Source organism: Amyelois transitella, chromosome 2, assembly GCF_032362555.1.
Source record: "Amyelois transitella isolate CPQ chromosome 2, ilAmyTran1.1, whole genome shotgun sequence".
NCBI classification, from domain to species: domain Eukaryota; kingdom Metazoa; phylum Arthropoda; class Insecta; order Lepidoptera; family Pyralidae; genus Amyelois; species Amyelois transitella.
Genome location: NC_083505.1, coordinates 12,388,337 through 12,456,730, shown reverse-complemented (window position 1 = coordinate 12,456,730; position 68,394 = coordinate 12,388,337). Strand labels below are relative to the sequence as shown.

The window sequence follows — 68,394 nt, the reverse complement described above, 5'->3', positions numbered from 1 at the left end:
ATTCCGCACAAACATATTGTGAAATCAATAAAACAGCCAATGCGACTTACAAAAGATCAAACAGAAATCTAACAAGAAGCGGTACTTTAGTTACAAATAAAATAACAGCAGACGACAATGTGCGGATTACAGAAACGTCGGATACAGCTTAGGATGTGGACAAACGTGAATGAATTTTTCTGAATGAACATAGAAATACGACGTTCTTTTAGTAAGAAACAGTAGCTAAATCCGATGTTCTGTGAATGAAACTGTAGTTTTTAGAAAAGAAAACTTATTTGTTGTTCACCATAAGAGTATTAACATTGAATGGGACATCCTGATGCTGGTAAAACAGATTGTTATCTAAATTTCTAGGATTGTAAATAAAATATTTGTGAATACAAATAAAGTTTCAAATGTTAAAATGTTTCACTGTTATGTTTTAGATTGTTTTATAGACGTTTTTAAATTGAACAGCTCCGTTTATCATCAGGCATTTCAAAGTCAAAGAGACTGATTAAATTAGGCTTGTGGTTATTTTGTTGTAATGGACGGGATATACAGAGCTTATATTTACAAGACATTTAGCTTTATAGCCTAATGATAGAATTGGGATAACGTCAGGATGCTATCCCAATGCCTAATAGAAGATTTCCTAATTTTTAAGCAGTTTCTGTGATCGATTTTTACAATCTGCATACGAAGAGAAGAAAATTATAAAATATATATATCTATCAAATCAACACTGTCAAATATTCTATCCAGATTTATAAACCTTAACATATACACACATACATATGATCACGTTTATATCCCTAGCGGGGTAGACAGAGCCAACAGTCTTGAAAAGACTGATAGGCCACGCTCAGCTATTTGGCTTAGTGATAGAATTGAGATTCAACTAGTGACAGGTTGCTGGCCCATCGCCTAAAAAAGAATCCCAAGTTTGTAAGCCTATCCCTGTATGTATGTATGCAATGTAAAACAAAGCTTTTCTTATATCAGTGCAAAGAATCGAAGTGTTGAGTGTTCGCGTATAACAATAGTTTATTTCTCACACCTACGTGATCGGTAGACTGACCTGAAGAATTATTATAAAAAACCACATTGTACGGATCATTTATGATTGATGTTGGCAAGGCAAACAATCCATCGTGAGAAGTTTCTATCAGCGATGTTTTTATAACAGTATCTCTGCATTGTCCAGATATTTTCATAAGAAACAATATGTTAGGGCAATCTATCGTATTTATCAATGTCTACTACCCCCTTTTAGCTAGGCGTCGGACCATGACGAATCCTAAGCAAACGGCTCGCGGCGAAGATTAAGAAACAAGTCCAGGAATCTTCTGTCTTTCACTAATTCCTGACGTTAGATAGAGAGCGAATACGCCAGGGTAGGAACAAGTTCTAAATTTCAATGTTACTGGTTCGACAGGTTATAATAAGGACGTGGGTGCCGCGGTACCCATTGTGTTTTTAGTGTCCACTGTTATTTATTGTTGTACTGACCAAGGCACTGGGGACGAACCTGTTCGTGGTAAGATTGTTTCCAAGTTGTTTTTACTGTGTGGTAAAAAAAAAGTTAGGTATGTTGTAGTTAAAAATGCTATGAATATTGCGGAACCAAAGTTCCATTATAACTTTTTTAATTATTATTTTTTTAATTTTGCATACATACATACATATGTACGTCTATATCCCTTGCGGGGTAGACAGAGCCAACAGTCTTGAAAAGACTGAATGGCCACGTTCAGCTATTTGACTTAATGATAGAATTGAGATTCAAATAGCGATAGGTTGCTAGCCCATCGCCTAAAAAAAGAATCCCAAGTTTATATATCTATCCTTGAGTCGCCTTTTACGACATCCACGGAAATGAGATTGAGTGGACCTATTCTTTTTTGTATCGATGCCGGGAACCACACGGCTTTTGTTATATATTATTACAAACTAATTTCAATTCCGTTTTTATTATCATGATAATAGATACGATAAAATCATGCCTCTTTCCCAGAGAATACTTCCTCTAGACACGATCCCTGCTTCATTCTTTCGCTTCATTCACATTCGTAGCTTTTTCATAATACATTAGTCTAAATACTTACTTACTTACTGATTTCATTTCAATCATCTTGAAAATGATTTCCTTCGGCCTCTGATCTGGACACGGGGCACAACACAGAATGATTTGGAGTGCCCTTGACAGTGCCCAAAGGGAGTTTGTTCCAAATTCCGTTTTTCCATACATCAAAAGAGCTTTGTATGAGGCACTTGGCTCGCCACTCGTGGTATTTAGCTTTGATTTCCATTCCAAAGAAAGCCCATTCAGATTGTGAATTAAAACGTGTTTTTCAATGCTTAGTGGCTATGAAAAATTTGATACGAGAGGCTTTTAATAGGTAACTGAATGAGAATTTCATCATTGATGTGAATTTTTAAATTAGGTAAGAATCAATTTAAAAAAAAGCGTTGCGATAATTTGATGAAATTTTGTTTGCAAAATAGTTAATTAAAGGTGGTCAAACTAGTTGAATTTTTTGGTAATCGTACGGAAGCGAAGTCTCGGGAGAAAGTTAGTGAAATAATAGGTATTTTACCTAAAAAAAAAGAACATTGCAACATGCTCATTAATCGCATTATCTTGTGGGCATAATCACTACATAGTATAAAACAAAGTCGCTATTTTAGTCTGTTTGTCTGTATGCTTAAATCTTTAAAATTATACAACGGATTTTGATGCAGTTTTTTGTAACAGGTAGAGTGATTCAAGAGGAAGGTTTTTATGTATAATTTTTTCAGAATTTTGCACCCGTGCGCAGCCAGGGCGGTCGCTAGTCAAATAATAAAGGTGCCGTGTGGTTCCCGGCACGGCATGGATGTCGTATAAGGCGAGTAAGGGCTTATAAACTTGGGATTTTTCTTTTAGCCGATGAGCTAGCAACCTGTCACTATTTGAATCCCAATTCAATCATTTAGCCAAACAGTTGAACGTTGCTTACCAGTATTTTCAAGACTGTTGGCTCTGTCTACGCCGCAAGGGATATAGATGTGATTATATGTATGTATGCATAATCAAATAAAACAAATTATTTATCAATCAAATTTGAATAAATGATTTTAATAATTTAACTTTTAATATTTCAAAAGTTGGACATATGGTTAAAAACGATGAAGGTCAAAATAAATTAAAAAGGTCATCAAATGTTCCCGTCCACAATTCGATTAGTGGGTCTAATTTAAACATTTGTCACACAGAACCATCTGTTTCATGTCATTGGGTCAACTGCGCCCTCTTTGTTGACCGACACCGTAAAAACTGCTACAATGTTCACTGCTGATATAGAGTCCAGCATATATGTATGTAAGTACTTGAGGCCACCCGCGACTTCGTCCGCGTGGAATCATTCCCGCGGGGACTTCGGGATAAAAAGCTAGTTTTCAGCAACCTACATACCAAATTTCATCGTAATCGGTTCAGTAGTTTTTGCGTGAAAGAGTAACAAACATCCATACTGACGTCCTGACATACTCACAAACTTTCGCATTTATAATATTAGTAGGATTAAATTGCACAATGGTAATTTTAGAAAAGTGAAAGAAAACCTTAAATTTTAAAGAACTAATGAAGATGTACCCGTAAGTGATAATGTGATGTAATGAAATTTCCATAAAGAATTCCTGTTTTAATAAATTTTATTTAAACCTATGTAAAATTTAAGTTTACTGACAAGCTAGCATGAAAAGATTGATGAATATGGATGATACAAATAAGTACGCTCGTGCCAATTAAAGAGATGAAATCTCTGCTTATCCCAATGTTATAGATAGGTAACTATGTAAAATGTTCGCCTTATTCAATTTCTGAATCTTCGTTCAAATCCAAACCTAAACTCTGACTATTATCGCTTCAGATTTTAAAAGCGTTCACTCTATATTCCTTTCGAGCGCTTCCTCGCTCATTATTTAAATCCATTTCGATACAATCGAGTAGTAAACTATTCAAAGAATCTAATACCATAGATACAAATCAACCAAAACCAAAATATCCGACGCATGGTGCCTTTATGTCTGGCATAGCAGACACGGCGGCACCTACCTGCCGTCTGTCTCGCTCACACCCACACTAAAACCTCTAGATCGAAAGGGATCAAAGTATTTTTGAATGAAACAAAAAAAAAAGATGGCGTGCGTACATTTCTGTTTGTTCTAGCCGCCCGCACTGACCCGTTCCATCGTTATGAAGTGTTATCTCCGATGAGGGTTATATTTTTAATGTTTTTTTTAACCCCAAGTGTGAGGAATGATATTTCTTTAATATTAGTATTAAACTGGTGTAGTATACGTTGGGATGTCAGATGTAACATTCTGAAATTTTATACATTCTTATTTTGATCACGTTTTATACGCTTTATTTAGAATATTATATATAATCCATACTACTTGTGTATTTTATCTGGTTTACTTAAACCCATCAGTTTTCTGATAAGATGATGATTCTGTCATTCAAAAACTTTTGGTTCAAATAAGAAATTGCAGTACGTTAAGATCGATGTAAGTAACTTTATGAATAAAGAAAGCAGATAATTGGTTTGATGGATTGATTATGGTTACCATATGGAAATAGAGACGTTAAAGTAATTACCAACATTAGCGACCGCTTAATTACTACTTATCTTTATCTCAGGATGTTCTAACTTTATCATTACAATAATATTTAGTAATAAATCTATTATAAAAAAAAAGCTTCTGATTTTTTCTCACATACTACTGGACGAGCAGCGCCCGCGCATCGCAAACTGATCAGGGTCCTTTTTATTAAGGTTTTATTAATGCCGAAGCACAAGTTTTATTTTTCTCCGCTCCCGAGTCTTGACGGTGGGAACGGCGGACGGTGACTTTTCAATTTTTGTATTGTGCCTGCCCAAAAACATATGGCCGCATTTTGTTTATTTTCGAATTTGGGATTCAGACACTTTTGAACCTGGTCCTGGTGAAGTGAAATACACCGTTGGGATGTTAATTTGGGAACTTTTTGAAGTTTGATTAACTTTATCATTGTAGCGAAATTTGTAGCTATCTGTAGACATGGAGTTTTATCTATTTATTTGGCAGACCATTTCAAGTTTCAAAAATAGAATAGAAAATATTTGCAAAATGGGATACAAGGTATCACTTATTGATTAAAGCGCATGTTAAGAAGAAGCGGCGGAACAAACTACACTGCAGCATTTTCACCGGACGTCAATTTAAATTCACAATGTATGATACATGATACATTGTGAATTTAAATAGACGTCCTTGTTCCACCGCTTCTTCTTAACATGCGCTTTAATCAATAAGGTGTACTTTCACAAACATTAAACTTCATCAGTCAGTTATTTCAAAGTTTTAAAAATAACACAACACAACATATACCTATAGCAAATAAAAAGAATAATTGTCACAACACAACGACAACACATTGTAGTTACACCTAATCCAATAACTAAGGGGCGACAACTATGACCTAGCAAAATGGACACCCTAATAACTCACAAGAACCGGATAGAACCAGATTGCGCCGGACATAACTAACTCGCCGTTAAGCTGGCCGACCGCATTTCCCATAAAATAAGATTTAAAACACGGCCCATAAATATATATCTATGGTTCACATTGTCACATTGTCCTCAACAATTTAATTAGACATGGTTTCTTTTCCCGCCCTTTTGAGTATTGTCCGCTTTGAATCCGTAATTTTGGGGTACGTAGTAATTTACGGTCGAGATGGACTGTTGTATTATATGACTTTACGGTCATAAAATTTGTTGAAGTGAAGTTATAATTACATAAACAGATATGAAATATTCATTAGAAATTAAGCAGTATTTTGATATCCTGCGTCTACGATAAGACGGCCTCTGGGGCGCAGCGGTAGTGCTCTTGTCCGTGACACCAGAAGTCCCGGGTTCGAATCCCGGCGAGGGCATGATGAGAAACGAACTTTTTCTGATTGGCCTGGGTCTTGGATGTTTATCTATATTATGTTTATTTATCATAAAATTTATCATCGTTGAGTTAGTATCTCGTAACACAAGTCTCGAACTTACTTCGGGACTAACTCAATCTGTGTAATTTGTCCCGTATATATTTATTTATTATTTATTATTGTTGCCAATCTTTAGTACATATTTATCATGTATTTATCCCATATTTTTAAGATGTCCAAACTTTTCATGTTCATCACTGTATACTCTGCCACTCCATACATTTTGGTTTTTAATGATATCCAGAATGTGTATTTATAGGTGTGGTGTCTTTATAGGTGTGTGTCCGTGTGGTTCTAGGCATCAATATAAAAAAGAATAGGACCAATCCATCTCATTTCCCATGGATGTCGTAAGAGGCTACTTAGGGATAGGCTTACAAACTTGGGATTCTCTTTTAGGCGATGGGATAGCCTGTCACTATTTGAATCTCAATTCTATCATAAAGCCTAACAGCTGAAAGTGGCCCATCAGTCTCTTCAAGACTGTTGGCTCTGTCTACCCCGCAAGGGACATAGACGTGACTATATGAATTAATGAAAGTTTATTCATCTAGGTGGCTAGGTGATTACTTATAAGAATCACAATTTCTAACAAGACCAAACATAACAGTAGGTATTCCAATTGGTGTTGACTGTACTCAGACGTTACTAATATGTTTCCATGCTGATCTTTCTCTTACCGCTAATCGTAAAAGTCTATCAAGGGAAAGTTTACTTGAGATTCTTCTTTTGGGCGATGAACATCACTAACCACTTTAACGTGACCTACGGCTATTGTACCTTTGACTCTGTTCATTACGGAACTGAAACAGGATATGTGTTTAATCACTTCGGGATTGATGTCGTGTGGTTCCCGGCAATAGAAAAGAGAATAGGATCACTCCATCTCTTTCCCATGGAAGTCGTAAAAGGCGACTTAGAGATAGGCTTATATACTTGCGATTTCTGTATTTCGATGTTTTCCTCAATGTATGACATACATACATATGATCATGCCTATATCCCTTGCGGGGTAGATAGAGCCAACAGTTTTCAAAAGACTGATAGGCCACGTTCAGCTGCTTGGCTTGATGATAGAATTGTAGAGTAGTGACAGGTTGCTAAACCATCACCCAAAAGAAGAATCCAAGTTGGAAAGCCTATCCCTTCAATGTACGAGCTATCTTTTATTCTATAAATACAAATCTGTGCCTCCATAAAATTCGCACGATTACACTAAATAGTACTGATGGCATTGTAATAGCTCAGTTTATTTATTGATTCAGATCTCAATAACCATTTGTTCCGAGTAATTTGTTAAATTTGACGTAAGTTACGCCCACTTTCCCCTAATGTTAGGCGAAATGTGTGTCTAACCCTTCATAATCTATATGCCTCTCTTTCATGTCAGTTGTATTAGAAAGGGAGGTATGATAACACTGAAAATAAAGATGTCAACCGAATACATCATTGACTTTTATTTGAAAATTATGCAATTTGTTCTTTGCGCGATGTGATTATACGAATTTGTAAAATAAAATGTAATTGAACCGTTTTAAATACATTTTAAGGCAAAGGGCAGTAAAATAATACCAAATAAGCATGTAAATTGTAGCTAAAAATGCCTTTATAGCCAATAGCTAATAAAACAATTGGGGAGCACTATGATAAATAAAAAAAGAATGCATTATAAATTATAAAATTCATAAATAAAACATAAAAATCGTACCAATGCAATTTCAACCGCCATTACTACATACTTATTGTTAAGATTTCAAGAAATAATTTTTTTAACTTTATTTCCGAATAAGACTCATCTTTTATATCATTGACAAAATCTAAAGAAGAAGACAATCCTACAAACGAGTTTCGACGTTTCCACAAAAGGGGTGATTCCTTCGCCAAAAAAAAAAAATTCCAAAAAAAGTAAACGCAAAAATTAAGAACAGATCGCATTGTCAACCGAAGATTCTATTCTTAAAACATAATCGATTAAAAAAATCGATGCAGAAAATCGTTCGATCGTTCCAAATTTGCGTCTCTTGTCTTATTTCAACAAAGGTATCTTCACGATCTATGGTATATTAAATTCAAACCCTTTATAAGTACAATCGAATGATATTTATTGCGAGTTTTTGCTTGCCGTGTGTTACTTCAGACAAGCTTACAATGGTTGGATTGGGGTAAAAAAATTGGTGATTTCTTTGGGGTGATGGGTAACTTGAGGTCATAGTCACACCCCTGTACTTCCTGTTCGGGATTACAGGGTTGTCGATTTATGCGTTAGCGATGTTTGTCGATGATTATTTGATGATATTTTTGTAGTAGTATTTGCTTACTCGATATGATTCGACTACTTGAGAGTCTTAAATTTGAGCTTTTGTTATGTCTGTGTTTGAATTTGGCTTTGTTTTGGGAAATTATGCAGATGTACACGGATTTCAAATTAAAGTTTCTTTTGAATTTGTTGGATACAAATCGGTATGATAAAACTTAGAAAGTTGAAATAATTATTAAATCTAGTATCTAATTTTAAACTCGTTAACATTTTAAATAGTAGGTATGTGATAAATAAAGCGATAATTGATAGAATCTCAGGTATTTTATAAAGACGTCAATGTGATAGTGACAGATGACTGCTATTTTTATATATATATATTTTTTTCATTAACTTATTTTGTATCTAATAACATCAGCAATATTTAGCAATTTTGCTAAAAATATAACTATCAACGCATTTCTTTCAAGTGTCAACCCTAATACGATAGTGCAATACTTCTACAATCGTCATGACAGGTCCCGTGGGGCACAAAGTTTCGTGGGAATCGAACCCACTGCCCAGCAGCTGAGGCGATGACAACATCCACGTATAACTAATAATAGTCATCTATTGATCATATTGAGTTGTGAGAAAATAGATCATTGTACGTATTTAAGTCATTATGAACGTTACAATCAAGTAAGACCGAATTTTGATTGGTGGATAATCTTTCTAACTTTAACACTTATAATTATGTCTTCACCCTAACGGGGTAGACAGAGCCAACAGTCTCGCAAAGTCTGGAAGCCGCTTCATACCTGAAGCTTAACCAGAGGCCGCCCGCTACTTCGTACGCGTGAAAACAATCCTGCGAGAACTCCGGGATAAAAGCAGCCTATATTATTCTGGGTCTTCAGCTACCTACATACCAAATTTCATCGTAATTGGTTCAGTAGTTTTTGCGTGAAAGAGTAACAAACATCCATACTGACATACTCACAAACTTTTGCATTTATAATATTAGTAAGATTATGGTAGTTATTGATATAGCGACAGGTTGCTAGCCCATCGCCTAAAATTAGAACGCCAAGTTGTCATGCATGTATTTTTATAATATCGTTAAATTTTATTTCGCGTTATTTTTAAGAACACCATCTTAGTACCCCTCTAGACTTCCTAAAAAACCTAACTACATGACATATTTCACCTTACACATTATTCCTAAGTATTCTGCGACCAAATTTTTCGTGGCCATTCAGTTTTTTGACTAATGTTGGCTCTGTCTACCCTGCAAGGGATATAGACGTGATTATATAATGAGGATGATATTAGTACTTAACAATATTAACATGTATGTTGATTTTAACATACAAAAAAAACTCGAAAACTCGAAAAGGCGTTGGTCACACGACCGGACTTAACGGTATTGTGTGAAATCCACTCGAATATTTTTTTTTTTCAAAATCAACCGATTTCCGGCTACACTTATTATGCTAAATGGTGCACAATATCTTGTTAAGCCTAGCCGAAAAGCCTTTCGAACAAATAGTTTGTTAGTGAACAGGGAATAAATTTGCTGAAGAAAATTTTACTTTATTAATATAAAACTAAGGATATTCTTAGATTGGCACTGTTAGGTGGTAAATCGTAAATGATCTTACACTCAAGTTAAGTACATATATTTAAAGCATGTTTTAGTTTTTTTCTGGACAATTGCCACAAAATAATAAAAAGATTTAAGTTAAGAACACAGGCACCAATAGAAAAAAGAATAGGACCACTCTATCTCTTTCCTATGGATGTCGTAAAAGGCAACTTATAGTCCCAAGTTTATAAGCCTAGTCGCCTTTTACGACATCCATGGAAAAGAGATTGAGTGGTCCTATTCTTTACTGGGAAAATTTATTAAATTTTTAACAAGTCGTGCAAACTATGATAAATCAAATTAAGATACCTGTAACCTAATTTGTAAATAATTTGTAAGATAACTAACTTTCTTTGCCACTATCTTTACCTAAGACATACATCTTTTATTTGACATTTCAAATGGCATTTTGAATTTATAAATACAATATTCATCATTAATATGTTAATCCTTACAACACCATGTATAACAAGCAACACGGCCAATGCAAACAAAACCTGGGAATTATCATGAGAATTGGACATCACTAATCCTACAAAATCGACGAATAAATAATTGACAATATTGAACTTTATGGTAATGTAATAAGGGTCAACAAATTGCACGCGTAACTTTGTCGAACAGCACGCGAAAATAAATTGTCAATAGAATTTTTAACTCTATGTTCTTAGTGTTAAGAAACAAAATTAAAAATGTCTTTTGGAACAATTAATACAGTAGCGTTTGCACGAAGAATGCTTAACATCCTGAATTAGATCTTTATCTTGTAATGCGGCCTTAATGTGGTCACTCTTTGAATATCCGGTTTTAACCGGTTATTAAGTCTTTGACCGCAAATTTGATCTTAAGTATTACGGTATACGGTTTATTTTCAAAATTGAAAGATACAATGTTTATTGTAGAGTCAAAAGCACTTTAACGGAAGAAAGGTTGATCCGAATTGTCGATAACTTAATTTTTTTTAATGAAGTGGTTACCCATTTATGTTTCATTCTCGACCTTATTATTATGTCATCAGAGTTCCGTGAAGATACTCAATTTAATCCTCCTTTAGTTCGACACGTGTACTTTAAATCATTATGATGATTTAAATAGTTCGACAGATGTATTTGCTATTGATGTCCTGAGAAATGTTAACGGCGAAAGTCAATGAAAAGTTTCTTTGCATTTTAATACTGCGAATGATCTTTTCAGTGAATGGAGAACGCATTTTCAGCTGTTGATAACAAAGTCTTATAATATCAAACATTCACAGGAAATAATATACCTATATACCTATGTACTTGACCTAAAGGGCCAAAAGACTGATAAGTCTTTCCAAGACTGTTGGCCCTAGCTACCCCGCAAGGGATATAGACGCGGATGTATATGGATGTCGTAAAAGGCGACTAAGGGATAGGGTTAGGTAGAAACTTGGGATTCTATTTTAGGCGATGGTTTAGCAACCTGTCACTATTTGAATCTCAATTCTATCATTAAGCTAAATAGCTGAACGTGGCCATTCAGTCTTTTTAAGACTGTTGGCTCTGTCTACATATATAGACGTTACCATATACGTATGTATGTAAACTTTTCCAAGATTTTTATTATTCCAATTTACAGTTGGTTTACCTAGACATTTTGTTACTAGACAACCGCAATTTAAAAGAGTAATTCAAAACCGAAATCTGATTGAATTAATATGCTATAAAATGCTTGAGGGATTACGAGCACAATTAACTATGCAATTCTACAGGTTTCGCTCGCATTCGGTGGATTTAACCCGCAAAATGGCGGGTCGGGTATTATCGAGATGCTATCATTGCACCTAAACAAATAGGATTATGACTACGTAAGCCATCGTATTTTATTGCAATTGCAACCTTGGGACTTGATGCGTAAAGTTGGAAGTTCAAATTGAATGTATAATGCTAGCTTTAGTACTTTTTTTCAAGGCAGATTTTAGGCTGTGGTACAAAAATAAAAATATTTAATGATAATCGCTCGCTCATCATCGCTTATGTTTCAGATGTCAGAGTCAAATTGGGATTCTTTAAAACGTATGTAAATATTTATATTATTATAATTAGGTATATTATTCGATCTTCAGGGAGCAAGTCCATACATAATCTTCTTTTTGACCAGTAGATTTTTTTTAACTATACACAATCATCCAACTTATGTAATATAGGTATGTACCTACGTTTATTTTATTTTTTTGTTTGTAATATCTTTATTGCATAGAAATTTACATAGTAACAAGAAATTAGTAGGTACATAGTTATAAAATAAACAAATCACTTGCAATGGAGTATACCTATATATATCTATAGTCATACTTATGTATGTGAACTATTATATGTAAGTATTATCTAACCTAGTATTCATATTTATATTATTTTTTTCATCTTCAGTTATCGCATCACCCGTACATCCATCTCAGTTTAGTCCAAAGGTTCGACTGGCAGAGAATGCCTTGTGGCATTAAGTCTACCTGTTGTAACTACATTTTCGTGCATAAAGTTTAATGTATATATAAATAAATATAAATATATACGGGACAAATTATACAGATCGAGTTAGCCTCGAAGTAAGTTCGAGACTTGTGTGACGAGATACTAACTCAACGATACTATACTTTATAAAAAATACTTATATATATAAAAAAGACTCAGGCCAATCAGAAAAAGTTATTTTCTCTGCCCGGGATTCGAACCCAAGACCTCCGGTGTCACAGACAAACGTACTACCGCTGCGCCACAGAGGCCGTCAAATAAATAAATCATCCGTAACTTGGACCATACCAACTGCATTTTTGCTACACGGGGATTCAAATGATCAACCGAGCTTAAGGCCTCTCGCGCGATCGGAAATCAAAGGCCTTTTAATTTATGGGGACACTATATCACATGAATTTCAAGTGTACAAAGTACTACTGGTTGCGTAATTTAATTATCGATGTTTGTAATATAAAGTGATGGGAAATGTCGATGTTTATTTTTTTAACGTATTTTTGTGCGGGTGACTGTTTGATAGAATAATACAAACGTTGATAGCGTTACATGTGACTAAGGGATTTCTTCATGTATACCAGTAATAATAGTTGGCTGTTCTAGTCTGTAAGTCAGCGCAAAATGCAGAGGCTGATTTAAGTTCATTCATTCATACATTTAATCACGTCTATATCCCTTAAGGGGTAAACAAACCCCGCAGTCTTGAAAGACTGGCAGGCCATGTTCAGCTGTTAGGCTTAATGATAGAATTGAGATTCAAATAGTGATAGGTTGCTAGCCCGTCGCCTAAAGAATCCCAAGTTTACAAGCCTATCCCTTATTCGCCTTACGACATCCATGGGAACAAGACAGAGTGGCCCTATTCTTCTTACTATTGGTACCTTGTACCTTTTAAATTTAGAATGTGACTACAAGATCGCTCGCTCTATTATAACGAAGACATACTTTTTAAATTTATAAAGGTCTAGTCACACAAGTAACAATTTAAAAATCTCTCCTCTATAATATGATGGTCTGTATTTGCTCAAACTAGTATAATATAGTAGTGATATTTGTCTATTATAATGGCACTGATGCCACCCTCACATTCGTGGCTTTGTCATCGAGTGGATTGATCTGATTTGTGAGTGACGCACTCGATAAGCGAGTACCTACGAGTATTGTTGAGATATTATTGAAAATCCTTAACAGACACATGGGAAATGATCAGTGGTATTTGTGATCGTTAAATAAGATTATTGTGGACGTTTACTTATTATGTAACAAAAAAAAAAATTAAGTGTAATTAAAAAAAAATGATTTTTTTTTGTTACAAAAATCTTGCATAGTCGTGTATTTGTATGTCAAACATTTATTCATTCATATATCATTTATATGTTTTGCGGGGTAGACAAAGCCAGCAGTCTTGAAAGACTGATAGGCCACGTTCAGCTATTAGGCTTTAATGATCGAACTGACATGCAAATAAATAGTGACAGGTCGCTAGCCCATCGCCTAAAAGAAGAATCCCAAGTTTATGAGCCTATCCCTTAGTCGTTAACATACAATACTTGATTAAAATGTATGGCATTACTAGTGCTTTTATTGTGGGTCATATAGGAGTTGCTTCATGTTAAAACCTTGCAGAAGAACCGACACCATATGGCATCATAGTCAAAAGGTCTCGATTTGTCTATTAAGTACAATTAAATTTAAATATTGTCTGCATTAACTTCACTTTATGGTTTTATCGACAAATTATAAACAGGCCAAGCCCAACCCTAGCCTGTGAGAAAGGTAAATAGCCAAGTGACATATTTGCGTCATTCAGCGTGTAATCTTTTGGTCATTGTCAATTATATCACGGGTCTGCGCTAAGTGGCCAAAAAAGAAACATCTTACTTCACCGCAATTTACTTTAAGAACATCACTATGGTAACTATAGAATTGAGGAAGTTTATTTTCAGTACTTAAGATGGATTAAAGTAAAATAGCTTTTATTCTATTGAAATTATTGTCAATGTTGCTTATTTCTGGTTTCGCGATGACCCTTTGATGTTATCCGATTACTTGCCTCAATATTACTTATTGTGAGATATTTTGAAGAATAATTTTCCCATCCTTTATTTATTTTTGAATATAAAAACATTAAAGTTAAAGCTATAAGCGATGTCCTAAAGACATGCATACATAATAGACTTTTATGTATCGATAGAACCGTTACAAATTAAAGCAAAAATAACTTTTGATTGTGATTTTGTGTAAAATATTGAATCAATTGTATTCTCAAAAGACGTTAACCGTATCATATACGTAGTTATTTAAATATCAATAAATCAGCGGCAATTGATACTGGCTGCAACGTTTTTCGGAGTGACTAAATCCATTTTGCATAAAAAATATCTACAATAGCTACGTAATACGAAAAAAGAAACGATAGATTCCTCACGCCCATTCGTGGAATAAAAGAACTATCGATTTTGAATTTAAAAATAGAATTTGCATGAAAATGTTCGGTAACGGATTTGCACGCATTACAGAACGAGGAATAGTGCGGTGCAAATTTATGAATGACGTTTGTTCCTCAATCGATATAACCATTTGGAAAAGGGTGGGCTACTGTTAAGTTAGTAGGTATGTAAATCTTTTTCCTTGTCGTTCTTAAATATTGTCACTCAATGTAGTTGCAAATTATGTTATTGTTGCCACAATTTTATTGCAACCGTCTTTTGTTGAAATCTCACGCTTTTAAACAAGAATTTAATGTTTTAACGTACTGAATGGTCAATCTCATCCTCTCGATAAATTCAGGTTCCCCTAATACTTTAGATTTGATTAGATTAAAATACCATGTGTTAATTGGTAGTCAGCAGATTAAAAGAAATCAAAATAACTGCTTCTTTATACCTAAAGTTCAGTATCGACAACGCACGACCTATATAATTATAAAATTGTCAACAAACAAACAGTCTTAAAATATAATTTATCTCAGAAATTAGGTACCTACTTAGTGTCAATCCTCTTGATTCTTTGCTAATAAAATTTGTGAAATACCTACATACACAAAATCACGCCTCTTTTCGGAAATAAGTAAGTAAATATTTTATTTTACAGTGTATAAGACTTCCACAATTATCGCACTGCGTCCTTAAATCAATCATCAATTTTCCCATTTCGTAAGAATTCTTTTAATATGAAAGGATTAGAGTGATCTCCATATGATTTTTATTATTTTCCTTAATAAGTACGTTGTTGTATAAATAAATAAATACTCAGGTATACGGCACATACTTATTACACAGACTGAGTTAGCCTCGAAGTAAGTTCAAGACTAGCGTTATGAGATACTTACCCAACGATACTAAATTGTATAATAAATACTTAACATCCAAAACTCATGCCAATCAACGAAAGATCGTTTCTCATCATGCCCTGGCCGGGACTCATCCCGGTGCCTCCGGTGTCACAGACAAGCGCACTACCGCTACACCACAGACGTCGTTTGATAAACCTAGAAATAAACATTTAAATTTATGTAATTCGTACAAAAATCATACAAAATACCTTTTATTATGTATCATAATCCTACAACAAGGCAAACATCAGTATTTATTGGGTTCTATTAAAGTAAATAGACCATTTGGTGCGAATAATCAGTGGATATTTATAACACTTTATCAATGACTCAATTTGTAACGGTCTGTTAAATCTACTTGTATATGTAACAAATCCAATTTAAATGACAGTAGCGTAGCAATAAAATTACAAAAGTACCTGTACAATACTGCTTTTACACATGTTACGAAATCTGCATGAGCATACCCTGTCATATGCAAAAATCATTTATCGAAATTTAAAAATTCTTTACACCGGCACATGTATAAAGCGTATCGGATCAATGAATAGTCTTTTTTTATTGACGATAAAAATTCAATGCATACGCAGTTAATTTGCGTACGCTGAATTGCGGTCCGCGTATCGACGTAAGTCACAACCCTAGGGCGCGACCCAGTGCCCTCATGTTGCCATTTACGTTACAATTCAATTATCGAACGCCTCCATTGTGATATATTCATAAACATATTTTTAAATGGCCTTCCATTTTTCGGTGGCCAGATCGATTTTTTTTACAAGCCAATTTGAATTTGAACCCAACCAGTGACAGTTTGATTTTTTGAAAATCGAACATATCGTTTACAAATTTGCATTTAACTTACATTGTAATATTATTGGATCAATTCATATGATAGACGTATGCTAATATTTTTTATAGAAATTTGATTTTTGAATTAAATATCTCAGAGCCGTTAGTGATGTGAAAGAAGTTATCAAATACCGAACAATTCGATCGACTTGTAAGAATGTTATTTTTTAATCGTTGCTTCCGTTATGATTTCTATTGATGTGATAATATTTCGTTTATTATATAAAAAGTACTTGACCTTTGTAACATTTTTTCCTTAAGGTTAAAGAAATCGATACATATTGTAGCACATAGGTAGGTATAGAGAGCAAGTATATTTATCTGCATAACAATAACGTATGGAAAATATGTTATTTATAAAAATATCAATGGCAATTTCTGAATAATACTTATCTTAGGCTCCCACTGCAGAATTCTAACGGTTCAGCGACACACCACGACCCTAGAAATTGCCAATATAATGAATTTATGATCAGTACTGAACGCTTAGCCGTTTATTTATAAGGAAGGTATACTTATGGCACAGAATTATTACTTATAACTTACTAATGGTGCATATTATTAATGCCTTATTTACATCTAAGTCATATTTTAAGTTAGGTAAGTACCCACGTCAGCTCCGTAGCATAGCACGCGCGACGCTGTTTTCATCGCGCGAAAAACTATCGCTGTCACGTTTCACATCATAATAAAATAAAAGCGTAATAAACATAATTTTTAAATTATGTTATGTGAGTTATTTTCGTTTACTTTTCTTTGTAAATATAAAACTTATAGGTACATTATATTAATATTTCCTTTTGTTGGTAGGTATTATCCCACTTTGAGAATATAAATAAGTACTTATATTCCATGATAAACGTACTTACTTACATACCTATATACCAAGCTTTGTATTATTTTTCTATTGGCTTTATTCCTTACGAATTCTGTAATTGACCTTTCTTTCTTATAAGTTTCATATAACTTAACGCTTTTGAATTCGTGAAATAAATAAATAAAATTTGAAACTGTTGGCTCTGTCCATCTCACAAGGATACCTATACCTTGCGGGCATTATTATAAAGTCGTGACTATTTGTATGTATTAATGAAAATAAATAGAAACAACGATACATTTCCACGCGATAAAAACGGCGTCGCGCGTGCGCCCTGCAGAGGCTGGGGCGGATAATTGACGTGAATCAAGGTCATAATTAAGGTAGTTACGTATCTGAATTGCAGGCATGCTCGCAATTATTTTTCCTACATTGAACAGGAATAAGTAATTCAAGGAAATGCTTATAAACTTGAAATTTAAATTTTAGGCGATGGGCTGGCAACCTGTCACTGTTTGATTCTCAATTCCATTATTTAAGCCATACCTACAGTTGAACGTGGCCTTACAGTTTTCTTAAGATTGTTGGCTCTGCCTATCCGGTAAGAGATACAGACGTGACTATATTTATCTTGTCTGAAATAAGACAAACAGAATAAGATTCTTATTAGCATTAAAACAATAAAACTAATCTGTTGCATTTATTTTAACAACAAATAATAAGTAAAACTAATTTGAGATGGTTATAAAAAAAATAAAAATAATTATGGCACGCTAAGTGGCCTATTGAAGGATTCTGTAGAAACAATCGAATATTGGCGTATCACCGAGCAGCGCTTCACTATACAAAGCATAAACAAAAACCGAACAAGAAAGCCAGAAAGAGACCACGCGACAGAGCGCGCGCAACCAATTTGCATTGTACCCTGGCTAGTAAACGTTTAAATTCTTATTTCGAACAGTTGGTCTCGTTCTGCATAATAACATCCGTAAGGCAATGGCAGTTGCTTGTCCAATCACAATGCTCGGCGCGACTTCGTGGGCGTAGTGCCGCGTCGCGATTGGCGGACTCGATTCGGCTTTTCACTCGATTTGTTGGTAGTACGGTCGCCGCAGTCGCGCCGCACGATTGTCGATTGTCGCCATTGTGCTTTGCCAACAGCGGACGCGCGACGGCCGCTTAGATTCGCACGGGTTATCGATAACAATAATCGAATAAATGCTACACTTTGTTGTATTAACGTGATCGCTGTTTTAATTTGTTTACGTGCAGTGCCGACGTACTTTATTTGACGTGTGTTGAAGGCTTCACCGTGGAGCTTGATTTGCATCAACGTGCCAGCGGTCACTTTATGAGGTAAACAAACTTCGCTTACTTGAACAACTTCTAGTTAGAGAGCCGTGAAGAAGCGTGGAAGTGCTGGTCAGCGAGGTCAAAACGCCGGGGTGTCAATGAACTTGTGCCGAATTGATTAGTTTCGCTACTGTTTTGGGGAAGCCGCTGCGAGTTCTCATTGTCCATTTTTATTCGTTATGTCATTCCATTGTGTCTAATTGGAAACTCATCTGTTTTGAACTTGGCTTTGGATTTTGCTTTTTGACACAGCAAACAAACAACAAACCGTTTTTTCGAAATAAGTATCGATTAATTATTTGATTTAAGCGCTTTTGTCTATTGCATAATATCATTCATTTGTGTTATATACATTTTTACTATAACAGCACTTATCAACAGCTAATTGACTACTAAGAATATCCTACACAAATACATTCTTATTAGAATCACTCCTTCCTGGCTTTAGTCCCGGTTGCATCCTCACCACTCTGAACAGGAGCCCAGGATTTGACTTTGACCATGGATCCTGGATTGGGTGAGTCAGGTTTTTACATGAAGCGGCTCCCGTCTGACCTCCGTAACCTTTGCAGGGGAACCTAACCCTTATTGGATCGATTACGGTTACACATCTAGTCGTTTCCCTCACCGTAACAGCATCGGTTAGTGCTGAAACTAATGTAGGTGCATTACTTCGAAAATAGTCATTGGTCACATGGCCGAGGTGAGATTCGAACGTGTGCCTTTTTAAAAACTCTTATAAAATCTCAAAATCTTAAAAAAAAGAGAGAGTTCTCTTATAAAATCTATCGATTCACTCGCCGTATTTAAAAAAAGACATATTACCACAAATGTCCCTATTAAAGTAAAAATGGTTTGGGTGTACGAGATATTGTGCTTAATAACTTAGTAGTAAGTTTGTAATCATGGTTTGTTATTTTAGTTTTATTTAATTTTTTTCATCTAACTTTTAAGTAGGTATGTATACTTTTACTTTATTATGTAACCGTTTCAAGGCAACGAACGAACATACATACATACATAAAATCACGCTTTTTTCCCGGAGGGGTAGGCAGAGACTACCTCTTTCCACTTGACACGAACGAACATCTATAATATTATTGTAAATAGTAATTTAAGTTCTCATGTAGGTAAATGACAAATTGATTTATGAGAATAAATGTCTTTTAACCTAAACCTAACCTAGCCTTTTTGCGCCATACACCTTTTAAGCACCCACCTTACCGATTCTATCACCGACGCTCCTCAATAAACGACGACTTATAAGAATCACATTTACTTATAATTATTTAATACGGATTTGCCGTGTGGTTCCCAGCACCAATACAAAAAAGAATAGAACCACTCCATCTCTTTCCCATGGATGTCGTAAAAGGCGACTAAGGGATATTCTTACACAAATTGGGATTCTTTTTTAGGCGATGGGCTTGCAACCTGTCACTATTTGAATCTCAATTCTATCTTAAAGCCAGATAGCTGAACGTGACCTATCAATCTTTACAAGACTGTTGGCTCTGTCTACACCGCAAGGGATATAGACGTGACCATATGTACTTATGTATGTATGTATTGATCTAATACGGAAATTCTAATTGGAAAGTTAGAAATAAGTATGTATTAGGTTATACTTAAAGTTGCGTGTGGTTCCTGGCACCAATACAAAAAAGAATAGGACCACTCCATCTCTTTCCGTCGTCGATGTCGTAAAAAACGACTAAGGGATAGGATTACACACTTGGGATTATTTTTAGGCGATGGGCTAGTGCCCTTTGACTAGATACATAAGATCTATAAGGTCTGTAGAGTTAGTGGTTCCGGCTGAGCGTTGTCTGTCAGTCACTCAGTACCTAACGAAAGAGTTTTATAATACATACAGATTTTAAAGACTGTTATAAAATGTGAACAATAAATATAATGGCGGAATTTCGGAGTAACCAGACATTATTGGTTGTTCTCGTGAAGCCAAAACAGTGGCCAATTGCCCCATTACGAGATGATAATAAAGAATTGTGCCGTCGTTTTAACCGACTACAGAAAAGGAGGTTCTGCTTTCGAACTGAACTGTTTGTGTTTGTTTTAAATACTGATCCGTTTTTAATGTGTTTTGCATTATTGAATTTTCTCTACATGTTCTTAGATAAAGTTCATAGGGTATATGTAAGGATTTGAATAAGGTATTTGGGGAGGTCGACAAGTATTTTCAAGACTGTTGGCTCTGTCTATCACGTGTGGGTGTGTCATCGAAGACTTTTGTAACGGAACAAATCATGAAAAATTTGATTAATTATAAAAATGGAAATTTAATTAATTTTTATCACATACTTAATTATTTTGTATGAAAATAGATTTTTTTTAATGAACAAAGGTTACCTATCGCTTTAGTATCTAATATTAACTATATAAATAGTTATACCTAACTTATAGATTAACATCCAATAAGAAAAAGCTATTTTTGAATCGAACCCGAGACCTTTAGTTCCAGAGGCGAGAATCCGACAGGCTGTTAAGTTGGTAGACCATTTTATAGTTTGTACCTAAAACATCTCTTGAGCGAATCATTGATGATTGAGGATGATATCTTGTCAGGTCAAATTAGAAAATAATTTTTTTTATTGGCCTGAGTCGTATATAGTCCAAAGCCTATAAAACAAAGTATTTCACCAAGATAACTTTCGCTGGCATTATAAACTTTTTCACATTTTTAGTTACCTAAATTACGAATAAAACATTTGTTACTTAATTGATACTTTTATTAACAATATATTCAAAAGTATCCATAATAAAAGTGTTTACACCATAATCGGTCGCATTTATTCCACTAAACTACCACAAAATATTCTTTTATGGCAACACCAGGACAATGATTTGAAAAAGGAACGCAAAGAAATGCAGCAGTGGCCCGGCTCAATTAGGCATTTTACAGATTGCCTAATGAAGGCACAATTGCACCGCCTTTATAGCCGGTGTTGTAAAATTATTTTTATTATTTTTACACTTTTACAATGATCGTTAGCTCTTTGATGCGGCCGGCAGATCAAATGATGGGTCATTGACCTGATTCTATTATTCGAGTGAACGAGTGCCTAATTCCATCGATTATTTGTTGCCTTAATTGGATAGTTAAGTTTGTTTTCATTTACTGTCCTTATAGCGTAGCTGTATTTGCTGTTTGGTAGGTAAACTCACAAATGTGAACAAAGAGCACGATTTGGTAGGCGTTTTGAAAAGAATTGCTAAATTGCACTGTATTTTTGAAAACCTTATTCATTTATTTTTTCAATTATGTACTGATGAACTTCTCAAATTAATAGGACTTTAATAAAGATTTAACTCTACTCAACAAAATAAGGGATCTCAAATTTGGTTCGGCGCTAAAAAATATTTTTTTTTTACATTTTTTGCTATTTGTTTTCCGGTTTAAGGCTATAAATCTAGTTTTTTTTCTTACTTTTTTTCATTTGTTTTCCAGCCAGTATCCTAATAACTAATGAGGTTGCCTCTCATTTCAACTGCCTGTTTAACCTTTGCGCTAAATTATGAGACCCAGAAACGTGGGTCTTTTTCAAGACTTTTTTTTACAATTCTATTTTTGAATCGTGAAATCTTAGGGTGTGCGGGATAAGAAACGCATAGAAATCGCGAGGAACGATTTAGTATAATTAGATTCTTATAAGACTTTCTCACCATTACACACCATTATTTATTATCATTTTGTTTACTCTGTTGTTCTAAAATTTATGAATTTTACATGTAATAGTTGTAAATTACAGGGATTATAATAAAATGACATGTCATGAAAAGTAAATAAAAGATTCGATTTTTTGGCATTTGTCGAAATTACAGAAAAAGCTCACTTATGATCGTTGGCATGTATGTTACCTACATGCTTAATATATCTTACAACAATTAAGTAGGTACCTAATTTAAAATGCAACAGTACTTGAAAGTCAATAAAGAATAATATATTCATTATGTAAAAAAAATAACATACATATTTACATATAAGTACTTATTAGTGTCATAAATATCTATAGTTAAAATAGTTATCTACTTTATTGTTTACTATCATTTTCAACTGTTCACACAACTGTTATTATTGATTAATTTGATGCTAATAAGAAAGATGGCAGAATTTATTAATAAACCTTAATAATGGGGATTATTCACGTATTTTACTTAATATAAGTATTTTCTTTAAAAAAGTTAATTTCTCAACATGTTTTTTATCTTGTGTCTTTGTAGTATTTCCTACCTGCAGAGTAATAAGATCAGTTCTGTCGTATACATAGATACATAGATATAGTCACGTCTACGGCCTCTGTGGCGCAGCGGTAGTGCGCTTGTCTGTGTCACCGGAGGTCCCGGGTTCGAATCCCGGCCAGGGCATGACGAGAAACGAACTTTCTCTGCCTGGCCTGGGTCTTGGATGTTTATCTATGTATATAAGTATTTATTCTAAATAATATATATAAGTATCGTTGAGTTAGTATCTCGTAACACAAGTTTTGTAGGTAATTTGTCCCGTATATATTTATTTATTTATATTTATTTATTTATATCCCTTGCGGGGTAGACAGAGGCAGTCTCGAAAAGACTGAAAAGCCACGTTCGGCTGTATGGTTTCATGATAGAATTGAGATTCAAACAGTGACAGGTTGCTAGCCCATAGCCTACAAGAAGAATCCCAAGTTCCAGTTCCAATCCATGGGAAAGATATGAAGTGGTTCTATGCTAAAGTTTCGGAAACCACACGGTAAAGTCGTACTTATAAGGCGACTAAGTTATGCAAGAGAGATGCCAAATCTTAAACATCAAATTTAACATACCTAAGTATAGGTAGGTACAGCTGATGACAAATTTTCTACAGTAAATATGCAAAGAAAGGTTACAATTAATAAAACCTATATTTTCTAAGATTTGGAAAAGAAAGTTTTCTCATTAATGTAACTTGCAAGAGTTTATAAACTATACTTACCTACTTATGTTTCTTCAGAAAATTATATTTCTTTCTGTCCCTTTTTAATTGGCCTTATTAGAAAGAAACGAACAGATAAATAGGTTATTCTTAGTATTTTTAATTAATTAAGGCGTTTACCTTAAAAGTCGTTAAAACGTAAGTACAGTAGGCCACATAAAAAAGTGTACTAGGTATCTTTGTGTCATAATGGTCAAAAAGGCCCTCTTCTCTAGAGAGATAAGGATGTCATTGAGACTATCACACGTAGGTACTCATTATTTTAATCTCAAATCCATACAGGCCTACGAGTCTTCGAGACTCTTGGTTTTGTCTGCCTCGTTAGTGAAATAGACGTGATATAAATGTAGTTGAACAAACATACCGCCAGATCACTAAAGTTGAAAGTGAAAGGCGACAAGAAGTACAATTTTAGAGTTCCGTAAATAAAAATTAAAAACGGGACCCTATTACTAAACCTTCGCTACATACATACATATATATAGTCACGTCTATATCCCTTGCGGGTTAGACAGGGCCAATTGTCTTGAAAGGCTGACAGGCCACGTTCAGCTTTTTGGCTTTATGATAGAATTGAGATTCAAATAGTGACAGGTTACTAGCCCATCGCCTAAAAGAAGAATCCCAATTTTATAAGCCTATCCCTTAATCGCCTTTAACGACATCCATGGGAAAGAAGTGGTCCTATCTTTCAAGACCGCCGGCTCTGTCTACCCCGCAAGGGCTATAAACGTGATTATAATGGTACGGAACCCACTGTGCGTGAGTCCAACTCGCACTTGACCGGTTTTGTGGTTAACACCACCTCAGTTCTTGCCGCCGCAAACAATCATGTTTTAAGTTTGCCCTTCTTGTTAGAGGCTAGCGTTTCACTCAGAGATTGAGACAAAACGATCACTTCTCAGAACTTATTGTTGTATAAGGTTCAGATTTGAGTGCTAACTACAATTTGCTTCGGTATATTATCACAAAATTCCAAAAATAAACATATTAAATTATCAAACTAATCGATGAAACTATTTTTCACTTTACATATATACATATAATCAAGTCTTAATCCCTTGCGGGGTAGACAGAGCCAACAGTCTTGAAAAGACTGAATGGCAACATTCAGCTATTTGGCTTAATGATAGAAATGATATTCAAATAGTCACAGGTTGCTAGCCCATCGCCTAAAAAAGAATTCCAAGTAGTGTAAGCACATAGTCGCCTCTTACGACATCCATGGGAAAGAGATGGAGTGGTCCTATTCCCTTTTGTATTGGTGCTGGGAACCACACGGCTAAAACTTATTGTTGAATAAGCTTCAGATTTGACTGCTAACTACAATTTGCTTCGGTATATTATCCCAAAATAAAAAAAAAAATTAATTACCAAATTAATTGATGACACAATTTTTCTGATTTTTCTCTTCATATACATACATAATATATTTAATCACCCTTGCGGGGCAGACAGGGTCAAGAGTCTTAAAAATACTGATAGACCACGTTCAGTTGTGACAGGTACGAAGCTCATCGCCTAGAAGAAGAATCCCGTCCCAAGTTGAAATCCCAAAGTTTTGAGCCTATCCCTTAGTCGCATTTTACGACATCCATGGAAACTATATGATTTTTATCTTTAGAAATTATTTTTATTTACAATTACAAACTAATAGGATTATCAGACGTTGTTAATCAGGTTTTTACAAGAATCGACTACCGCCTGATTTTTGTAACCTTTACAGAGGAAAGAGGTCAGAGTGAAAGACCATTTATTATAATCAAATATGGAGAGAGACATATGCGAATATTCCCTAAGTCGCCTTCAACGACATGATGTACATATGTTTTTTTTTTAAATTATTTCACAATGTATATAAAAATACCATTGTTTGCTTTTCTATACAATTGCCAAATCCGTTCTATTTATATTGAACCTTAGCACCTCATGTTCCGTCATTATTGTTATAATCATGTTATTACAATGTGATTTAAAGAAACTACACGGCGTCTGTTCTCGCCGCTGTTAAGACAAACAGACGATCATATTGTTTAGTTTTCTTATTAGCGAGCCTGGTTCCTCTGTGTTTGTTCAGAGACGAAGATGTGAGGTGTTGTGCAGACTCTGATGCGTCGTGTTTATGGTCTTGGTGACTTACATACACACATACATAAAATCACGCCTCTTTCCCGAAGGCGTAGGCAGAGACTACCTCTTTCCACTTGCCACGATCACTGCATACTTCCTTCGCTTCATCCACATTCATACCTCTCTTCATGCAAGCTCGGCGGTTTCGGGCACTTTTGACCTGACCCATTACCAGGACTTGGTGACTTAGTTTCTCAAATCTAGCAACATTGTTTATGTCTATGCAGTGATCTTTAGATTTACTCATATCACTTGCATTTATTTATATAGTCACATCTAGGTATATCCATTGCGGGGTAGACAGAGACAACAGTCTTGAAAGACTGAGAGGCCACGCTCAGCTGTTTGGCTTTAAGATAGAATTGAGATTCAAATAGTGACAGGTTGCTAGCCCATCGCCTAAAATAAGAATCCAAAGGTTATAAGCCTTAGTCGCCTCTTACGGCATCCATGGTAAATGAGATACTCTGGTCCTATTCTTATCCATCATTTTCTTAAATTTATATCGATTACAAGATCTGAAGAACCGAATAAATCAAATTCGATCAATTGATTAGCTAAAGGCTTACAAACTTGGAATTCCTTTTTGTCAACCTGTCACTTTTTGAATCTCAGTTCTATCATTAAGCCAAACAGCTGAACGTGGCCATTCAGTCTTTTCAAGACTGTTGGCCCTGTCTACTCCACAAGGTATATAGACGTGACCATATGTATGTATGATTTGCTAAAACAACAAAAACGACTTCGATTTTATTCACGGTATTATCGTTCACACACGTATCTACTATACTACGTTCTCTTGGTAATTGCCAGGGCAAATTTGCGGCGTTCTTGGTCCCCCGGCCCCGTCTTGTTTAAACTGCGGTGTCGTCTCAAGTAAGCCAGTTTGTGTTCGTCGGTTGCTACTGTTGGCGCACCAAATACCACAAATACTGTTAACGCATTTACAACTTTACTTTGTGAGGTTGTTTCCTGCTAAGCTTTGAAAAAAAAATTGAAAAATCTTTTTTTCCAAGCCTTAGTTTCTAAAACTACACCTAGTAAGCTTAGAAAAGCCTGCGGCAGGGGGACCCGCTCTTCCAAAAACATAATATTTACTTAGGCCTAGTCAAAGAATCCTCAGAAGCTTAAATCACAGGGTTATTAATAGTACTAGCTGTGCCCGTGACTACGTCCGCGTGGAATAGTTATTTTGGGCATCATTGAAGCCCTCAAGGATGAATAATTTACCCCGTTTTTTTTTTTCACATTTTCCATTATTTCTTTGCTTCTCATAGTTGCATCGTGATGTTATGTAGCCTAAAGCCTTTCTTGAAAAATGATCTATTCAACGCAAAAATAATTTTTAAATTCCAACCAGTAGTTTCTGAGATAAGCGCGTTCAAACAAACAAACAAACTCTTCAGCTTTATAATCCTACTACTATTATAAAGGCGAAAGTTTGTATGGATGTTTGTTACTCTTTCACGCAAAAACTACTGAACCGATTACCATGAAATTTGGTATGTAGGTAGCTGAAGACCCAGAATAACACATAGGCTTTTTATCCCAGAGTTCCCGCGGGATTGATAGGGTTTCCATGCGGACGAAGTCGCGGGCGGCCTCTAGTATTAGTATAGATTAAAGCTAAGCCCTTGTTTGTCAAGCTTCGATTTCATTGAAAAATCATTGCACATAGAAATTAATTTTGCAGATAGCAACCACAAGATAAAATTAAAGTAATGATGATGAATCTAAATTAGATGAATCTGAGAGGACTATGAATCAATTGATTTCTTCAAAGTGCACTTAGAGGTGTATAGTGGATAATTTGGATAAACTACGGCATAGAAAAGTTTATCATGCTGTAAATACAGAAGACTGTCGCAGTATATTGACGGTAGCCTGTAAAATCCTGTCCAAATATTGACTGGTAACTATTTATTCTGTAAACCTGTTACCATCTTGTATTATTTCTTAACATTTTTGTCTAGATATGTTCTTACTATCTACTACTATACTTCTTACTTTTCTGATATTTTTTGATCTTTCTTCAACCTTTTTTTTTATCTTTTCTCGTGAATTCATTTTGGATTTCCCATCATCTGTTTCTCTTTTTTTTTATTTTCCAATACTTTCAAATTTTTCAAAGCTCAAACAGCGAGTTACTTAACATATTGTAAAAGGTTTAAGAAAGTTGTCTGCCTGCCTGTCATCAATCTGTCTTCGTTGCTAATTCTCCTCCATCTACAAATATGAGACTTAGGCCCTGCTGGATTCTGGATTGGATTCTTTCCTATTGTTGTCTATTGTATGCTGAAGTAGTGACCTTGAGATTCTGTTTCAAGTCATTCTTGACGGCCTTGACGCGGCATTCGTTTATCAGTGACACCGGAGATCCCGGGTTCAAATCTCGGCCAGGGCATGATGAGAAACTAACTTTCTCTGAGCGGCCTGTGTCTTGGATCTATATATGTTTTAATTATAAAATACAGTATCGTTGAATTAGTATCTCATAACACAAATCTTGAACTTACTTCGTGGCTAACTCAATCTGTGTAAACTGTACCGTTAATAAAAATTGCAAACCCGTTATTAAATTATTGTTAATACATACATAAAATTACGCCTCTTTCCCGGAGGGGTAGGCAGAGACTACCTCTTTCCACTTTGCCACGATCTCTGCATAGATATTTCCTTCGCTTCATCCACATTCATAACTCTCTTTATGCAAGCTCGGCGGTTTCAAACAAATTATTAATTATTAATTTATTGTTAATCTTTTACATCTGTTTATTGTTAATCTCATTTGTAATGTAATTTGTGTCATTCACAATTATAATGCCGACTCCTAACTATAGGATCTCTACAAACCGTTGCTTCCTTCTCGTCAATATTAGCTTAGGATTTCACAGGCTACTGCAAAACTACTGTCAGCTGTGACATTCTTGACATATTTACTGGAGCCTTGAAGTGGCTGCTATTTAAGGCATGTGCTAATTGTTAAGAACTTCCAAAGGTGTGTTCCTTTTGAGATCAAAAGATCTTTTACATCTTGTTATTCCTCACTTCAAATAAAGCTTTGTATAAATGTGTTCATTTAAAGTTTTGACGAAATGGGGTGAAGAAAAGCTTAGTTTTGGAAAACCAGCTCGTTTCAATAACATATGTACATGGAATCACTTCTATACCCTTTGCGAGGAAGATAGAACCGACAGTCTTGAAAAGACTAGAGAGAGACGTTCAGCGGCATGGCTTATTCATAGAATTGACATTTAGATAGTGACAAGTTGCTAGCCCATCGCCTACAAGAAGAATCTCAAGTTTATAAGCCTATCCTTTAGTCGCCTTAACGACATCCGTGGGAAATAAGTAAAAAAACTATGTAGTGGTCCTATTTCGTTATATTCTATCTATTCTATTTATCTATTTATATTCTAATTCTTTTCACGAACAATAAAATTAGGGCCGTTGTGCATTATAGTATCACTTATAAAAGACGTTAATCTAACAAAAAATTGCATGATCAATGCACACTTTTCCAATATATCTATCATTTTAAACAACAACATCATCAATGTAAACCATTGAATCAACCCACTCCAACCCAACAAATTGATAAACGTATGCTACAAAATCATTGTATCTCCCGGGTCCCCTTTCCTAATTCGAGGGTGGTATGTTAATTTGCTTATTCCAAACGAGTTTACATTTCTGCAATTTGTAATGATTCCTGGTTAGTTACATTTCACGTTTAGTTTTGCGGTTGTAGGTACTTATGAAATTAGCGAGGTATTTGGTATTGGTAATTTAATTTAGTTACGTGAATTTGATTGATTTCAACATACATACCTAGTACGTATATAGAACATTTGTTAGTATAAATTCTGTTACGTAGTCCCAGTTGAATAATACGAAACTCACAAACAAATTTCTATCTGTGGACACAATAGTTGAGGTTTTCTCTTCATTTGAACATACTGTCTAATCCGAATTTTAGTTAAATAGGTATATATTAAGACACTATGTATCAACTTAACAACAAATCTCATCAAAATAGACAAATGCACAGACTAGAAACAACGATTAAGAAATAAATTTTCGAAATTTAAACATAAGAATTGAGTAACATTAAATTAATACCTATTTCAAAAATGGAACCAAATTAGTATCCATATCGGCTTAAAATGGGAAGCGAGCTTGAAAAGGGAGGGACCAAACACCAATTTGTCAAACACCCTCTTGTACTTAACATTAATATTTTCCAGTCTTATGAGCACAATAATTGTCGCCCAAATATTAAAAGTTTTTTGCATGCACGTGGTGCGCGCTTTAGAAAACACGTCAGGGGTGGCTTATTAATGTTTGGGGCCTTATATTTTCTTGTTTATTGGTCACGTTTTGGATATGTGAAGCTGGTAGCTGGCAGCTATATCTTTTTTTTTAATTTAGAGAATTTCTTAGTCAAAAATGTAATGAGTTGATGATCGGTTACCTCCTTGTAATTTAATTTTGAGAACGTTTGATTTCAATCTGCTTGATGGTAAGCAAGATGAGGTCTAGGGTGGCGCACGAAAGTTATAACATCACCAATTTTAAAATTTAAAGCATTTGAAATTTTATGTGTTTGGAAATTCCTATGGGAGCAGAACCTCTTGTATCAAATTTGTTAAAAAAATATAATCACCGAAAGCTTTCTAAACTTAGGCATCTAATCATCAGTCATATAAAAGTAGAATGAATCTGCTCGGGGAAATAAATGAAAAGTGGAATAAATCACTATAGAAGATTTTTCTGAAAACATTACTCGAACGAGAAAAAACGCAAACAAAATAGCGCAAAATATTTTATTTATTTTCATGTTACGTGTTTGAGAATCTTGTGTACGTTGAGTTGTTTCAAATAAATCTTTCATTCATTCATTCGCAAAAAAAAGAAAGTCCTTCCAATTTGTAAGCAACTTAATAATACCAAACTAAAAATCATTCATCATTTTCTTTCTCAGTGCCGCTGGCGCGATGTGCGACCGGACCGGCTTCGGAGGGTCCATGGGTCACTTCCCCATGGGGCCCATGTCTGCCATGGGGGCCATCGGGAGCATGGGCTCCATCACCATGAACGGCCAGCAGACGAAGAAGTCCCCCGAGGAACATATAAAGAGGCCAATGAACGCGTTCATGGTCTGGTCCCGGTTACAGAGGAGAAAGATAGCCCAGGACAACCCGAAGATGCACAATTCTGAGATCTCCAAACGATTAGGTTAGTAACTTACTTGATTACTATATGATTTCATTAATTAAATTCTTACATTTCTACATACATACACATAGTCACGTCTATATTCCTTGCAGGGTAGATAAGAGTCAACAGTCTTGAAAAGACTGATGGGCCACGTTCAGCTCTTTGGCTTGATAGAATTGAGATTCAAATAGTGTAAGTTTGCTAGCCCATCGTCTAAAAGAAGAGTCCCAAGTTAATAAGCCTTTAGTCGCCTTTTACGACATCCATTGGAACGAGATGGAGTGGTTCTATTTTGTTTTATTGGTGCCGGGACTCACACGGCACAGTTTTGCATTTCTGCAGATTTTAACTTGTACAGCGTTTGGGAAGATGCGTGGTATGCTCTCATACAAATTACCTCAAAGTCTGAAGACTAAGGTCTTTGACCAGTGCGTGTAGCTAGTGACGCTGACGATGCTTGAACGTGGTCTCTAACCGCGGGTCTCTTATATAGGTGTCAATATAAGAGACCCGCAGTAGAGTCACTCTTATATAGACTCGGAGTCACTCACCGTGCTATAGAGATAGCTATACTCGGTGTTTCTCTTTAAGACCGAGCGAGGTTGAAATCATTGGGTCTATGTTCAGCAGTAGACGTCCTTTGATGTGATGATAATGTCCTCAAATTTTCAATCATGTAAGAAGTCCCAGAACTCTTACCGATAAATTTGCGCAATCATCCATTTAAGCGAATATGGATGAAGCGAAGGAAGTATGCAGAGATCGTGGCAAGTAGAAAGATGTAGTCTCAGCCTACGCCTCCGGGGAAGAGGCGTGATTTTATGTTGTGTTATGTTATCCATTTAAGCATAGAATAACGCCTCTTTCAACTCAGCAGAAACTACATCTTTTAACATGACACGTTACCTGCATTCATTATTTACTTCATCCACATTCATTAACTCCTTAGTTTTAGTTTAACTCCTAGAAGTCATCATGTCCTCAAAGGATGAAATCAAAATTCAGTCCCAATTTGCAATGATAATGAGACATTCAGACAGGATTATAAAGCGGAAACTATCGCTTAGCATATTAATAATAAACTTGGTGCAAGCTGAATGGAGCAGGTGCGAGGTATTATAGTACATTCATTATATGGTAATCAGCCGTGTTTTATCTGATACTAACTTTAAACTTTAGGCTTGCTTCAAGATAAAACGTTATAGTTAATGATGTCCTGTAATATATTTCTGGTGTTAGTTTCTGTTTTCGTTTTTGAGGATAATCGTGGATCTGCCTTCGTTTAAAATCGTTATTAAGGTCCAGTGATTTGGTTAGTCTTATTTTCAGGATACTGAAATTAACTAGAACTGCTCATGATGTTTTCTTCCCTTAGAAGATACCTATATGAAGATCTGTAGTAATAATATAAAGAATTAATAATAGTTCAAAAAGCACTCTCCCGTAAAAAGTCGGTATAACAATATATCTTGATCTGTAACCAAGATTGCGTCCCTTGTTTTCGCCGTCCAGGTAAATAAGTTGACACCAACATAGAATTTATAAATTAGAGTCGACACTTCAATAAATTAGCGTATTTATAAGCTCGGTTACGATCGGAAAAGGCTTTCAAGCGGCCGCGGCTTAATTTTCACATATATCAAAGCGCACAAATTTATATATTAAAAGAAAAAAAAAATCTTGTGCAATCAACTCGCAGAAGCGACGCTGCGGGACGCCGCCACTGAATTAATCAACGGGCAAAATTCAAAAAAAGAATCAAAAAATAGAATTCAGAAAAGGGGAGACACGGCGGAAGAATATGGAAAAATAAAACTGCCCATAGCCCGCTATTCTGCCGGTGACGGCGTGAGGAAACGCCATTTTCATTTTTTTTTGTTCCTTTTTCAAACGTACCGTGTTTACTGTAGCAGATAGTCTTCGCCATATTCATTTGGTCCTGTGGGGGCTTAGTCTATGATACAATAGGTATTTTTGTGCGCAGTACGTCAAAGAATAAATTAATAACAGAGAGACGATTCCTATAATTTGAATATGGAATTTGGTTCTTTAATAGTTGAATAAAAAGTTTCTTGCCCTACTTGTCAGTTATATTTATTATCATAGCTCCAAAGTTATGGAAGTTGACAATTGCCTGAGACTTCGTTCGCGTGATACCGTGATTTTCCCTTTTTCATGATAGATTAAGATTTATCTTAGTTCTTGTCTTTACATTCCTTTTGGTAAACCTTTAGGTCAAATTTAAGCAATTATTGTGCCTTTTAATATAGACCCGATGACACCAAACACTAAATACTTAATAATAAGCCCAACACCAAATTGAAGACTTTTAATTTGTAATAGCTTAAAAAGTCTTTTTCGTGACACCATTATTCCTGCAAAGTCTCGAAGGTAAAAGTGTAGCGAGCGATGTCCTGTATAAATGCCATGTTTTATTCATAAGCAGTCTGTTTAGGCACCGAACGTTTATTTGAAGAATCGTCAGTGTTTACTCTGTGACGCTGTAGACTTCCAAATGGATAGACCCGACTAAATGTAAAAATATTTTTTTTTATAGCCTTCATAGTAAAATTGAAATTTAAAAATCTTAGATTCATTCTCTTCTAAATAATTTTACCAATAAAACTGTGAACGTGATATTGAACTTTATGTAGCAATGTTTGGGCAACGGTTCGTTATATTATGTATTAAATCGTGGTTTACTTTCATTGATTATATCAGACAGTAGGCAGACTTTGTCCTTCCCCTTAACACGATAAAAAATTATTTGGTACATAATTTTTCATAAAAGTTTATCAGTTCAGGATGCTCTTAACCTGACCACACTTTTTGACTTTCACTTCACTTTATTTACGGAACATATACACTTTTCACTGAACATATACATCACTTCTGAAAAGAACATATCGCATGTTCACCAAACTAACGAACAGTGTGTATCACCGTTGAAAAGTTTCATACGCACTATTGTACTACCTCTGTTTTGTATTGACAATGAAGCGCGATTGATTTTCGAAAACGCGTTTTGTCCGCCGATTTATTACCAGATGAATATTGGCAGGTTCGCATTCACAGATGTTTTGTTTTGTCTAGGTACACTGCACTGCAACCCGATCAATGCAATTCTAATTATACGCCCGCGTTTTGTTTGTACTTACCGCCTTTTCGAATTATTTGACGAATTTTGTGTTTGACGTTTTGATAAATTAATTTGTGTAGCACACATTTACATCACGTGTTTTTTTTTACTGACGACATAGAATGAGCCAAAATCTTTTTGTGCCGTGTGGTTCCCGGCAACAATACAAAAAAGTATAGGACCACTCCATCTCTTTCCCATGGAAGTCGTAAAAGGCGACTAAGGGACAGGCTTTTAAAATTGAAATTCTTTTTTTAGACGAGACGGGCTAGCAACCTGTCGCTATTATTAATTGAATTCTGAATTAAGCTTAACAGCTGAACGTGGCCTTTCAGTCTTCTCAAAACGTTTAGTTCTGTCTACCCCACACAGGCTATAGACTTGATTATATATCTATAAGTATATTGTTACCTTAAATGTTAGAAACAAATGTACACACTCATTATTACCATCTATATTATTCAAATTACACGACTGACATCAACATTGAATTACAAACTTGCAGTTTACACCTCCGAAGAGGTCTGTTGGAAACCCATTACACGACCTACAATAGACGGCCCCTGGCTTAATTAATATTAACTGCGTAGTCAATACAACACCCCAACAGTTGGCGGATAGGAATTATTGAGGGAAGGTGTAGTAGGTAGCAGTAACAAACCCGTGACACACAGACGGTATGTTTGGAAAGTATTCTGACATATAGGTATATATTTCACTGATTTTATTAGGAAAAAGATCTATAAGAATATTGTGTTTTGTTATCATTAACTTTTGACTGATTTATAATAAGAGAAATATAAAGGTATGTATACATATATTTTTATATACACTTCACGATTCATCTTCAGGATTCGGACTGAGAATTGAGATCAGATAGTGACACCCCATCATAAAAAAAAAGAGTATTTTTGTTGTTAAAAGCTGGAAAGGAAATCAAAATTGTTCACTGTGTGATGTTAAATTAAACCTTAGTAATGAACAATTATGAACCTTATCGAAATATGTTTCAGGATTAATTTAGCTTGTATTATGTACCTACCTAAAATATAAAAAGTATTTGAAAAAAGTTTTATAAGATCATCGCTACTAACTTCAAAATATACGAGTCTTGAATACCCTGGCCGTGATTCGAACCCGGGACCTCCGGTGTCACAGACAAGCGTACCACCGCTGCGCCACAGAGGCCGCCAATGAATGAAAGAATAAAGACATTACTTACAACGAAAAAACAAAAACCCATATTATTTACCACATAACGCGACATATGCGTTGCCAGAACACAACTTCAATTTACCCCGATTCTCCTCGCTTCACCTTACGCCGTGTACATTTTTTAGTCAACCAACATTTTTTCACACACCGTTTTTTGTTTCAACCGCTCCGTTTTTTGGCCGCGTCGTAATTAAACTCCACGCCATTGGTCAAAGCCAGGCATACCGTGAAGTCCAATAGAAGCAGCGTTAATAATCGTATAAAGAACCCTCTTGACGTTATAAAAGTCACAATTTTTTTTTTCGGACAAAAACCGTGTACGGCCACAAATAACCAGGCTTTGTGTATAGGGAATCTATTAAAATGTATCTATGGACCGAATTTAGACAGAATGACTAACTATTTTGTGCGCATAGTATAGGAGCTATTCGGCTAAAGCGGTATTTTGTTTGTGTAACAGATATTGTATCAATTACTGCGGAGTTTCTTTTTTTTTTTGTTGATGGCGTAGTTTCATTATCTCGGATTCCAATACGTTTTCAGCAGGTTGTTCAACTTTGTGTTTTGTTAAACTGCTTCTATTTTGGTTGCAGATACAATTTGAATTGAGATTTTGGTCATTTTATATAATGTGTATTTTTACTAAATTCCAATAGGTATGTTAAAATATTCTATACCTAAGTACATAATTTTACCTCTTTGCCGGACGGGTAGACAGAGGTTATCTATTATATATTATCTCTTCATACCTACTCTCTTCATTTACATTCATTAAATGAATGAATCAATTTTGTTTGTCTGTTAGGCTTAATTATAGAAAAAAGAGGGACAGGTTGCTAGCCCGTCGCCTAAAAGAAGAATCCCAAGTATATGAGCTTATCCCTTCGTCGCCTTTTACGAAATTCATGGGAAAGAGATGGAGTGGTCCTATTCCATAAATCAATCAATCAAGAATCATATCAGAAAATAAAATGAAATATGTAAATTATTAAGTATCATCATTTTATACATTCTTCCAGAAAAACGTGACCTTCTTTTTTTATAACTACATTTTTTACGTACATATAGGTACACTCATTATTTATATATAAGTTTAAAGCATTTATATGACTGAAGTAATTAAACAACATGACATTGTACCGGCCCCCTTGCCGCGGCGTACCCAGCTCTGACAATGAGGCAACAAAACAGTATTTTTGTAGCGTGCCATCGCCGAGGGCCTGCGAGGACGTGATAAGCGGTGTCGAGGTAAGTACGTACATACACACAGACATACAGACATAGATATAGCTTCTGTGTATCGAGTGGCATGTTCAGGGTTAAACTGAGTGTTGGTACTGTTCATTAGGTTTTAAAAGTGTTGGTGATTTGGATTTTTGTTAACCAAATATTGGTTTCAGTGCCGTGTGGTTCCCGGCACCAATAAGAAAAAGAATAGGACTACTCCATCTCTTCCCCACGGCTGTCGTAAAGCGACTAAGGGATTGGTATATTAACTTGGGATTCTTCTTTTAGGCGATGGGCTAGAAACCTATCACTATTTGAAGCTCAATTATATCAAAAAGCCAAACAGCTGAACGTCGCCTTTTAGTCATTTCAAGTCTGTTGGCTCTGTCTACCCCGCAAGGGATATGAACGTGATTTATGTATATATGTACGATACAAAATCGTCGGAGCCGTGGTTCCTCAGGCTTAGCACCTAGCCTGGCGGAAGATCTTCCCTTTGGTGGCGGTCGAGCCGAAGCGTCGCACCCGCTACACATCTTTCTATCCTGTACTAAATATTAAGAATCCAGAGACCGTCTCTGGAAGAACAGGGCTGAAGCAAAATTTTTTTTTAGGTTGCCATGATGTTTGTTCGGCTGCTTAGGTGAATTAAAATATGTGTTCCCGAGGGCAGTTCGGATTAATCAGCAAAATTCATTTCTTAAACTTTTAATAAACAAGTTTGTATATGAAAAGATTTTTCACAGCTATTATAATCACGCATAGCTCTTAGACTAAATTTCCGCACGAGTAAATCTTTAAGTACTTACTTGTTTATAGGTAGGTTGCAACTTTTTGTTTTGTCATGCCTTTATAGACTACTGCTTAATTTTACAATCTGAATGTCAAATTTTATTACGTACTTTCGGAAACTGGAAATATATTAAACTCTCTGTCAGTATTTTTAAGACTGTTGGCTCTGTCTACCCCGCAAGAGATATAGACGTGATTATATGTATGTAAAATAGAAATATAACCCAAACCCACAGTCATGTCATTCGTAACTAGATTTCCCTTTAAAATTTATGTCACAAGTTATTATGTGACTACAGTAGGGGTAGGTTCACAAAAGGTTTAGTTGAACACAATCCATCCGTAAGTAGTCTATGAATTGAATACATCTGAATATCTCTTTGCATAGGTACGTGAGATCTTTGCTAGACGATGTGAAACACATTTTCAATTAATTTAATTTTATTAAACTGTGATTTTAATTACAATTTGTTCAAAATGTTTGGGTATACGGTCATTGATGTCGTAAAAGACGACTTAATGATAGTCTTTATAGACTTAATTATTTGTGAACATTAAATGAATGTTAATGAGGTTCCGTGTGGTTCTCGGCACCAAGAGTCAAAAGAATAGGGCCACTCTGTCTCGTTCCCATGGATGTCGTAAGGCGACTAAGGGTTAGGCTTAAAAACTTGGAATTTTCTTTTAGGCGATGGGCTAGCAACCTGTTTGAATCTCAATTCTGTCATTAAGCCTGACAGCTGAACGTGGCCTGTCAGTCTTTCAAAACTGCTGGCTCTGTATTTCCCGCAAGGGATATAAACGTGACTACTCATTATAGCCATCATTCCATATCACCAAAACGCCCCGCTAAACATTCAAAAACAGTCATCAAGATCGTACATTATAGTCGTAAACAATCAGAGAAACGGCGAACAAAAAAGCGTATGTAACACACACGTTAGGCACAATACCTCCAACAACAATGGAATTTCCTCTCTGTGCGTTGTATTAAAGCACACATTGTGCTCGGAATCGGACGAAAATGCTCTTCATTACTCTGAAAGCTTGTGTGCTATGTCACAATGGGGAGGGGTGGGGGGAGAGGGTACACAAAGACGCGTGGAAGGAACGCCCGCGCCACCCTTTAAGTCCGTAAAATTGAAATGGTAAGAAACATTATTTGGGTCACGATATAAATGCTAATAGATTTTTTTTTCGAGCTTTCTAATATTGTTACAGGTTTGTTATTGAGTTTTGTTAAGTTTGGTAAATAAGGGATTTTAGTTGAAGCTAAAGTTCGGTCTGAATGTTCCATTTTTCGGTTTGCTGTTTTTATTATAATAATTGAGATTTTATACTTATTAGGAAATTAAAAATAATTTAATCATAAAACACCATGACAAAAAGACAAAAAACAAACAATAATATGTACAAAAATAGACATGTAGTATGGTGCTCCCGAAAGGGTACCCCCTCAGCATAATGCTTATTCGACGTACCTACATTGATACTAACTGATACTTTTACAGGGAGAGCAAATATTGCGAGGAATTTGTTATTATGATATGAAATCTATTAGTTTGCCTTGCAAAGGTTGCGAAGGTTACACGGTAGTAGCTTCATCTAACACCTGACTTATCAAATAAGATAATGGTTATAGACATTAGGCTCAACGCAGCACCTTAAGCAAAGTATGGTGAATACGCAACTCGAACTGGTAGACATAATGATATAAATAGAATTAATCATACTGTTTCTTCAGTGTACAAGTAGTAGGACAGGGCAGTAGGTACACATAAATTACACAACACAAGCCGGCCATTTCCAGATAAAACACCAACTGAATATACATATATTCCTTTCAACAAAAAAGATTAAAGATAGATCTAACTATGAATGATATAGAAGACGAATCTTGCATGAAGAGAGTTATAAATGTGGATGAAGCGAAGGAAGTATGCAGAGATCGTGGCAAGTGAAAAGAGGTAATCTCTGCCTACCCCTCCGGAAAAGAGGCGTGATTTTATGTATGTACGAGTATGAATGATAGAATAACTTATTTCATCAAACTCTCACTAAAATCGTTCAACTTTCTGATTGCTGATCTACTTCTTTCACTTCATCCACATTTATCATTCTCTTCATGCAAGCTCGTTGGTTAAAGGCAATCTGTCCTTTGACCAGGACGTCCTAGATTTGATCATAACTCCTGAATTTATTTTAGCTGCAACACAGATTACTTGCACCCCAGTTACAATCCTCTGTTCAGACAATTGCAGTCCAGTATACCTAGAGGCATTGTTCCCCAACGCGCGTAGAACAAAGCAGTAGGAAATAATTATTGTAGAGTGGCAACACTGGAGTGTCGACACGTGTATAGGTATTGTTCAGCTGATTTAATTAAGTCATCATACTTTTGCTTTCATTTTGCAATTTGCTTTTGTTGCTTAGGAAAGTGGGGTGTTATAAAAACAGCAACAGTAAAGGTTTGATTAGCATTTAGCTAAAAATCGCTGTCGTTATTGATCTTTCATCATCAGCTCCTGGCGTTAAATTAAAAAAAAAATTCAAAATTTTTATTCATTATTATAGGATACCTCCATATCGCTTAATAATTGTCGTATGTTGTTAATGCCACGTCCCTGTAGCACGGTTCAAAAACCATCGCTTTCCGTTTCACGTCATAATCAATACAAACAGCTCCTCTACACATCAAGTAGCAAAAATATGCAAATTTACTAAAGATGTTTTCCTCATCCTGAGAATATCGATTTCCATGTTGTAACTGGCTCCTTGAACGTTGGCAAACGACGCTCCTCATATTTGTTACTTTCGTCACTATAATAATTACGAAGTCTTAATTATAATTTTCATGATCATAGCCACTATGGATTATTAAAGGTGGATGGAAAATCAATAAATGAAGTTTGGAACACACCGTTAGATACAGTTAATAATCCGCTAATATTACAAGACAAATTAGGTTTATTAATTAAAAAAGTCGAATTAGGGCAAGAATTAAAACATCAACGATAAACCTTAAAAGTCTATTGATCAATTTGTTTTTAAATATAAAAGTAAAATGTGTTACATAATCAAGAAGACGCAAAACAAGAAAGCCATGCATATTCACTGAATACGAAAGATGGGCGACAAATGAATCTACATCACAATCGATTCAGCAGAATCGCAACGTAAGAAATCTAATGTCATTTGAGCATTTGCATCACAAGGCGTTATTGTCTTCAACAACAAAGAAAAATTACTTGACAGCCATCTCGAAGCGATTGTTAGACTTGAAATACTATTGACCACAGACGAGGCTTTGATAGACAACCGTGCCCAGACCGTTTGATAGAAAGCGGTCAATATTTGCAAGGCTTTTGTCTTGTTTGCTTTGTGTTCCAGAGACACATGTTTGTTTTAACCTCAGCGTTTTGTCTCATGATGCAAATTACGTTTAGCTTCTTTGTTCTGTTTAGATTATCCACGCTCTGTATTGGTCCTTCGTGGTAGGTTTGATATTCTATGCTTTGTTACTATGGAGATAAGTGACGGAATTATTGGTTTTGTTGTTTCACTAATAACATTACTAGCCACAAGCAGCTACTGGAGGGCTGTTACAGTGACAGTAGTAGTTCCTGGTAAACTCGACAAAGAACCAACCGCATAAACTGTCATAGAACAACAAACATCTGTCGAGCTATTATAGGAAAACAAAACAGAAAAGTAATTTGCTCTAACCATTCCTCATTTCATAGACAATGGCATTGAATCGATACAATATAATCGAAAGCACGAACGACCTGTCTCCCGATTCAAAAGACCAACCCGTTGTCTCCACATTTATAGAAGCCTGTGTTGATACCGTGGAGGGGCGTCCATTGAAAGCAGACAAGACAATCCCGATTCAGGCGCGCATAAAAGCGAAAACAATGTCTCCAACATAGAAAGGAACAATCCGGTTTGGAGGACCAACTGTCCTCTCGCTCGCGCGCGCCGCCCTCCTGCTAAGCGGGAGAGGGACAGCTACAACAATGGCGGAAAGCGCCGCCTAATGACGAATTTGCGCTTTTCATTCCGCAACAGAAGTTTTTCCCGGTTACTCATTATTCTGTCGATACTATGGGGACGGTATTCTCGCTTTTGTGCCGTGGGATGATAAGAATCGTGTACTTAGCGACAATAATACATAGGACGGACTGACGGACGGTTGAGGCTTCTAAATGAGATTTTCTTTGTAATTTCCTCAGTGTCGGTATTTCGATGTTTCAGAATTACTTCTATTGAAGTTGTGCTGTTCATTTTAGTTTGTTTTTTCATGACGGAACACATTTATGAAATATGATTATTTAAACTTAGTTATTTTAATATACGAAGGAAGTTATAGGACCACCCTATCTCTTTTCATGAATATCGTAAAAGGCGACTAAGGGATAGGCTTATATCGGATTCTTCTATTAGGCAATGGGCTAGCAACCTGTCACTATTTTAATCTCATTTCTAGCATTAAACCAAACAGCTGAACGTGACCTATCACTTTTGAAGGCTTTGTCTATATAAGGCATATAGACGTGATTATATGTTATGTTATATATTCCAAAGAGAAGTGTAATAATTATAGGTAGTTTAAATAATAAACTCTTTAACTACTTAAACGATATCAATGAAATTTAGCACAGATAAAGATAGCACCTTAAAAGTAAAAAGGTTTTATTATAGGGAATTCCTAAACGAGTGAACCATAAGAAAAAATTATAAGGCAAGACATTATTTTATCAGTCTGATTTTGACCTAAAAATCCTTCCACTCTTGTCACCAGGGGCCGAATGGAAACTCCTCACAGAAGACGAGAAGAGGCCATTCATCGATGAAGCCAAGCGCCTCCGGGCTATGCACATGAAGGAACACCCTGATTACAAGTACCGGCCGAGAAGGAAACCCAAGACCTTGCGGAAGGAAGGGTACCCTTACTCGATTCCGTACCCCAGCGTACCCATGGATGCTTTGAGAGCTGGTGAGTACGATTTTGGATTGGTTTAGGATATTAAAGTAAAGAGTGGCAAGTGGAAAGAGGTAGTCTCTGCCTACCCCTCCGGGAAAGAGGCGTGATTTTATGTATGTATGTAATTTTCGTGCCGTTCCCAGTACCAATAGGAAAAAAGAATTGGACCACTCCATCCCTTTCCAATGGATGCCGTAAAAAGCGACTAAGGGATAGGTTCATCACCTTGTGATGCTTTCAGGCGATGGATTTGTAACCTGTCACTATTTGAATCGTACTTCTATCATTAAGCCAAGCTGAATATGGCATATTGGTCTTTTCGAAACTGTTGGCTCTGTCTAGGGAGGGATATAGACGTGATTAAATGTATCATTAAAGATATAAACCTTTCTCAGAAAATCTTCTTTTCAACATTTCAAACAGGAACTAAATCCGTCTTCAATTTTTTAATGAAATACTTACTCTCTCAGTCCGCCTAAAAATATGTATACGCGCAAACTTTTTGTTCGCCTTCGTTTTCCTGTCAGTCACATTTATTATAAGAATAGTTCTATTTTGACCGCTTGGAGCACAAATGCTGTAGTAGTAAACAATCGGTCAAAGTTTCGGTTCAATTGGCACTAACTTTCCGGTCTCACAGATGACGTGGTACTTAAGAGGAAATTTATCTAAATATACAAAAAGGGTACTTATTTGCCTTTTTGTATTTGGTAAGATAATAGTTTGTTTAATAGCACACATTTTTCGTCGCCTTCAGAATAGCGTCGGTGGTCGAATCGGCAATGTTTCTGGTTAAAATGCGTGATGCGCAGAAAGGCACAGGTTCAAATCCCACCTCGGCCTTGTAATAATTACTCTTTTCGAAGTTATGTACTTAATTTGAACACTAACCGATGCTCTTACGGTGAGAGAAAAACATCGTGAGGAAACCTGCTTTACTTGCAAAGGTTGCGTAGGTCAGCTGGGAGTCGCTTCTTCAAAACCTGACTCACTCAATCCTGGATCCATGGTCAAAGGCATACCCCGGGTTCCTCTCCAGAGAGGGGACGATGCAACCGAGACTAAAGCCAGGAAGGAGGAAGACGAGATTTATCGGTTGCCTGACTAACTATTCTTGGTGGTATAAATTGTCCAAAAAAACATAAATAATATTAGATCTATCCACTTGACTTGATCCCTGCAATCTTCTTTCGCTACATTATATATCCCTTAATCTGATTTTTCGCTTAGAAGTTAGATGTTGATATGGTACAGTCGTCGTTTAGAAAAGTATGCTATCTGCCATACGTCTACGGTACAAAAGTGGTATAATTTTCAATGTGGCCCACTGTACGTTCATCTAATCCTTCCTCTTCCAATATTATTTTATTTCTTTTATTAATCCTCTCCACAAAAACAAACCAATCAAATGATTATTCACACAACACAAAAACAAAGTGAAATTTTTAACAATTTTCATGTGTTGATGCTGCCCTGTCATTATGAGTTGTAAAAGAGCACTAAGGTTGTAACTTGTAACCCCTGTCACCATTAGGGTAATAGTATTATAAAACCAACAAATATGTTTTGACACTTAAATACAAAGATACGTTATTTTGTGAATGTGAATATGTGTGTGGTTTCCGAGACCGAAATAAAAAACGATGGTCATATTCGTTTGTTCTATTGGTGTCGGAAACCGCACGGCTCCTCCATCTCTTCCCCATGGATGTCGTAAAAGGTGACCAAGGGATAGTCTTATGAGTCTTATATGAACTTGGGATTAGGCAACAGGCTGGCAATCTGTCACTATACGAATCTCAATTCTGTCATTGAACCACACAGCTGAGCATGGTCTTTTCAAAATGATAGGCTCTATAAATAATAATGTAAATATATAATGCTCTCTAAAGCTCTCTAAATATATTAATGAAAAATATGATACATAATGGTTCGATTTTAAAAGTGCAGGAAACTGAAAACCACAAGGCATGTTTAAACATAAATAAACTTAAAAACAATACATACCATCGTTTGTTCAAAAATAAGAGAATTACAAAAGCCGGTTGTATAGACGTTATCGAACAATTCAGCCGATGTCATCTGAACTATTGGATTACACAATTGTAGGCTCGTTTGAACGAACTTGTGGATTTAGTGTTATGCGAGCTTAGTAATATTATGAATTACTGTGTCACAATGTCGAACAACGACTATTACAAACTCAATGAGATTTGAGATTAATTAGTTTATTTTTTTATTTAAATTGCTTGCGCGATTTAGGCTGTTCGCTCTTATTGGCTGATAGCGTCGCGTGATTGGCTGTTGTGACTTGTGGCATAGAGTTGTCGCCATACTTCTAAGAATTTCTCATTAATCTTAAATTATCCAAAGATTTTAAAAATTCTAATCTCTCTCTGCCTACCCCTAATGGCGTGATTTAATGTTATATTACTTTAAAAATTAAAGGTCACGTTCAGCTAATTTGCTTAATAAAAGAAATGAGATTCAAATAGTGACAGGTTGCTAGCCCATCGCTTAAAAGAACAGTCCCAAATTGATTAGCCTATCCCCTAGTCGCCTTTTACGACATCCGTGGGAAAGAGATGAAGTGATCAATTTACTTTTTTATATTGACGCCGGGGACCACAATGCACCTTCAATTTACTAATCGATTTTTAGTCGCCGTTTACGGCATCCGCGGGAAAAAGATGAAGTGGTCCCTTTATTTTTAATATTGGTGCCGGTAACCACACGGCACCTTCAATTTACTAATCAATTTTACTTTTAACAACTATCAAACGAGGCACAAGAGTGGCGCGTCTCGGCACTGCGACAAAAACCGAATGCTGTCACGATTTTTACATCGTCGTCGTGACCCCAAAAAACACTTGAACATACATTTTTGACTTATACTTAGATAGAATTCGTCAGTTTTATAGAGATTTGTATGATCCTACTACTATTATAAAGGCGAAAGTTTGTATGGATGTTTGTTACGCTTTCACGCAAAAACTACTGAACCGATTACCATGAAATTTGGTATGTAGGTAGCTGAAGACCCAGAATAACACATAGGCTACTTTTTATCCCAGAGTTCCCGCGGGCTTGATAGGGTTTCCATGCGGACGAAGTCGCGGGCGGCCTCTAGTACTTAATAAACCGTGTAACGGCAACCTATTGTAGATTTATTTGTCCCAACAAATATTTTTTCTTGTTGACAATTTTAAAGCGACTAAGGGATTGGCTTATAAATTTGGGATTCTTCTTTTAGGCGATGGGCTAGCAACCTGTCACTATTTGTCAAATAGTGACAGGTTGCTAGTTTGAATCTCAATTCTATCATTGAGCCGAACAGCTGAACGTGGCCTTTCAGACATTTGGGCTGTTGGCTCTGTCTACCCCGCAAGGGATATAGACATGATGACATGTATGTATGTTGACAATTTTTGTCGTTGACAGTGTTATAATAATGTAATTATTAATGTTAAGAATTAATCCGGTTTAAATTATGTTATTTTTGAGCTTTTATGTTATTTATTGTTTGATTACGTGGTAATGATCCCGAGTTTAAAGCCTATCCCTTAGCCACCTTTTACGGCATCCATGGAAAAGAGATAGAGCGGTACTTTTCTTTTTTCAATTGGAATAGGTACTTATCGGAAAATTATGACAGGAGATCTGAACATATCAAAACAAAAATGATAACACGGACTATTATTTGGTTTTCCACCGCGATATGAATCCCATTTTAACACAATATCAAGTAGCTTGATTGACAGAAATATTATCATACCTTTATCAACCTCCCAAATAAGGCTGTGTACACACCCTCACCGTGAGACGCCCGCCGCGACATAACAAAAGATTCAAAAGATGAAAAGCATTCGAAAATGGAACGAATAGTTTAAACCGCCTTGGCTGCTTTTGACAGTTGACAGTTTTAGCTGTCAAAATGTAAGTGACAATGGGGGTTAGTTAAGGGTGCGTCAAACTTCACTCGGGGTTATTGACACGCGATTACGATTATTGAAAGTTTTCGAAGGGCAGTGTTATTGAATTTTTTAAAGGGGTTTTTTGTGGCGGCTTTATATATTATAGTGATGAAAGGTCGCTTCCTTGTTGCTATTGTGTTTCTGGGTGGAAAGGAAAATGGGGAAATTTTCTTTAGTAAAATAATGAGTTTCAATGTCTAGTCATATTTTTTTTTAATTTCAATGTCTGCTTAATATTTCGCATTCTAATTTATGATAAATGTACAATTTCGCTCTTATCCTCAGACTTCATTCCAGGTTTGGGGTAAGGTAAATACAGCATGTAAAATGATAAATAAATGATTCTTTAAATGCCGTGAAAAGTTTTGTCAAAGTTTTGAACTCAGGCAGAGTTTAAAACTTCTCAATTTATTCTAATAGGAATTTTTGCTTTACTTGCCTCCTACTGTTACAAGTCTCGATCTTATTTCGAGGCTAACTCAATCTGTGTGATTTTTCCCGTATTTATTTATTTATTTACGACATCGACAGAAAGCGACATGTAACTATTTTGCTCAGCCGACACTAGATTAATAGATTATTTTATTTGACGTTATAAATTCGGTGTTATAATAAGTACTTGCTTAATTAATTCCACACCCCATCTGAACACAGAGGGGTTCTTAAAGATTTCAGATTAAATTATTAGACATTAAATTGTTTGACCCTGATCGCGGTCGCCAGGCGAAATGTGGGCGGGGTTGGCACGTGTGCAACGGTCCTTAGATAAGGGTTGCGACACACTCTAACATAGCTTTTAAGTTAATTGCTCCTGGAAATAAAATTGGGGTGAATAATTAGTGCTACCAAAAAGTGTGGAACATTATGAGTTTAGAGCTCAGATTTTAATGAAATGACATGATTTTTCTGTGTAAGTTAAACGTGAACTAAAATAACAAATAATTCTGGAGTGATTGTTAAGTTATCTGGAACAACCCTTTAAGCCTTTTAATTAATTTCCGTAATCACTGCACCTATTTATATATTGTTTCTTTTTGTAGTTTTTTAAGAGCGGTATTTTATTATTATATTTTTTTTAATTTTGTATGTTGTGTAGATATAAATATATTAATTTAGTTTGACCCTACATAAAGTTCTCTGTCAGACCCAAAGGTTGACTGGTAGATAATGCTTCTAGCATTAAGTCGGCCAATTGTGCTACCCATTAGTAGGTATTTTGTTCAATAAAATTTAAATAAATAGGCTTATTAACATTGAATTCCTCTTGAAGGCGATGGGCTAGCAACACCTAGCCCAACAGCTGAACGTGGCCCATCAGTCTTTCAAGATTGCTGTGCTCTGTCTACCCCGCAAGGGATAAAGACGTGACCCAATGATAAAAAAAGAGATATCATAAAGTCTGCCATCCAAACGATTCATTGTCAAGTACTGTGAATACAGCTTTGATTTTCATCCCTTGGGATAGGATAGGAAAAAAATGTTTTTTTTCCATCAACCCCATTCCCTTTGGAGAAATACCATTTTGTAGCTGAAATTATTCTCTTATTTATGTTTTAGTTTTGAACCGATTTCAAAAAGATAGGAGGTTCTCAATTTGACCGTTATTTTTTTTCTTTTTCATTTATTCACTACACTTCACCCGCAACTAGTTCCGCGTTAAAATAAAATTCAGGGAACAAACAAACTAACAAACTTAGTTTTCAAGCCAATGCTTATAAGTGTGAGATGCAATACAAATGATTAAATTATAGGTATTATTTTAGATGAAATTTATAGTTTTATGCTTTTTAAGTACCTAGGTATCGGTCGGTTTTATCGACTCGGTAAATATTCCAAAATCTTAATTAAAGTATTCATTTAAAATGGGCAATGAGCTAAAAAAACAACACAATTGACTTAAAGATGCAGGATTTTTGATTAAAGTAATTTGAGTACGGCATGTTTGTAATAAATTATACCTACCAAATTTATAGAAGCTGTTTGGTTCAAAGATAGAATTAAGAATTAAATAGGGACAGGTTGCTGCCCATCGCCTATGAGAATAATCCCAATTTTATAAGCCCTCCCTTAGTCGCCTTTCACGACATCCATGGGAAAGAGATGAGGTGATGCTATGCTTTTTCCTATTGGTGCTGGGAACCACACGGCATAAGAAAACATCTAACAAATAAAACACATCAGTGTAACAAATACAAATGCAAAATGTCTTAAAATATAAAGGCAGTTGCACACGCGTCGGCCACGTGGCGACGTAAAGGCGGGGACACATTGCCAAACATTAGGGTCGGCGTACACTCAACAGCACACGCCGGTGACGCCCTCTAGCCGTAACTAGGGACAATTTGACCAAAATTGATGGTCTTCTATTTTGGCTAATGATTTGACCTTAAATTGGGTCAACTGGTGACGACAGCAGACAAGCATTTAAAAAGACGCTGAAACAATATTATTTTCCACTAAAACAATAAAACTTTGATATTATATATAATTTTTAAAACTAGTTAACAAGTTATGTGGAAACAGATGAACATCCATATCGACATACACATACATACATACATATGGTCACGTCTATATCCCTTGCAGGATAGACAGAGCCAACAGTCTTGAAAAGACTGAATGTCCACGTTCAGCTATTTGGCTTCATGATAGAATTTTGATTCAAATAGCGACATGTTGCTAGCCCATCGCCTAAAAAAGAATCCCAAGCTTGTAGGCCTATCCCTTAGTCGCCTTATACGATATCGATGGGAAAGAGATGGAGTGGTCCTATTCTTTTGGTGCCGGGAACCACACATACATTCAGGTCGTAATCATAACCCTCCTTTTTGCTCACCAAAGTCGGGTAATAACGACATATTCTGTGTTGTAATAATGATTCCACATTTCAATAGAGACAATGAAATCCAATAATAATTAACAAATTGTACACACAATAAACGCTGCCCAAACATACCTACACTATGTTTAAGCAACGAATTCCGCTTATAAAGAACAATGGCTATAAAATTGGTATTATGCCTTGACAATGCGTGAAGAGTGACAGAAATATTTGACAGTAAAAACCTTTTTCGAGATACGTACCATAATTTGACCGCTAACGGATGGTCTTATGATGTGGGCAACCACACCGCACTTCGTTTATGCGAAGCTGCGAATAAAATCTATTTTACAATAAATACATCTAATAATAAACATTTTTACTTACTTACTATAAACAAAAAGTACCGTCTGTGCCGTGTGGTTCCCGGCACCAATAGAAAAAAGAATAGGACCACACCACGTCTTTTCCATGGATATAAACTTGATTTTCTTCTTTTAGGCGATGGGCTAGCAACCTGTCTCTATTTGAATCTCAACTCTATCATATTTTAAAGACTGTTCACTCAGTCTACCCCGCAAGGGATATAGAAGTGATTATATGTACATTACATATGTATGCATATTAATTTGCGTTCTTGACGCCTCTTTCCCGGAGGGATAGGCAGAGACTACATCCTACCACTTGCCACGATCTCTGCATACTTCCTTCGCTTCATCCACATTCATAACTCTCTTCATGCAAGCTCGGCGGTTTCGGGTAGGTAGGTACTACGAAATTATCCTCCCTAAATTAAGGTACCGTTTCATCTTTTGCTGAGCGGAACTCCAAAAACTTATTCACTTTTTTATTGTTAGTTTAGGCGCAAATTGACACAGGTGTATTATAAATGCGGTATTGTGCTATTGTCTTATATTATTCTCTTGACATAGCTACCAGGTTCAATAAGGAATAGAATTAATTAATGTTAGGCGTGTTCGAACCTTTGATGTAGATCGGAATAGATAACGCCAGTTCGCCCCGTATTATATGAACACACCATCTATTGTGAATAGGTTTTTGTGTCGTCCATTAAAATTTAGTTTAAGTAATTGTAGTTTAATACTTATTAGAGATACAATGATTTTTTCATGAACATTGGTTGAAATGATTTTTATGAATTAGTATGAAAGTAACTTTAGTCGACTTAATTGACTGCCAGCGAAACTTGCCATAGGCAAATAGATAAAAAACACCACATACAGTCACGTCTATATCCCCTGCGAGGTAGAAAGAGCCAACAATCTTGAAAAGACTGAAAGGCCACGTTCAGCTGTTTGGTATAATGATAGAATTGAGACAAAAATTACTTATTATAGCTTACAAAATGCTATTACAAATTTGTACCTATAACAAACATATTATTGAATACAAATGTATAAACAAGTGCTTACGTACGCCGACTATGTATAAATACTTATACATTTTTATACACATTTCATAATTAGGTTATTGTGTGCTTGTGTGTTTAAGACTATTGTAATGCTAATATGATATAACAAAAGGCTTACAAACGATTTGCGTATTTATATCGATTTGTTTGTTTCTTACATTTGTTCTCATAAAGTCGGTAAATGTTAAATTTGCATCAATAATGATATTAAAAAACATTTATACTATCGTTGACTGTCTACATATTTTTGTGATATTTTTATTGTATGATAGAGATATAGGAAAATCGAGACATCAAGACTCTCGGCTCTGTCTACCCGTAAGGGATGAAGACGCGATTGTATGTGTATGCAAAAAAAAATATGCAAGTGATGCTATAATCCTCTCAATACGAGAAACCGTTATAAGGTAAACGTAAACATATCATGCTCAAATAGGGGACATTTTGGCGAAAGGTCAGGTCGAGATAATCCTTGACCGATGAGATAGCATGAAAAGATTGATGAATATGAAAGAAAAAGAAGTATGCTAAGGTATACAGGATAGGTAGAAAAATGTAGTTTCTAATTTTATTTCTGGGAAAAAGACGTGATTTTATATAGGTATATGTATAAGTATATGACTTTTATAAATGAGAAATTTGATGGTTTTGTTTTTATTAAATAAATTTAATATTTTTCCATGTAAATATACGGGGCAAAAATCAACAAATTGAGTTACCCTCGAAGTGAGTTCGAAACTTGTATTACGTGATACTAACTATAATAATTTTCTAATAAATACATTAATAGATAATCATCCAAGACCCAAGCCAATCAGAGAAAGGTCGTCCCTCATCATGCCTTGGCAGGTACTCAATATGCTCGCAAAATTTCATGTGAATCGGTCAAGCCGTTTCGGAGGAGTACGGGAACGAACATTGTGACACGATAATTTTATATATAAGATATAGATACATAATCTGTACGACAAGAAAATATACTACTTTACGTATGTTGTTTTTAAAAGCATTGTATTGAATGACGCTATTTATAATGCCAGTTGTCAATAGATATTTACTTTCATTTGGCTTATTACAAAAGCAATTGTAACAGTTGTTTTTTTTTGTACAATAACAAGGTCGTAGGTACTAAAAAACGTACATATGATCACGTCTTTATCCCTTACAGGGTAGACAGAGCCAACAGTCTCATAAAGACTGAAAGGCTACGTTCAGGGGTTGGTATTGCTTGAAGATGGAATTGAGATTCAAATAGTGACTGGTTGCTAGCCCATCGCCTTAAAGAAGAATTCCATGTTTATTAGCCTATCTCTTAGTCGCCTTTTACGACATCTATGGGAAAAAGATGGAGTAGTCCAAGTCTAATATAATTATAATTCTATTATAATCACGTATTAACTTAAAAAAAAAAACAATTTGATTCAGAACCATTTGTGAAGGCGTTTGAAAAATAGGTTGTTTTATGTACTCTGACAGGTGATCGTCGAATGAAAAATACTGTGTAGATATACTTTTCAGTTGTTCTATTTTTGTATTGTGCTGTGTGGTTTCCAGCACAAATAAAAAAACGAATAGGACCACTCCATTTCGTTCCCATGGATGTCGTAAAAGGCGACTAAGGGATAGGCTTATAAACTTGGGATTCTTCTTTTAGGCGATGGGCTAGCAACCTGTCACTATTTGAATCTCAATTCCATCATTAAGCCAAACAGCTGAACGTGGCCTATCAGTCTTTTCAAGACTGTTGGCTCTGTCTATTATATGTATGTATGTTCTATTATTACAGGTATGTCATTTGTTGTATGACGACTTATACATTAAACCAGCAAATGTTTCTAACACACACATTATCCAAAAAAAAAACCCCTAATACCCATAAGCTGATAAATTGCCTCATCACGATTACCATATTTTAGTAGCAGCAGTTTGTTACCGAACGGATGTGTCCAATCGCGTGCGCCGGAACCTCCCCCCCCTGCGCTTCCGGTCACGTGACGTCATTTACATGACAGTTGCGCGTCGGCCGTCGGAGAGAGCGGACGTTTTTGTTTACTATTGAAGGAAATGACATGCTTTTTTGTTTGGGTCGTTAGCAGTTCTATAAAGATGTGTAATGTTTCAAATGATTTGGCATGTTTGCTATTTTCTTTTTTAGCGTAAATTTTTTTATCTATAATCTTATCATAGTGTCAAGTTTATATTAATATGTATAATAGATGGAGTTGAGATATTACAAATGTGACTAAATTAAAACAATTTTTAGTTTTAAATTGATTGTGGCAGTTATTTTATGTGTAGTCATAAAAATAAATATACATACCTACACATAATCACGTCTTTATCCCTCACGGGGACGACAGAGCTTCTCGTTTAGCTGCATGGCATTATGGTGGAATTGAGATTCGAATAGTGATAGGTTGCTGGCCCATCGCCTTAATGAAGAATTTCAAATTAGCCTTTCCCTTAATAGACTTTTACAATTTGCACGGAAAGAGAAGCAGTAGGCACTCGCACTATGTTTTTCATCGCTACTAGACCAGCATGGAAAATTGCATCAGATGATTATGCTCTTATTCCCTTAATCGCTTCTTACATACCTTTGAGAAATTTGATAAGCGAATCACGCTTCACCAAAATCTGTGACTGCAAGTAAGCCTTTACGAAAAACATTTTCTATTGTTTAAATTATTTAACTAAAATCTAATTACACTTGGGTGATTTATAAACCCTTCAGTATAAATATATCGAATGGTGATTTGCAGGAACAGCGCCTAATCTATCAATTTATCCACGGTTTGTTAGGTCGGAACACACATACAAACAGACACTCGCACAGGGGTTGGAGAGTATGAAACGGCGAAAATTCTGCACGTCATCCGACAAGTTCCAATTATAAATGGGAGCAGTATTTTGTCTTTTTTTTTTAAATGGAGAATTTTTTCGATTTTTGAATTATGGAATTCCTCTATTTGAAACTGGAGTTTCATATTTTAGAACCAATAATTTTAATGTGATCTTTATAAAAAAAAAACTGCAGTTCTTTTGTGGATACACGAAGTACGCATTCTATATATGAAATGAAGACTATTTTAGATTATAAAACCTGCCAGTACGACATTTTTTTCTATGTTAGTAGGTACATAATTAAGTATACTGGCAAATCTAATTTAATAAATTACGTTGTTATTACAACAAAACAAACATACAAAGTGACATTAAAACCGTACGCCTTAACCCTACAAAGTTCTGGCCAAGAAACCTTAGAAATCAAAGGCCGGTGCACTATTGTACCGAAATAGACTAACATCAAAAACTCAATTACAATCAAAAGGGTTAATTTACTAGCGAAACCCCGCAACAGAAATCAAAAGTCGCTTAATTTTGCACGACATTTGAAGTTTAACCCTTACATTAACAATTTTGAGAGAACTTCCATGGAGTTCTTTTAATTTCAGATGTTGGACTTCTTGTTTGAATAAAGTTTTGAGGTTTTTCAAGAGTATTTTTGGTCTGAGACAGTTTGTTTGATGCGGTGGTAAAGGTAAGGTAAGTAAGGGGGTATAAATGGACTTATACGACGTACTTTCTTAATGGAATGAGGGAATCACGACTAGGTAGATGTTATTATGACTGGTATGATTTCATATTTAGGTTGTATTTGAATAGGTATTTAAATTGAGAAAAGCATCTGACGTAAAAAAAATAACAAACTTTGTGTAAATTTATCGTTTTGATAATTTTTAAACAGTTTTGAAATTCTTTAATAGTTTATGGTAGGTAATTATGTTCATACGAAATTTAAAAAATTAGAATATCTACAGCAGAACTTTTTTTTATCTGTGAGCAAAGAAATATCAACTGATCCTAAAATAAAAAACAAAAATAAATTAGTGGCCATAAAAATTCTCCTATAATTTTTGAATTTAGAACGCCCATCCAATAGCCCTAGCTAATCCTATTCACCTCGGAACCTTATTCACCGATACAGTAACGTTTTCCACAAAATTTAACATCACAAAAAGTGCTGAAAAGGAAATCCTACTTTTACCTCGACCTTTTTCGTTCTTACTACTTATATTTATGTCGATGGTTATGATAACCATACCCAGTATACCCAGTATTCCTTGGGTCCGATTATGAAATCGGACCCAAGGAATACTGGGTATCGCAATTATTGTACTTATAGGAGATGAAGAACATAGAATGACCGGTTCAAGATTTTTTTAAATCAAATATTCGTCACATATCATGTAAGTATACCGCGTATTTTAGTAATAACAAAATTATATTTTAATAATAAAATTTCCTACTTATCGCAAAATAATGCTTACTCAAAACAGATAAGCGATCACTTGCCCGCAACTCATCCTTCATTTCAATAAATTAATAAAACTCTTGAAAAATACGAAAAAAAACTCCCAAGTAAATTTCCATCGTTTTCACGCCAATACCAGACAGAGACGTTTGAACACCCACAAGAGATGACAGCGAATTTAATTATAAATATAATAAAAAAATCCGATCGTCCCTTTCATAAACCAAGCTTTTGCCATAGGAAAAGTAAATTACCAAGCGACATTCAACCTTAGCGCAACGCCAAAAGAATAACAGCATGGAAAATTCTTAATTTAAAACCCCGATCACAATTTTGTGGGCTTTTAATATATTGTAGACTCGATTGACGTCACCACTAAAGAGGGTATCTCATATATTTATTTATTTTTTCATTTAAATTCGAATTTCGAACGTTTCACGCGGAGACATGAAGTGTTCGATTTCGATTTGCACATAATGACAACACGAGAGCTAAGCGTATCATGACATCCTAATTTTGTCGGTTATTTTATTTATTTTATCGACGACAGATGATTAATCGAATTTGTAAGAGCAATTGACATTGCGAATTACGATTTAATTTTGTGTGATTGTCAAGATTTCCTAAATCAGTGTTTAATTTTCATTTCATACCAAAAGAGATAGACTACTTATCATCTTTTTCTCCCTTTTGGCTCTATAAGATAAGCAGACAGGAAATGCCAGATTTTAGTACTTCGCTTCTTTTGAGTCTTAATTTATTTCAAATAAACTTATTAATAAAAACTCGACGTCAAACAATATCAGATACCGCTACCAGAACATTCGTCCATACAAACAAAAGACCAACTTCACATCCGTACATCGATCTAACCCTAAACTAAGGTCTGTTTAATAAACACCTCTAAGGAACTGACCGTTAGTTAATAGCACTCGAGGGCCGCCGGATTATTCATGGCACAATGAAATAATTAATTGGTGCTCAAATCCGAGTTCCCGGCGCGCCATTATGAGAGTTGTTGTGCAGGACTGAATGGACCTCTGTCCATTACGAAGGCCACTTGCCGACTGAGGTGTGAATTACAGATTTGGAATTTAGAACGCTCGAACTATTTTGAATTTGGAACTTGTAAGGAGTTTAGCATAACAATCTAAGGTCGCAGTTTTAAGTCATTTTTTTTTCTATTACATAAGAGGTTAACTTTTTTACCATTTTAATTAAAATTATATGTCAAGAGGTAGACAAAATCTTTTCTTAACCCTGATCGAGGATATCGCAACTTAGAGAAAATCTACGGCCACCACGACCGTTAGCAAAAAAAAATTGCAATACACTTAAACTCTAGGCTGACTACACTACAATCTCACTTCACAACAAATGCCAATGATGACAATTTCTAACATTTCTTACCTAATATGTATGTCTATAGGTTATATATTAATTACGCTTTTAGACGTCTGTAGTAATTAATAATCAATTAATATAACTGTATTTTCTAGTTACTATTCAAATTTCATATAACTCAATAAATCTGAACAATGTATTCTCTTGTCCACATTTCTATTCTAAGTTTGGATAGTTGTGAAGAAAATGCTGCAGTGCAGTTTGCTACCGCTTCATCTGCGCTGACGCATTGGAAGCGGCAGTAAAAGCTTAGTTTTAAGTAATTCATTTGACGTCAACCAATGTTGTGAAACCAAAAGTTGATGACAATTATTAAGTGATGTTGAAGTGTCCCATAATAAAAATAATTTTTTTTTAATTTTACGTAATTTTACCAGGCATGGCCGGAGGCGGTATGGGTCAAGCGATGGGCGGTTACTACGGGGCAGCATACGGCCCGCTCGGAGCCAGCATGGCGGCGGCGGCGGCTGCGGCGGCGCAACAGAATGCCATCTCGGCAGCCTTGACTCCTAACCCTCAGGTTTGTTGAATATAGCTCATATATTTTTAATCTTTTGTCAATTTTTTGTCAATTTTTGTCAATTTTTGGTCAATTTTTATCAAGTTTTTGTCAATTTTTGACATTTTTACTTGTTAATTTTACTGAATAATAAAAAAATAATAATATGTATGTCTGTTAATTGTACTGATGAAGTCGACAATTTCAGAAAATAAGTTAAAGTATTTGCCTCGCTGGGAATCGAACCCCGAACCCAGATGGAGCGTATAAAATCACGTCCATATCCCTTGCGGGGCAGACAGAGCCAACAGTATCAAAAAGACTGATAGGCCACGGTCAGCTGCTTGGCTTAATGTTAGAATTGAAATTCAAATAGTGACAGGTTGCTAGCCCATCGCCTAAAAGAAAAATCCTTAGTTTATAAGCCTATGGGAAAGAGATGGAGTGGTCCTATTGTTTTTTCTGTTAGTGCCGGGAACCACACGGCACGGCGGCGTATAAAAACAAAGTAACTATTCCATCAAAATCATTCGGAAGTGACGTATCATCAAGGCGGGTCGAGACCGTGAAATGCAGAGCCGTGCAAGAAATGACGCCAATCTCAAAATTTAAGATATTTAACGCTCGTTAAGGCAAGAACATAATACGCGTATAATAAAGTAGGCACGCCTTTTTGCCTTATTTTTTGGGGAAAAAAAATAGCTATCTCATCTGTGGCAGAAAAAATTGGTTGTCTGTGCCTATATTATTTTAATGGAAAAATTAAAATTACAAAAAAGAATAGGACCACTCCATCTCTTTCCCATGGATGTCGTAAAAGGCGACTAAGGGATATGCTTATAGACTTAGGATTCCTCTTTTAGGCGATGGGCTAGCAACCTGTCACTATTTGAATCTCGGTTCTATCATTAAGCCAAATAGCTGAACGTGGCCATTCAGTCTTTTCAAGACTGTTGGCTCTGTCTACCCCGCAAGGGATATAGACGTGATCATATGTATGTATGTATGTATGTGGAAAAATTAATTTGAAGTAACCACTGAAATTACTAATAGACGAACGTACTCTTGATCAAATCGGTTCTAGCAAAAGTTCTGGTCAGGAGTATCCGAAACGAAAGAAGTATGCAGGGATCGTGACAAGTGGAAAGATGTGGTCTCTGCCTACCCCTCCGGGAAAGAGGCGTGATATATGTATGTATATATGAATTTGTGTGTAACCACTGAAATTATTTAAGTCATTCATTCAATAATTTTTTTAAGGCATTTAATCTAAGTTTTTTGTTTGTTAATATTTTTTTTAAATTTCTTCTTACAAAGCGATGAAACATTAGACCACACAGGCGATACTTATCTTAGTTAATACAGTTCATTCATTCATTCATTTATATAGTCATGTCTATATCACTTGCGAGGTAGACAGAGCTAAGTCTTGAAGAGACTGATAGGCCATGTTCAGCTGTTTGGCTTTATTATAGAATTGAGAATCAAATAGTGACAGGCCGCTAGCCCATCGCCTTAAATAAGAATCCCAAGTTTATAAGCATATCCTTTAGTCGCCTCTTACGACATCCATGGGAAATGTGATAGAGTAGGAGTTCTTTTTTATATTGGTAAATGTAGAAGACCGTAAATACCTCTAGGATAAAGTGGAAATACTCGTATCTAATAAAGTAAAAAAGATTCCCTTAAAAGTAATAATGTTTCTTTTATAACTATGTAGGTACTATTTTCTTGATACTGTGTAAATTTCTATGCAATAAAGATAATACAAACAAACAAACAAAAAAGATTTATACATTCAAATCACGATCATTCTAATATTTGTCACCCACGATCCTCATTTACACCGACAGATGGTGTAATCCATTAGCGCGTCGCGACGTCCCGCCCCGCTAATTGTATTGTGAAGCAAACATTATGTTGTTATTTGTTACGGTGTAATTTACCTCATTATTACAACTACATAATTGATTGATATCGAATTTATTATAAACATTATTTTATTACATCATCTACCTATACTAATACTATAAAGCTGAAGAGTTTGTTTGTTTGTTTGTACGAGCTAATCTCAAGAACTACTTTCGTTTATATAGGTTCGAATTGAAATTTGTTTTTGCGTTGAATAGACCATTTACCGAGGAAGGCTTTAGACTATATAATATCACGCTGCAACTATAAGGAGCAAAGAAATACCTACCTAATAGAAAAAGTGAAAAACAAAGCGGGGAAAATTATTCATGCCAAAAACAACTATTCACCGCGGACGAAGTCGCAGGCACAGCTAGTATAGATAATAAATCTCGTTATAAAAGTATTTATAGGAATTTCTGATATTTTGAAATCTTTTTTTAATCTACGTACGTATGACTGGTGCCGGGAACCACACGACACAGTGTAGTTCCCGGCACCAGTACAAAAAAGAATAGGACCACTCCATCTCTTTCCTATGGATGTCGTAAAAAGCGACTAAGGGATAGGCTCACAAACTTGGGATTCTATTTTTAGGCGATGGGCTAGCAACCTGTCACTATTTGAATCTCAATCATTAAGCCAAATAGCTGAACGTGGCCATTCAGTCTCTTCAAGACTGTTGGCTCTGTCTACCCCGCAAGGGATATAGACGTGACCATATGTATATATGTATTTATGTAGCAATAGGATGCTTATCTAGTAGAAAAACACTATTGTATTGTTTTTTATTTTGATATCAACTTTGCAATGCGACCTCACGCCAACCCATCTTCAAAAGTCCTCTCCAAACAGTCGTTACCATTATTTATTCAATAATTTAATTACGACCAACACTAATCCTCCCCCGGGAATGAACGGGGAACTGCCCCGGGACTGAACGGGGAACTGGCCCGGGACGAGGGGAGAGTAATTGTCCGAAATCAAGTGTTTAGATTCTCGGATTTTGTTTGCTTTGGGTAATTGAAATATCAAATAAATAAATTGTACTAGTTTTAAAGTTTATTGGAACGATCAGAAATTGTTTTATATTACGTGTGCCGTGTGGTTCCCGAGACTTTATGTAGAATAGAACCACTACATTTCTTTTCTATGGATGTCGTAAAAGGCGACTCGGGGATAGGCTATAAACTTAAGATTCTTCTTGCAGGCGACGGGCTAACAACCTGTCACTATTTGAAACCCAATTCCATCATAAAGCCATACAGCTGAACGTAGCCTTTCAAAGAATCCCAAGTTCGTAAGCATATCCCTTAATCGCCTTTTACGACATCCATGGGAAAGAGATGGTCCTATTCTTTTTTGTATTGGTGTCGGGAACCACACAGCACATCCGGTATATCATAACATACATACATCTCGATTGAATTGATCAATCGGAGACAATCGAACATTACAATCGTCACTTCGAAAATTCTTAATTAAGGAAAATCTGCCCCTCCTGCAATCGATCAAGTCCATTGTGCTAGGTTAATAGACAGGGTAGGGTTGTCGACATAGGCTAGTTTTGGACATACATACATATGGTATCGTCTATACGCCTTGCGGGGTAGACAGAGCCGGCAGTCTTTAAAAAAGTGAAAGACCACGTTCAGCTGTATGGCTAAAGAATATAATCATTCGATGTCTTTACCATTGATCTCCTAAAAGGCGACTAAGGCATAGGCTTATAAACCTGTCACTATTTGCATCTCAATTCTATCTTAAAACTAAATAGCTTACCGTGGCCCATCAATCTTTTCAAGACAACTGGCTCTGTCTACCCCGCAAGGGATATAGACATGACTATATGTAGATAGATAGATAGATAAAACTCTCTTTATTGCACCATAAGAGTAAAACATACAAAACAGCACAAAGCAGATATAGATGGTACAAAGGCGGACTTATCGCTAAAGCAATCTCTTCCAGTCAACCTTTGGGTGGAAAGAAACCAAACAGGATATGTATGTGTGTACTACGTTATAAAATTGAGCCTTGCGGTTGGACATTCGGATATTTTTATAGAGGTGAGACAACAGGCCTATTAATTTGAATACTAACCGATGCTCTTACGGTAAGGGAAAAACATCGTGTGGAAACCTGCACATTCAGGCTACTGGATGTATAACCACGATCTATCCAATACGGGTCAGATTTAACTGCAAAGGTCGTAGTCTAGAGTACAGACTGATGAGATGAAGTTGCAACCGAAACTAAAGCCAGAAGCAATAAGAGGTAACTAAAAAATATACGTATTCGTGATGCGTAGTATCTACTTAAATAAAATAGATTTTGTTCACGTCACGCCAACCCTGCACCGAAAAAAAATCGAATGAGTCTCATTTTTTTCGATTAACGTATCGAATCGCTCCCTAAATGTACGAAACAATATAATCAGCTACCATTCAGTGGCCATATTAACACGTACGTAAGGTGGTATAAAATCACCTTATATTAAAAAAGGTGATTTAGCATTTTTTCAGTAACGCGCGGCTAACGAACCATTGTAGTTCCGATATTCGATTATTGTGGGCCCGATTTTCGATTGTCGATATCGATATCCACGGTTGCTTACATCATTAGTGATGCGGTAGTAGGTAATATACCATGAAATCACATAGATGCGTTGCATATTTGCTAATAGATTTCCTTCGCTCTGTTAAAAATATTTCGCGCCATATTGGAAGGTTAATTTCATTTTGTAATTGGTCACGCCATGAAATTTAATATATCCAAAATTAAAACGACGAAAATTGTTTCTTTCTCTTCATTTTTATACTTTACCATATTTTTGAATTATGAGCCTTCTATGAGAAACCTAGAACGTGCCCTGGCCGGGATTAGAACTCGGGTTGTTCGGTGTCCCAGACAAGCGCACTACCGCCGCTGCGCCACAGAGGCCGTTTTATGGCTATTCTTAATTATTTGTTTGAAAAAGATTAGTTTAATGACACCTTATTCATACATATAGACACATCAATATCCCTTAGTCAACTGTCTTGCAAAGAAGAAAAGGCCACGTTCAGCTATACCTATAGCTCAATGATGGAATTGTTCCATATTATTTTAAAATTGCGATGCCCATCATGATTCATATTGTACTTATTTATAAGCAGTAACTGTAATTCAACGGATGTAATATTTTGAATTTGAATTGAGATTGAAATAATGACAGGTTGCTAGCCCATCACCTACAAGAAGAATCCTAAGTTAACTTGCCTATCCCTTAGATCGCCTCTGACCCAATTGAGCGATCCTATTCCATAGTGCCGGGTACCACACGGCACCCAAATTCACCCAAAAATGAGTCACACCCTTAACAAATACAAAAACTATCACGCTACACGGAGACTGAATACTGTATACTTAAATAGCCGTACAAAAACATTTTTATTACAATTCAAACTTACGTTACTTCAAAAACACATTGACCAAAACTTCCCACACTACACGACAAAACTCGAAACATCTTCAAAGACAATTTCAATATGACTTAAAGGTTTTTCTGGTCCATAACTTAGGCGCAATAAAGTACACGGGCGGGCAATAAACCGTATAGTTGATGTTGCGTCGGCGACCTAATCCTGATTTGTCTGCTCGTATGTTACGCCTAACTGTCTGAACTACACACGGCCGGTAAGGACGCCGAGCAACAAAAAAGTTTACATTTATTTTTGTTGCTCTCTTTAGTGGTGTTAAATAAATTTTGTTTATGTCTATCATTTAAATAGTAGGACGCTTTATGTTTTCAACGTTTATGATAAAAAATATTTCATGTAGGTAGACTTTTTCAACTTTTTCCATATTTTGAAGAACCGAGATAATTAACTTTTTGTTATTTTATATTTGTTATGTGCAATAGCAATTTGAAAAGATGGGAGAAATCACTATTTTAAGACCTGAAATCAAATTTTCAATTAATATCTATTTTTGTTTGAGTGACAAATTACATATTTAAAAAAAAACCTGATACATTTTAGCCGAACATAAATTCAATGTGTATCAATATTCATTCGCCAATAATATTTTCCTCACAAAATGGTAGGGCTTCATTAAAAACTTCGAATTCAATGCATTAATGGCCCTTTATCCACTTGATTTGTACATTCGACTACATAACACTACGTTATGTGTATTTTATATAGCACTTCGTACTTTATTACAATGGGATTAAAGATATAATTCAAAGTTACGTCCGTGCCACGCATTGATATGAAAAATTTAATTGTCATTGGTTCTGTGAATTATTATTTGTCAAAGTCAAGTACGGAAAGCCAGTTTATAAATTTACTTTTACCACGTCCCGACATTATTGATAAATTATTCTGTATCGTATATAGGTACCATTTCAAAATATTTATTTATGTCTCTGTATATTACAAAATTCTATTTTTAACTTTGATATATGTGCTTTATGAGATTCAAAAAAGAATTAGTTTGTTGACAATGCAATACATTTTTATGTTAACTTCACAAAAGATTATTCTGTGATAATTTATGACACATACTAAATAGACAACAGATTTGTCAATTTTTTATTACCTTATGTTATTTATAGCTGCTAAAATTATCGATTTCTCATACGAGTAGTATATCTTGACAGAAAATAATATTACGAATACTATAGTTTCTGTCTTACGAGTACACTTTTTAACGATGAGGTAGCTGTTAGTTACAATACAATGAAGAACAACCTGTTTGTTCTATCTGACCATCTAACTGAAACCTTTAAGCTTAATCTCTGTCGGCTCCTTAAAAAATAAAGACGTGTTTACTGACAATCTAACAATATAAACTTTGTTCCCAGGTCGCGTCATCAATGGACATGTCGAAATACTCCATCGAGGCTGAGAAATACAGGAGTTACGGCATGTATCCCGACCCCTCGCGAGGCTACCTGGACTCGGCTGCGTTGTCCAAAGCCTACATGTATATGGACCAGCAGCAACAGCGGTCATATCCCATGGACATCAGTAAAATGTACTCTGAAGCGTCGGCGGCGGCCATGGCAGGTCTCAGCTCAGCTGTGACTTCAGCGCCGTCCAGTTTGTCCCCACGCTCGCCTACTGACTCCCCTGACGTCACAGGCAAGCCGCAAGAGCGACCAGAAGGCAGCTCCTCCTCCGGGTCTAACCCTTCCCCGCCCCTTCCCTACTATCAAGGCTCCTCGAGCCTTCTAATGCCCCAATACCCTGGTCAGTACACGCAGGGAACCCAAAGCGGTTCGGAGTTCAGGAGGCCATTGACTGTTATATTCTGACCTGATGCTTAGTTTGCTTGTTAATTGTTTTTTTTTTTTTTTGTGTACCTACGATAGAATGAGTTTGTTGCAATTTTGGTTGTTATAGCTAAGAGCCTGATTCAATTATCAATGATAAATACAAATAGTATTTTTGGTGAGTCCATTATTATTAACTGACCTGGCTGACTCGATTGGTTTATGTGTAAATGAAAGAATTTGTTTGTAAATACTTATCTTTATGCCACCACTCCTCATTCTGAAATTTTATAAATAACGTTTGACATATGTCAATGTTTTTGGATTATTTCTCTTCCTCTTAGCTAGAGTCATCTTCTCAACGAAATGAGTTTAGGATACTAAAAGCAGGTTCTGACCTGTTTAAAAGTGGGCCCGCATCAAGTTGTACGAGTAATACAAGAAACTCTTCAAACACGTCACATTGATTCTGAATTATTTCGGATGTGCTCGGGTCTTACATATTTTATTTTTGGTGATTCTTCGTTGGTACTTATCTTAACGATTATTACCAGAAATACAATAATTACTTCTAATAGAAATAGTAGGTACCGTTCCATTTTGTACAAGAATGCCCGTTTTGTTGGCGTAAGTACCTTACTATAAACCAAGGAGTAACTAAGGTAATACGTTTTTTATATTGATCGAAGTGTAAACTTCATCTTACCCCAAGCAAACTGTCTTATACACCCATACCATACCATCTAAGAATTGATGGTCCGTTATCTGAACACACACAGGGTCCTAGCTATAGTTACCAAAAGTACAGCACAGCTATATCTTGAAATATAAATGTTATTTGTCACTGACATTGAAATTAAAAAAAAAAATTGTGTCATTCCGAAATGTCAATGTCAGACTCATCTCATCTTGGTCTTGTTGTTTAAATTCAGTTGATAATTAAGTTATGTTCTTGTATTGTATATAACGACTTTTAATATTTTTCGTGATTTTCCAAAGTTCCTTTTCAGTTTTCTTTAGTAGTTTAAGTCGTTTAATTAGTCGTGGACATTTCCCTTGTCTGAAGAATGTAGATATTTGAAATACTTATTATAAATTCTATAAATATAATAATATTAAAATTACTGAGAAATATGACTTTTTGTTGACATCACATTTTGACTATAACACCTTTAGAAAATACCCAATAAATTATTAAATCGTTTTGAACAACTTTTTAGCTTAACGCATATTTTTTATTTAATAAAAAACATTTATTTATTTAATAAAAAATATTCACACAATAAAATAATTGTATTTCTCAGTAATTTTACATATTCGGAGATGTCCAAATTAAATATACAACGAGAGTTTTTATAGGTGAACTGTAAATAATTTATTATTAGTGTTAGGTAATTATTAACTGAAGCTGTGCTTCAAAATTTATAAAAATAAATATCATAATAGTGTAATATTTAATTTTTATTGTAATCGCTGGACAGCAAAAATAATTTATTCAAAATAAATTTTCATCTCGTTTTACCTACATTTTGTTCCATTAAAAATATTTGTATTTACATTCTTTTTAACACAATTCAAAGTAAGCAGAAAAAGTGTAGAGAGAGTATTTTTTTGGGAAAATCTATATTGCAACATAACTAATATTAAAAATGCGAAAGTGAGTTTTTTTGTTTCTTTGTTTATAACATCTTCACGGGCTATCTACTGAATTAATCTTCTTGAAAAATCACATGTTAATGTATAGAATTAGCAGGAGAAGGACATAGGGGGGTAACTTTCAACCCGGTAAAAACTATAGTTCCCGTGGGGATTTGCAAAAACCTGTATTCTTTTGTATGTGGCGCTAAATTTTTCGCTTTTTGTGGGTGGCGTTTTTCGTAGTTTTTTTTTTTTGTTGTAGATGGAGTTAAATTAGAAGGCGCTCGTAGGTATTTATATAAATTCTTCTGTTAACGAGTGACTGACTGACAGAAAAAGCACAGCCCAAGGCAAACCACCAGCCCAGAACTTTAATGTTTGTCATGACATTATGTGCACCAAGAGAGGGTTTCCCAAATTTCCCGCGGGAACTGCGATGAATGGGATTTTTCGTAAAACTTAGCTTAAAGTATGCAACAAAGCGGTATACTTATAGGTTGTTTATTAATTATTAAAAATACGATTTTCTTTAATGAAGCTAGTTATTACAGTCAAGGTTCTTCTTGAAGGCGACGGGCTAGCAACCTGTCACTATTTGAATCTCAATTCCATATTAATCTGTACAGCTGAACGTGGCCTTTCTGTCTTTTCAAGACTGTTGGCTCTGTCTACCCCGCAAGGTTCATACATATACGTTATTATAGGTATGTATGTTTTCCATCATAAAGTCATACAATTGAACGTGGCCTAGCTTTCAGTATATTCAAGACTGTTGGCTCTGTCAACCTCGCAAGGGACAGAGACATGACTTGTATTTTAATTAATATCCAAGTAGCATTTTGCGCCCGGTCTAAACTGAAACTGGACCTTAAAGCCTTTTAGGCTTTTACGCCATAAAATGCATTTATTTTGTTGCCATATTCATAATTTGACCCGTTTTGATTTTAACATTGATTACTTTATTGTTTTACCAATCTAGATCTGTTTCTTAGAATAAATGTTTAAATATTTTTTTGTAAATATGTTAAATCATTTTGAACATGCGTTAGGTACTCTGTTTTCATAAAAAGATACTTCATTTTCTTCTCATTATTTGTAAGTCTCATACATTATTTATTGTAGTCCAATTAAGTAGATATTGTACATAGATTAACGTTTAAGACCAGTGTAAACAGTAAGTAGCTGATAATATATTTGTTAGTCTGTAAATACAACATAGATGTGTGAATGTTTAGATGGAACGTTATTGCTCGCTCCGCTCCAAAGAGGTCAGTGTGAAAATTGTACGGATGGGCCCATGACCTGTGTTATTTGTGATCATTTTCATGTCTATAAAACAAGTAATTTAATGTTATCAGGTTAGAGGTCATTCACATGGGCTCTTACTAAGTTACATCTACTTATTTGAATAAAACCAATCCGTGCATCATGTTTTGGTACTTTTACATATTATTTTTTTCCTATATAATGACCGGAAAACATTAATATTGAATTATATCGGAGAATATTAATATTAAATTATATCATCATCACTACGTATTACAAGGTCCTCTTATTTTCTTTGTCTTTATGTATGCGCCAATCTCGGAAAGATGTAGACGGATTTTGTTCCAGTTTGAAATGTTGAAAGGGATTTCCGAGAAAATTTATATCTAAGTCATTTCTACCCATGTAAAGCCGCTAAGCTAGTTATTTAAAAAAAGTTTTGCCAATTATGGATAGTGGGCTTATCCCTGCAATTTCACTCTTATCCTCTACTAAATGGGGTTCAAAATATCCTGTATTTTATCAGCTACATACTACACGATTCTAAGGGTACTTACGTATAATACATTGACGTTAACAAGGTATACGTCTAATCTTTTCTCTTCAGGCTTTAGTCCTGGTTACATCCTTATCATTTTGGAGACGATCCTGGGATTAGCCTTTGACCATGGATCCTGGACTGGATGAGTCAGGTTTTTACACGAAGCGACTCCCATCTGACCTCCGCAACCTTTGCAGGTAAACCTAACCACATTTTACACAAGTGACACATTTTCCTGAATGTGCATAATTCCTCACGATGTTTTTCCTCACCGTCTCTCTCTTTCTATCTCTGAGGATAACCGAAAAGATAAAAGAAGAGAGAAGAAGACGCATGCCTTGTCAACGTGTGTGAATAGCCCCGTTATATTAACTAAGATAATTATATATGAGAATTCTTGTACAGTGGAGTCGAAGTAATGAGACTTAGAGGTTTAATTGAAGAATATATGCCTAATTAAAAACTATTAAAATCGACTATGTAATTTTATTTATGTTGCCCACCACAATTTATAAATTAAAAGAAGTTTATCTCAATGACATTTTTTAAACCTATCGACCGATAGCTAAAACAGAATGATCTTACCCAATTAATTATAACCCTCAGTTACATGGCTTATGATGGTCTAACTTCCATAGTTATTTTATTTGTTATAAAAATATACTTACCTACTACACATCTTTGCAGTTGCAGCAGATACCTTCAAATTTAAGGTAGGCTTTAAGTGCACGTGTTCTTAACATCGACCGACAGACATAATGAAACTAAACCGATTCTGTTTTTCTTACGAATGCCTGAAAGTATTTAAAAACTGTTTAACCCTATTGAGTTGGATATTATCTCGATAACACTAAAAAAATGAGAATTTTGTCAAAAAAACAATTATCAACAAATGAAGGTGCAAAG

At 35.4% G+C, this 68,394-nt stretch overlaps 1 protein-coding gene across 1 annotated transcript; it reads left to right on the top strand.

Annotated features, from left to right (window-relative positions):
• The first annotated feature begins 18,527 nt into the window (after positions 1-18,527).
• On the top strand, positions 18,528-67,964 carry LOC106143671 (transcription factor SOX-21). Its single transcript, XM_013345805.2, has 5 exons — positions 18,528-18,745; positions 30,832-31,085; positions 42,245-42,439; positions 56,751-56,893; positions 63,633-67,964. The coding sequence occupies exons 1-5, from the start codon at positions 18,741-18,743 to the stop codon at positions 64,083-64,085; spliced, it is 1,050 nt and encodes a 349-aa protein (XP_013201259.1). The 5' UTR covers positions 18,528-18,740; the 3' UTR covers positions 64,086-67,964.
• Positions 67,965-68,394: the final 430 nt, after the last annotated feature.

Coding starts and splice junctions, on each gene's coding strand:
- LOC106143671 (XM_013345805.2), top strand. Junction 31,086..42,244: donor TGAGATCTCCAAACGATTAG/GTTAGTAACTTA, acceptor TCTTGTCACCAG/GGGCCGAATGGAAACTCCTC. Junction 56,894..63,632: donor CCTTGACTCCTAACCCTCAG/GTTTGTTGAATA, acceptor CTTTGTTCCCAG/GTCGCGTCATCAATGGACAT.